We start from the raw sequence: 53,963 nt of genomic DNA, 5'->3' as shown, positions 1-53,963 counted from the left end.
TATTCTCTGATAAATGCTCAGGAAAATTTTCTCTAAATATTTTGCTCTTAATGCTTTGCTGCCTTCATTTGGCCATTTCAGATAATAAAGGTAAGAAAAATGTTTAATTCACGAATATCTATCTAGCTCTGCCATTTTAATCACTTTGCACTGACACACTAAATGGATCATATCTTTCCATGAGAAGGCAAACACAATTACTCTGACTTACAATATTATGAAACTTGTATGCCATTTAGATGCTGAATTACTCTAGAGAGTTATGTGTTGGGAAATTCTCGATAATTGTCAGCAGGTGTTTTTCCTGATGTAGTAGATGTACAAAATCTGTTCAAAGTAGCCTTTCTTTGCCAAGTCAACAGAAGGGAATTTCACCATTGCACGGAAAATATCTAATTTTTTGGAAGGTGGAATGAGCATAATAAATGGAGCATTTTTGCTTTTCTAAAAATAACACTGGTTCTTTCTGAATCTTTCCTGAAGTATATATAATGCTGTGGGCTGATATTAGACACTTACGTTCTATCAGTCAAGTTATACACTGAGGGAAAGAGAAACTTCTCAGCATCCAATCCTTTCCCAAGCTGGGGGAAGATTTTACAAAGAATCATTATCCTCCTGTTAGTATTTTGCTTAAGATGAAGACGTATTTTTGTGTGCCTACCTTTGCTAATATATGCCATGGGTGCATGTTTGAGATGAAACACAGCTGTTTCTTCCTCTCCCTCAAGATTTAACCCAGTGCCAGTATACAGGGTGCTTTTTGTAATATCAAAATGCAAGAGAGCTAGAGCATATGTGTATTAGGAGATGTAAGTGAACACCTAAGAAGTGACTGAAACTGAATGTGACCCCTAATATTGGCTCCTTTTCTGAAGTTCTTGTACACTTTGACCTTTGGTCATGAATGGATGGGAGTGGGTGTTTTTAGGAGAATTGAAGACTTGGATCTAGTGATACACCAACCCCCAAGTTATTTTCTACATTTTTCTGTAATTTCTCTTTAGCAATTCTTACCCACATAATGACATACAAAACTTTCCAAATATAGATACAGTGTTCTTCTGTGGCAATGCAGTGAAGCATCTATATTTCCTTGAAATTCAAGTGTATAATGAATCACTTTTAGTCTACATTCCTTGAAAAAGTATCTTCAGCTTTGAACAACTTATTGTTTATGGAGGAAATTTCACTCCCAATCACAGAATCACAGAATTGGTAGGGAGCTACAGAGATCATCCAGTCCAACCCCCTGCCAAGACAGGGCCACCTAGGGAGGGTTACACGGGAATGCATCTAGGCTTGGAAGAGGGAGACTCCATGACCTCTCTGGGCAGCTGTTCCAGTGCTCTGCCATCCTCAGTGTAAAGAAGATCTTCCTCGTGTTGAGGAGGAACTTCCAGTGTTGTATTTTATGTCCACTGTTCCTTGTCCTGTCACTGGGCACCACCAGTCATCCACCATCCCCTTGGCACCTGCCTTTGTGGTATTTGTGTGCATTGATCAGATCCCTTCTCAGCCTTCCCTTCTTAATTTAGACTTAAATTTCTGTGGTCAAGATTTGTCTTATGTTTTCAGAGTTGATATTCACATAATAACAGAATGGGTGAGGTTGGACATGGGGCATCTGGCCTAACCTCCCTGCACAAGCAGAGTCAACCGAGAGTACATTGCACAGGATTGTGTCCAGACAGTTCTTGAATATCTCCTGCGAGGGAGACTCCACCTCCTCTCTGAGCAACCAATTCCAGTGCTCTGTCACCTGCACAGTAAAGGAGTCTTTCATCATATTTAGGTGGAACTTCCCATAAAGTTAGCACTAACCGTACAGAAACACCCAAATTGTAGAGACATGGCATAGTGAAATAAATACATTCACACTATCCATGAAGCTATTCCCTATAAATTATTTCTTCTTGACTTTTTATTTTTTGGCATAAATCTGCAGCTATTTCCTTGGTAGATTAAAGTGATATGCATGGCAAATTCCTTTACATCTTGAATCTGTCTCATATTGGTCAAGACTTATGTTGTATAAAGATATGGTTAAAATCATGCATTCTGGTGCTGATGAATTGAACTCAAGAGAAAACACTTGTAAATTGCTTACTAAGTAATCCAAAAACTGGTTTTCTTTTATGCTCTGCTGTAGGTCTGTCAATTATAGACTGTATAAAAGTTATTTTTTCTGTTCTTCCTGCATACCAGAGATAACAGCAGCCTTATATGCATACATACAGCTGAGTAAATAAGTTGTTAAGCATGAAATAATGATAATTAGATTATTATTATTCTTTCTTTATTATCCAAGATATCCCATTTATTTTAACTTATTGATAACTACAGGTTTCTTAAAAGATTGAAATATTTGCAACTACAGGAAATTTCAAGAAAATTGAGGTATGTGTCAAAAAGTATCTTAGCTTAAAAGTCTGTCCTTTACTAATGAATTTTAATTAATGTCTTTGATTCTGACATATTTTTTCTTCTTTCACAATGGAATTTTTGTGTAGAATCACTTTACTGTTACATATTTCCTTTTTCTGCCTACCAGTTAGTTGATCAATGTGTATAAAGTTGCATCTGTGACTTTCTGGGTCATTAAAAAGAAGACACACTTTCTTACTAAATCAGAGAAAAGCTGTCCTTATTGCATCTTTTGCCAATTATGCTTGCTCTATTGCTTTCCTTTTTTAGACATAGTTTTTACTTTTATGTCTGCCAGGCTTTTCAACACTCTTGCTGGTTCCTGGGTGTTTGCCACATACCAGTGAACGCTGGAAAAAAATCAATCCTATTTCTAAGAATGAGCATAGAGAAAAGTGTACTAATTGGTCAATGTTTATTTTAGACTAAGAAAATCTGGTTACCTGTTCACTATTAAGCTTTAGTCACCAGGAACATTGATTGCCAGGAAAACAGGTTTTTTTTAAACAGTGTGCTCTCTTCTATCGAAAATTATTCTTGTCATAAGCTTTAAAAAAAATTAACTTGTGAAGGAAAGATGTTTTGAAACATGCTACCAAAATTCTGTGTCTACTGAGCAAGCTTCATCTATTTGCATCATGCTGGGGTTAGCAGGTTCTGCCATGTGCACACTCTGTGCCCTGAAAAGGGCGAAGCAAAGAAACCTACAAGACTTTCAGGAGAAGGTCAAAGAAAAGCTGTGAGAAATATGAACAAGGCTTATCCTCTGCTCAAAATGAGGAAAAATGCCATGGGAACTACTTTTGAAGATACTGCTACATAATGTCCAGTCTCCCATACTCACAGCAATTATATGGGTTCAGAATTCTTTGCTGCTTTTTGTTAGACACATCCTTTCATTAGAAAGGCAAGGGGTAAAATTTAAAAGCAGTGCATTGAGCATGTTTCTCTATGGATTTGTTCTTTGTTAATGTGCAAATATCTGCAGTTTTGCAAGCTGCTTTTTAGTGCTCATCAACTTTACTTTAAAATCTGTACCTGGATTACCCAAATGTATTTTTTGACCTTTTCTGAATGGTGTTCTATTTTTAAATTATTTTTTTATAAACTAATCCTGTATTAAATATGATGGATATGGGTTTTAGCAAGTTAAATCTAATATAAACTTTGAGCATTTAAAAGTATTTATATTGCTGCCTTTGGACCTTTGTGTTCACAAGTTAAGGTTTTATTTTACTCAGTTCCTGAGACATGGAATTCTGATTTGGATAATAAGCCACATTCTCAGTTCACATAAATCAGCCAAGCTCCATTAAAATAAAGTCCTAAATCTGGGTAAAATTAAGAATTTGAGATTGGCAAAAGGTCTACATCTAGCACAACATTCCCTTGCCATGGGAGATAAAAACTGAATGCAGAGGACCTGCAGAAGGGCTCAAGTTGAATGGAATCATGGAAATAGTGAATGTGGGCTGAGAGACCAAATCTTCCATCTGGGAACAGCTCTGCTGTGTGTTTTCCCGTGTGAGAGTCTGGAGAAGTGGGTTATGTGGGCAGGGATGAACGGGAGAGATTTCCTCATCATTGTGTTTGCACTAAACTGTGAGGAGCACTTCTCCACAGGATGTAAAAGTTTTGGCATATTCCTACACATCCTTCTTGTTTGTCCTTTCAGTGACCTTCCCCTCTCCTTTACTGCTCTACAAAATATTAAAGATTCTACTGGAAAGTGGGCTGCAGAGTGGGACATTTTACAGTATTTGGTTTATAAGACCCATTAGAGAGCTCTGATTTTGGAAGAAGATCACAAGTGCACGCTCTAAAACTAGTCTCTCACTTTCCCTATAGTTGAAGACCTTACAGTTTCTTTTCTCTTCTGAAAAAAATCCATTATCCTTTATTGGCTTATTCATATTTCTGTAATTAGAGTCTTCTCCCATTCCACAATTCATAAGCCAACTTACTGCCTGCTTTGTTTGCACTTCCATGAAGCTAATATTTGGATGATTTTACTGGACCGTGAGTTTGACAGTTTCTGCTTGGATCCTTCCCTAATTTGTTATCTTGTGCAGAAACCTTCCACAGTTGGTCTATCAGTTAGACTGCATGAAAAACTATCAATGATAAGATAATTTTATTCTTCATTTAAATGTTCAGTACTGGGGAGTCTGGAAATTTTAACACTGAGCCTTCAGTTTTCCTGAAATACAGGAAAATATAAGTGAAACAGAATGATTTTTATTTCTCAAAAGTTGTATCATTCTGTCATTTCTGTCATTCTTTTGTAATTTCAGAAATTGTGATTTAAAGCTGAAACACCTTAATATAAAGGTTTTGATTAGACAAGCACATGTATTTTCAATATCACTCAGCTAATTTAAAATGCTCTGGAAAGATCTGACTAAATACGCATCTAAGTTTTAATTAAAGTATCAATGTGTATGGGATATTCTCCTCTATGGTCAAAGTAGTTTGGAGAATTACAACACAGCAGAACCAGTCTCATGACACTTGTAGATCCTCTTTTTTAGCATTATTTTTTAATCTAATACAGTGTTACTTCACTGCTTTTAAAAACTTTATTTCTGCTCTGCAAAAAAACCAACCATAATCTCTAGAATAAATTGTGCAACCAGTTCTTTCAGAGGAAAAAAAAAAAAAAAAAATACATCTGTGCATTGGACAAGCACAGAACAACAATGAATTTTTGATATCTTCATTGCATCTTCACAAGTGGTAGTTTATGTCACAGAATTGATTAGTTATGCCATAGCAACTGAAGATAAAGCCATCAAACTCACTCCTGGGCTACCAGTAACATGGTTTAAGCAAAGAGACTCAGATTGGTAACTGAAGATGTGTATACCAATAAGACTCAAGAACTCATTCGCTACACTCCCATAGGAAGTCCTCAGTAAAAATTAAATGTATCAAAAACCTAATAAATGTACATGAAAAAGTACCAAAAGAATTACAAAAAAATGGAAGATTGCAGGATAAAAAAATTGTATAATATGCCTATTTTCCAATTCTTATGTACCGTTATTACTTTACTGCAGATTAGAAATTCTTCAAGTTTTAATTTTTTTGCAAACATACAATTCATGTTAAGATTTTAGACCTATTTTTATTTTGCTTAGTTTGACTGAAGAATTTCTTTTCATACAACACAAGGAAGATTGGGACACTATGGAAGATACACGAAACAAAGATAATTACTTGTTAGACCTCATGGCACAAAGTACCAAAGTTACAACCTTTGAATTCCCCAGATCGATAGGTTCAGTGAGCCAAGTAAAAATGTCTCAGATATGTTCACAATCTTGGCAAATGTCTGAATACAGGCATAAGAAAAAAGAATCTGTTAATTTTTACTATCGTGTTTTGTTTCTGTGTCTTGTATCACAGGGTATGGTGGAAGATCAATGTTTGAAATAATCCATATCTTAAGGCAATACTTCTGAGTAAATGGTAGGGGAAAAAAAAAAAATTAAATTCATCCAGCTTTAGAGAACATCAGAAACCAACCTGAAGCTATTTTCTTCCTTTCGAATTCTCAGTCTACTAAGTTGTAGCTCTTCATTGGGTGGAGTAAAGTATTTTTCATTTGGTCCTTACTTTTCTGCACATTAAAATCATGTTCATTCTTTAATTTCATTTTTCATGAATGAAAACAAACTAATAAAATCTCTGGAATAAAGCACCATGCAAATGAATTTTCATTATTGTAGAGGCATAAATCATGACTTAGAAGAAGGTTTATATATCTATAATTGAACTTGAAAATGTCTTGCAACAAATTTATTTCACACATCCTTTTCCAAAGAACATATAAATTTGGTTCAATCCCAAGAGCCTACCCTTGGATGGAATTCTTTATTATTATAGAGAGTCCAGCAGAACAGCACAAAGTCTCTGCAGTTTAGATTTGAAAACAGTTTTGCAATTTTTGGATTGCCATTGTCTTTATACTTTGAGAAACCTGTAGCAGCCAAGGATCTCAGAAGTGATATTTAATAAAACAAACTCATAATACGTGCCACTGGCATGAAATTGGCAGTAGGAGATACCAAGAGGATGGTAAAGTGTCTTTGAGCTCACACATCAGAGTTTCCCAGGATAAGTGCTTTAATGGGACAGTGGATGAAGGTGAAGTCATAAATGACAAATTTTGTAAAACAGTGTTACTTCACACCTCCTTTTGTGCAGGAATATATGATGTAAATGTGATTTAAGAATTTGAAAACAAGCAGCTGGGACTTCAGACTATCAAAATGGAAAGGATTTCAAACATCAACCTTTTTTTAAAGAAATCTAGATATATATAATTTGCCTTTAATGGCAAATTGGAAGGGGCTAAATGCACTACTGAGGGCAGGATCAGAACTCAAATCTCTCTGAGAATGGAAACTCATGTTAAAGGCTTGAGTTATGGAAAATAGCTGTGGAATGGGGAATAGCTGACTGGGTAACACAGGCGAATGGGGGATTGTGATGGGTGACAAGTCAGACATTAATAAGCATTTTGGCTGTAGTACAAAAATGGCAAGCTTCAAATCAGTAGAAGTGTCATGGACAAAAGAGATAAATTTATTCTCTGTCCAGTGAGATCTTGGGACTGTATCCAGTTCAGGCACGACTTAACACAAGAAACATGTTGATGAGTTAGTGTACAAAGAGGAACAATAAAACTGATAAGCAGTTTAGAAAACATGAACTTTGAGGAAGGAGCAATGTTTGTTTAGTCTAGAACAGACCGAGGGCAGATATAACAGGCTTGACAATGTAAAAGCCTTTTACAAAGAGAATGGCTCCTCTCATCTGCAGGGGAAAGGAAAACAATTTATCCTGTATATTTTCATAATAGAAGGAGTACTTCATTAAAATACCAAGATCTATCACATATGGAGGGTCTTGTTCATTGCACTTTTTAAAAACCAAAATAGAATTTTTTTTTATTTATTTTTTTTTTTTCATTTTTGGTGTCCTGGTTGTAGGTATTTCTGCCTCAGGGCATCAGGGTTGCACTAGAACCCTAGGGATCCTTCTGATCCTTTTCATTTGCATGCTTTCAGGATTTAATTTGACAAAAGAAAACAGCTTTAGCTGGACGGATCAAAAGCCTTCCATCTGTAAATATCCCAGGCTATAGTGGATAGAAGCCAAAGGAGATGGTGATTCAGACTCTTTCATGTCTAGTTGCCCAACCACTAACTAAAAAGGTATTACTGCACTTAATTGTTCTCTGTAGGAATAAACCGTGCTTACATCACTAGAACAAGAGACAGGGGAAATCTGTTTTCTTTCAGATTTTTTAGGCTATAGCCATATCTTTGGCACTGTGTATTAATGTGCTTGTGATCAGTGACAAAGCTGCAAGTGTCATGGGATTTAATCAGGTTGAAGAGTTCAGGAGTGATTTTGAATGGTGGTTGTACCAAAACACCGGATAGATGCTTAGTAAGGAATGACGTATCCTACAGTGACTGAATGGGCTTTGGTAAACCCAAGCTAAACAATAAAAAATCTTTTTGGAAGAGTTAACTTTTTCATTGTATTATTCTTGTCCTCAGACAAGCTTAGTGCTTGTGAATGAAAGTAGATATGACAGCAAAAGAGACAGACATAATTTCTTTATCTGTACAGGCAGAGCACAGGCACAGCATGAAATACATGATGCTAAAAGGCTTTCTCAGTTTATGGTGGAATAGTTCAGTCTCCAGGCTGATGCAGAAACAATCACTTACCATGACTGATGATTCTGCTATGGGTGCCTGTCCACTGGGAAATGAGAGAGGAGTGTAGGCTAATGAACAGCTGTAACTAATATCTTGAAATATAAATTTAGAACAGAAACGTTACATCAATTCCATGTTACTGGTCTGTTCAGAAATTTATTTCCACTACTAAAACATTTTTATATGCAGAATTGTTTCATATGCACATTTTAATTTCAGCTGAATGTAAGACTCCCTAATAGTAACTGAAAAATTAAGCTACTTTCAACATTTTACGATATTTATCAGGAAGAATCAGATGTAATAGTGGGTGAAGCATGACACAATCTTTTCCAGTAATTTTTCTTGTTATTTGTGTCTTCTGGCTTATATTGCTTTTCTGTCCACTGCCCTAATGAAAATACTTTGAAATGCTATTGTGTGAGCTAGACAGATGAATGGTCAGATATACAGCACCTGACACCAAAGCTCCAGAACTCCAAACTCATGCTTATCAGCTGCTTAAAGCAATCCGAAACCCATAGACACTGATAATTTTGGCTATTGGGTTGTCTTGATTGATATTCTTCCTGAGTTGTAACTTTACTTTCTATATCATGAATAGTTCAAACCTCAAATCTAAGTCCCATCAGAATCAGCTAACAAGATATTCCTATGCTTATTTTGATTGACAGCCCAATCCAGAAAACAGTTTCAAACTTCCTTAATAAATCAGTCTTTTAGGAAGAGTAACAGCAACAGGTTGCCCTCCCTAATCATCAGGTGCTGTTAATTTTGGGGACGAGGTAATGGGAAATAGAGGAAGTTGTAACAGAATGTTCCAAACAGGTCAATAAGACACAGGGCCTCTCTGGTTTTGTGGTTTCCCACAAACTGATGGATACCATTACTGAATATCTCGGTATTTATGCAGATAGTCATACGTGGGCTTTGCAGTTCCCAAAGCAGGCCCTTATTGGAATAAAAATTTTCTTTTGGAAGAAGTCCCACCTGTAAAACAGTGGGGCAATTTCCATATACCCACTTTTGCTGAGTCTCAGTTGTGTGTGAAGTACAATGATCCCAGTGTTGGAAGCTTCCATTACACATCCAATTGACTTTGTTGATCGTCCTATATTGGCCTTTCAGTTTTGGGCACTGTGGTTTGAAGTTGATAAAAACTCAGGAATGCACCCTGAAGACTAAAAGACAACTGCTTTTTCAGCGACTACAGTATTTCTCCAGTAACACTGCAGAAGTTATAAAAGTGCACACAACCATTCCATTGTATCAAATCCGTAATATGTGCAATAAATTATTTGTATCACTCCATAACTCCAAAAATCTAAATTAATGAGAGCCTTCTCAAGGTTAATTGGCAGAGTTCATGCTACTGTGCTGATTTTGTCACCTGAGAGATTTGTAGTAATTGAGTTTGGTATCCTATTTCAGGTATAAACCAAGAAATATACCCTAGAAAGTACACAATTTTTAGCCACTCAGTTTATCACTTTCATTGCCAAGGACAATATTTTCAAAATTGAAAAACATGCAGGCAATACTTGCTGAAAAAAAAATTCCACTGCTACACAAACACAAACACACCAGTGAGCACAAATCCTCAGTGAGGTAATGGCAAAGCTCTGAAGCAAGTCTGCAAGAACTGAGACTTGCTTATGTGAACAAAAAAGTTAAATTTATAGGCTGGGGGCTGACTGCTGTCTTCCACAGGTGGTAGACATAATTTAGCAATAGAATTTTTTTTAATGACGGCATACATTTTTTATTTCTGTTTCCTGTTATTTATAGAATATGCCTGTCACAAGACCTTGATCCTAATTTCTATCTTCTGATTACTCTTGCTGAACTACTTTAATTTTAATGGATAGCCACATTTGTGCTTGAGACTAGTGGACTGAAAAGACAATGCTAAGGCTGTGGTTTCCAACCCTCATGTTTGCCCTTATATGCCATTAGGTAGAATGTGGTCCTTGTTCTGCTTTAAGAGTAACCAGCCCATTACTATAAGCAGTATGGATTGGAAATGATTTTCAAATATTTTTTAAAATTAAAAATTACTTTCCTTTTGGTGAAAAAGGATGCCTTTAATATAATTTTTAATTTTAGAAATTTTCAGAATTTTTCCTCTTTCTACAGGACCAGTGACTTAGTGAGGGAGGAAGAGTGAGATCAATGTTATGTTTTATTAAATCTTAAAGTGAAAATTCAATAATTCCAAATGCACCTCAAGACAAAATGGCTATTTCCATGCATATAAAAGGAGATGACTTTGAGAATATTTTGTCTGTGGGTTTCATAAAAACAGATGTCTGAGGTAAATTTATCTCTCACTAATGGAAAATTTCTGTGGATTTATGAGCCATTTTGAGTTATGAAATGATAGCAGGGCTGATTGTATTTGTCCATGGAAAATCATAACCTATGTCGTGAGGCCTAAGGGAAAGCAAAACAAATCCCATTTTTCTATAGGACAGAACTGTGAAGCTGGTTGTGAGAATAGCTTGTGTAAATGAGTTTCTAACCTCTCACATAAACAGCTTCTGGGATCTCTACCAGTATTACCCAGACTATAACAGAGCAGATACCACAGAAAACATAACATCAAAGCCTGTAAAGAGAACCAAAAATTGCCCCCAGGCGGTCTAAAAAGAAATTCCTTCACCCATGTGTGTAGATAAACATACTCTCATGTGTGTAGATAAAATTTTCTCTGTAGAATGAAGATCGTAATCCTCTTCCCTAAAATATCATAGCCTAATAGAAAAGGTGACAGAACTACTATGAATTAGAAAAATATCTAAAGATAGACGTAGGCCACAGAATAAGTCACACCATACTGAAACTTCTAAGTGAGTAAAAAACACATAATTAAAAAAACAAACAAAAACCCAAACTCACACCCACACAAAAACATAAATCCCTTTTGATGAGTTTGTTTCACTAGGCATTTCATGTACACACAGAGAACACTGACCAGCAGGCATCTCACATTAATTCGTTTATCCTAAATTCATGCAAAGACTTGAAGAATATGCTTTCAGAAGGAGACCAATAACTCTTTTTCCTGTTGTAACTGTTTTTCAAATTTGGCTTCCCTTAGACAGCAAAAGGTCTTACCCCCTTCCCCTAGCCAAAACCAAACAAAAATAAAACCCCAAAAATGACCATCATAAGTACCATAGCAAGGAACATAGCACTATTTCACAGAAATTTTCTGACCACAGTAATTCAGAGTTCTCTTCTGTCTTTCCATTCAAAAGGCTGGACATCTTTGCCCCAAGTTATGCACAAATATTTTTTTTTTCAGGGGCTCTTTGGGAAGAAAGCCAAAGACTTTCCCTGTGACCTTACACAATGATGTCCTAAAAATGCTTCTTGTGAACAAAGCTGTTACCCTGTGGTTCCTTGGGAAATATCCTACATTGCAAGAGTCTGGGGTGTATTGCCATGTAACCATGATTAGTTTTCTATCTGCAGGAAAACAAGACATATATTGACTTAGATATATGTTGAATTAAAGGTAACACCCTGCCAAGCTCATCTGAGCGCTGCTTTATCAGACTCTGAGAAATAAAGAACATGTTGCTGATGAGTTAAGGATAATGCAGTTCAATTTTTTTTTTTTTTAAGATAATCTCTGCCTTCCTATGAAATCTATAGTGATAGCACTGGAGTAAAGGATAATGAGACTAATATAAAAAGAAAATAGAAAGCATACCAAAAACCAGCTTCTTGAATTTATTTCAAACTATGTATACAATCAAAAAATGGTAACAATTTATCTGTCTATAGCATGTCAGATAATTTCTAGGTCAAAACCAAAATGAAAGACTAGAATTCCTACTACAGCAAAATTTTCCACTATGTCCACTGTAGCATGGTAATTTCTTTGAATTATTATTACATAGAATATTCTCCTATCTATGCGGGTTTCAGACTCATCACTGAAGAGGCCTGACTCAATGCCAAATCGAAGTAGTGTAAAAACTAGAACAAACTTGACTGAGTTCTTGAAAAAGGGAGCCTGTTGTAAGCAAAGCTGCTTCCTTATGGTATGGCTTCCTTTGCATAGAAGCATATTTCCACAATAAGAAGTTTTCATTAACTGCTACAGGCCTTAATGAAGGCCTTACCTTCTTTGCTATGTGGTAAAAGCATGGTTGCTAAATCTCATGTAATCTGCTGATAACTACCTCCTGAAAGACTTTTAGTAACAGTCTTGAAAGAAACAGTCAGAAAAGAAACAACAAATATGTAGAATTAAAATGTGTATCAATGGATATCACACTGAGGATATTAAAGAGAAAGGTGGCAAAAATAACGCAAGTCTTGCTTGTGTTTTCTACGGGAGAGAGATCAGAACAGTTCAAGGTCCTTAATTTCATACACATACACTGAAATAATTTTAGGTTCTTCCTTTCTGAAATTATACTTTATTCCATCCCACAATCTGATTGGTATCATCAGTTTGGTGCTGGTGCAGTGGAATGGAATTGATGACATGGAAGGATCCTTGCCCAGCCCAATGAGTCTATGTAATCAATTTTTAGCTAACACATATTTTTCTGACTCTCTGCTAATCCTTGTTATGCAGAATAGATATTTCCTTTCTTAAGGGAAGGGATATTCCTTACATTTTAAAAAATACAACCCTTTGAATGCAAATAAAATGACTAATGCTTCTTAAGCTCACAGTGGTTCCATGCAGTAACTTAAATGAGAAGCTGTTAGTTCATCTGTGTCTGAAAACCAAAACCAGGCGGATTAGCTTGTTAGAGTTCTCACAACACATTGCTATGAGTTATGATCATGGTGGGGAATATATTTCTTTTTCAGTTGCCTTCTTTTAAGCTTCTCTTTCAGCTGTTTCATTATATTGGGATTTTAGAAAATGGTTGCATCTAATCTCTTTCTAAAAAGTCTTACTGAGAAAGAGGGAAGGAGCAGATGTTATTTTCAAATGCAAAGATCTAGCTGAAAAGATGAAACACAAATTTGCTAGCGACAATTCATAAACCCCACACATTCTTCTACTCTCTCTGCTGTCTAAGGGAAGCCAAATTTGAAAAACAGTTACAACAGGAGAAAGAGATATTCGTCTCCTTCTGAAGGCATATTTTTCAAGTCTTTGCATGAGTTTAGGATAAATGAACTAATGCCTGCTGGTCAGTGTTCTCTGTGTGTACATGAAATGCCTAGTGAAACAAACTCACCAAAAGAATTTGGCATAAAGACACCAACACTATGGATGGTCATGGGCTTTATTAGAGAACATGCAGCTTGATATTCAGCTTTGTCAGGACAGGACAATTGTATGTAAGCCAAGATGCAAAGCTTTATATGTATAAGGAAGTTTTAACTGGAAAATTATATGTATTGCATTTCAGCTCATAAATGCACTGGTTTTGGCTGTAAAGAGCTTCTGCTCCGACAGTTCTGGCAGGAGAAGTACGCTTTGAGTCCCTCTCCCGTTGATGCTTGAGTCAGTGGTTACACCTCCACTGCTGTGAGAGTGGATATGCTGGATTGTCCAGCATGCTTTAGGAATGCCCTAGAACCCCCTCCAGTTTCTTTGAATCTGGTAAGCAGTGTGGATGCTTCCTGCCTGGCAGAAATTCCTGAAGATGTTCATCATGACCCATCACAGCAACATCTTTGCACTGTACAATATTTCTCCACTGTAACTGCTGTGGTGACTGCTCTGCCTCAACCCCCAGCTGTCAGGCAATTGCCAGACCAGCTTTGACTTTACTGGGACTACTGAAACTACAAAGTAAATTCCCACTACAGAGATCTGCAGCTCGCTAACTGAATCAAACTGCATTGGCAGTATTATAATACCTGGGTCTTGGATACCTAGTCTAGTATCAACTTCACTGATTTTATCAGGGAGGTAGATATCTATCTACAGGACTGAGATAAAAAGCAGCCATTAGATGAGCACAAGTTTTGATTCTGACCAGCTTCGCTTTTATTTGAAATTAAATAATGGAGTCTGGTTAGTGTCAGTTTGGAGGGCTATTCAGTCTCCCAAGATATTACCTTTACTTTATATAGCTTATCTGATCTTCATCTAAACCAAGGAAAAGATTGATGGTGTCTTCTGTGAAAGATGAACTACATCCTCTTCAAGCTCTCAAATGAAACAAGACATAATGTATGTGATTCCTCTCCCCTAATTTCAAGGTCTGAATTCAACTGTCTAAATATCAATGCAGATTGCGATTTTTAGCACTTTAATATATTCAAGACATTTGCAAGGCTGCCAGGAAAAAATGGGGTATATGAGAGAGCTATGCTCTTCTGCAGTGCCAATGCCCTTTTGCAGGCCAGATAGAATGAAGCTCAGATGGCAATAGATCCATATCTGTGCAACTGGATTGGGCCATAAGTAGTTGCAAAGGATGTCTACATGTAACTCAAGTATCCAGGCTAATCTCAATATTAATGGCATTAATTTATCAGCAAAATACACAGAATTATTTCTCTAATCTGAAAGTAGACACCCACATTTGATAAAATTAACTGCACCTTGAATTCAATGGATAATATGCATGAAATGTACTAATTTTTCTGCTTGTCTTGAACTAAACATTCTGCCATTCTATAACTCAAAGTCCGTAACAAGAAAAAATTTAAGGAGCTTCTGTCTTGTGTTTGAAAACCAACACTGAGTTGAAGTTCTCATTTTTCTGCCAGTGCCTCCAGGTTGATCCATAAGGATTTTCTCTCCTCAGTAATGACTCTTCAGACCATATAATTTTCTATATCTCCTGCAAATTGTGTAAAACTGTTTCATTGTAACCCTAGGCTTAGGTATCTAAGAGGGAACTTTCAGACTGAAGAGACAGACTTTCTAATATGACATCTAAGTTCCTTATACCTTTCTACCTTTTCACTAGCTAACTCAGTTTGATCTCTCTAGTTGTGCTGGCTTGAAGGCAAAACCAGCGAGAGGCTCCAAGTCAGAAAAAACCCAATTTAATAGGAGAGGAAAAAAAAAAAAAAAAGGTAAAATAAAACAAAAACACATGCAATGGTACAAAAGATCACTGACTGAGTCAGAATACAACCTGAAACCGTGGTGGTAGCAGTCCAGATGAGGTGGTCTTGTTGAAGCAGTGTTCCTGCAGAAAGGTCTGGTAGCTCTTGTCCTCTGGGAATCCAGTGGGTAAGGCTGCCTGTGCTGACCCAAATCCCAGATTATATCCAGGTGGGAATGCTTGGCTCCTCCCCCTGGGCAGAGCATCTCACAATGGGCTGATATCATTTTATCAGCTTTGCAATGGGTCCTTGATTGCCCATTAAACAGAGATAGCTCCTGGAGGGAGTTATCTATGAGTCATGCAGCAGGGCATTGATGGGCCATCAACAGGAGATAGTCTGGAGGCAGGGGCCAAGGGAAACAGTGCACAACTTAGTTTCAACATTTCATGTAGATGGTGATAGAATACATACTTTGGGCACATCTTACATTGTAACCAGGACACTAGTTTTGTCTTGAAAGCTGTATTTGTATTCTGGAAGTTGTGTGTACTGTGGAAATTTTAGCCTGCCTGGATAGTAAAGAACCTGCTTATCAGCCGTTGATGTAATGGTTTCTGAAACTGTGAGGCCTTTAAACTCAGACACTACTCAAGCTTAGGTTTTCATCCCTCAAGATTTTGTAGAGCAATGAAGGCTCAGAGTGGCTGAAATCTGGATGGCAGCTGTGATCTCAAAGGGTTGGTGGATGCTGCTGTGAAAGGGTGGTAGTGATTCAGAAGACAGCAGTTTTCCTTCCAAGTGCCCAATGTGCTTCAAAGAGGCCCTGTACTGCTGAGAAAGATAAACCTGACTCTTGGTGGCCTGTGGTCAATCAAAGATCTTATTGAACATTTCATAAGGGAAAAGACACTGACCTCAGTGTCCTGGACAGGTTATATAACATTAGTAAAACCAAGTCCAAAACATTTTGGGTCTAGTTTTGCATTCCTCACTCAGAATTAGGTGCCAGGATTTTCTCCTGGTGTGCTCTGGATTCAAATGAGCTCTACAAACCAAAAGCTGCATTGGACTTGGCCCCAAGTTCAGATCCCTCCTAGATCTGCTGTCAGCTGTGCATTGGGAAATTCACCCATAGCAGATGGGCTTTTGTTCTGGTTTGGTTTTGATGCTGTCAGGTGAGTGGGAGTTATTTGAACTCCAAAGACTGAAGTGGAAGTCAAAAAGAAACCAAAATCCCAAGTGATCCTGTCCATGAGCAGATGTTTTTAGACCATGGCCATCAAAAAGCCTGTATGAGAAAACATTAACTACAATAGAAAAACAGATTGTTGGCACTTTGTGTACATCAAGAAAAGAGAGTTACAAAAATGGGAAAAAAACATTTTGGTGTTGCTAAATCATGTTTATTTACTAAATATTGATACCAGATGAGTTCCCATTTGTTGATAAAAACGTTTCAACATGATAAATGCTTTCATTTAAAAGGGTTTTTTGGGGTTTTTTTTGAAACATATTATAAGATGAGGAACACTTAATAGGAGAAAAACAATAGGAAAAACAGGTTGGTTTATGTAAGAACAAGGAAAATATTGAGCATGATATGTAGGGACAACCATCATCACAATTCACTGGGTTAGTTATACCCTGTGGATACAACAGGCAGACTTGACTGCAGTCCCAATCCAAATACAAATTGGAAGGAGAATGGATTGAGAGCAGCTCTGAGGTAAAAGATTTGGGGGTGTTGGTGGATGAAAAGGGACCTCTATAACTTGATAAATTATAACTTGATTATGCGAGTGAAGTTCATCACATCCAAATCAGATGTCTGGTATAAGAGTCACCTCTTTAAATCTGGGGAGTGAATGAGGCAGGGGAATGGAAGAAACAAGGAGAGAGATTCTTCAAGAAGCCAAATGAGAGGCAAAAGTAACTTTAAACAAAGTAGTTCTGATGAGACAACCTCTCAAGAACCCAGGGAAGTTGCCACTGACAGATTAGATGGAAAGCCAGGAGGAGCTCTTCTCACCCTCTGGGTGAGAATGGCACACAGTTCTTTTCCTTGCTTTCAGGAGGAGCTCTCCAAGCCTTATACCACAATATAAAATATGGCTAAACCTTCATCTCCTTCAGGTCTTCTGAAGAGAAGATTAAGGCCAATGTACAGTCAGGGATTATACCCAGATGCCTCAGTGCAGAAGCTGTTTCAGTCTTGGATTTGTTTCACTGCAGTGACTCCCACCTGGCAATGTCACACTTGGCCTGTTTTGGGGATTTTCAGCCACCTGGTTGTGAGGAACTCCATCCTCTCGCAGTTGCTCAAGTCTTTGTAGCACTGCGTAACACCAAACACATCATCTATTGCCTTGGAACACTGAAGTTCATCCTAATCCTACTAAGGGTGCAGTGCCTTCTTCCTTCTTTAAGGACAGAAGGAAGGGCTGGGGAGAGTGGGACTGGAACTCTGAGGCTTTTTGACCTGACTGAATGGCATTCCAGTGGAGAAAAGTGCATTCCATTTGGGACCTGAGTGGTTCACTGCTGCTGTTCTTGAACACCAAGAAACTGGCAGAACCATAAAAGAACTGTCCTTGCAACTCAACCTGCCAAAAATGTCCAGTGTTAAAAGATTTGTCTGTGGAAAAGCTTTATGAGTCTGCGCACCAACAGAGGGGGAATTTTTGAATTCCTGTTCTCCCTTGCAGCAATGAAAATCACGTTACTTGTTCATTTTCAGATTTAATCTCAACTGCAAATACTGATATATTCATCTTGTTCTCTTCCATATGTAGTCACTGCTCTTTCCTAACAACTCTGAAGTGCAGCTGCTCCATGACAAGTAAAGGATGAGGAAACAGGCATGCATGACTTCTTGACTAGTAAAATTTTCCAAAGACTGGGCCAGGAGCATACAGAAGTCCTGGGGATAGCAGTAAATATACATTCCCTTGGGTTCTTTGGAGTGGAGAGAAGACAAGCATCTCCTCTCTTTCCCCCCTTACGTTAAAAAAAAAAAAAAAAAAAAAAGCCCAAACCTTAAAACACTCACGATTCCAAACACATTTTATGCTTCAATTTTACTGTAGCAATACGATTCAGTAATTTCATTATGCAAATTGCTCTAATTTAAAGTGCCTATTATTAATTCTTTTACCTAATCATCACCAAAAAAAGCCATAATGGTTTTAACTTATTTGGATAAAGCACGCTGATAAAAGAATTTGGTGAGAATACTGATTAAACCCATTTATTTTTCAGCATGAAACATCGTGGGAGATTTCCTAGACAAAGCAGTTCTTGGCCCCAAATGGAAGAGGAGTGTGAAGCAGACATGAAAGAGTTACAGCTCCCATCTGTCTTTCAGTGGGACTTGGATAACAATATACAGAATTTCAACAGGCCTCTATGTGGAGAGGGTGGCAAGCAGAAAGCCTTATCATGAGCACTGGTGAGTTTTCACAGTCATCCATGGAGACAAACCAGGGAAAAGTGATTAATGAGCTGGAATAACATGATCTTGAGGAGTACTATAGTTTGTTCTACAATGTTTCTTCGCACTGCACACATCTGTCGCAAACAGGCTCATGAAATCATTTGCTGTTTGCTTTATCTGCAGAAACATTCTTTGTGTGCTGACATCACACAAAACGTGCCAGGGTAAGCAAATGAAACCCTGTGGCAAACAGCTCGGACCAACAGTAACACCTGTCTTCTTAACTTGCTCTGGCCAATTACTTCACAGGGCTGAGCTAATAAAAATGCCCATAGCTTGGGTGAGAAGGGGTAACAACCCCTTCTGCAATCAGCCCTTTTCGCTCAAAGCTATTCTGAGTCACATGGCTGGGCTTACAGCTCCAGTTCAAAACAGTAATAGCAGGACAGGATGTGAGAAATCTGCTGCTTCCAAATCAGCAGCACCATCTACCATGGGAAGTATCACTTTCTTTACTTTTTTCCAAGGACCTGTTTTAAGTCACCATAAACGAGAGGACACTGGCCCCTTGGACTGACCTTATCTTGTCCATACTTGTCCCCATGTTCTCCTCTTTATGGTTTCCCTCATCCTATTGACCTCCATACCCTGGCTTTTGAGCTCTTCTAGCTCCTCTCTTCTGCCATCATTCCATCTTCACAGGGAAAACTGAGGCTGCTTTATAATTTTCCTCATTGTGCTTATGTTGCTTTTTCTTTAATTCCTCTGAAGTAGTTCTACTTACCTTTAAGTTTTAAGTCTCTGACTTAACCCAAAATTTCCAACTCTTATAATTTTATGGTCAATCTTGAAATTTGTGGTGTTTTTCTTCAAACATTAACTACTGTAGTAATTTTAGACTTTCCATTCCATAGTAAAACAATTTTCCAGTTCTTATTTCAAAGAGGGAAGCTCAAAAACACAAGTCCCAGGCTAATAAAAAAAAAAAAAAAAGACCATAAACACACATCCCCCAAATATAGATTTAAATTCATAACTAGGAAAAGACTCAGAAGTTTGAAAACTTGAGGTTGGAAAGACTCCAAGACCCACTTTTCTTCAGCAATCTTTCTTTGGACTGATTGTTTAATTAGAAAAATTTGATGAGAAAAATACCCTATACTCTAGGCAAGCACGATTTTTATAATAAAGCCCCTAACCCTTTCAAAGTTAAATTGAAGAAAGTTTTCTTCATAAATTTAAACTTTTGATTTCTAGAATTAATTCTGTATTTGTTTCTCTAATTAATTCTAAAATTCTGTTCCAGTCTTCCAATCCCCATCTCTCTTGGCACCCACCCTGCAGACCCTCTCACAGAAAGATTGGATGATATCCAGTGACATCCACACCATCCTTCCACAAAGTGAAACCACCATAAAAAGATTCATAAAATCTGCAGGCCCCTGAACCTTGTAACTCTGCCAACAAGGAAAAAAACCAGTCACATAAAATGGGATGGTATCAAGAAAAAAACAAAAAAAACCAAAAAAACCACCACATTAGGGAAGAGATGGAAAACAGGAGAAGGTTGATTTTGGGATCTTTTTGGAAATATGCAGAGTTATATCCTGAACACAGAGTGACACCAATAATAATAGTACAAAGGGAGCAAGTTGGGTTAATACACAGAATCTGCATTTCTAAAGAGTAACTAATTTACAAGAAGTCTTTTCTTACTTGCTGAATAGAATATCATACAGTTGGTATAGCTCTATTCACAGTATATTCTCCTCTTGGCAAGATTCTCTAATCTTGCCAATGCTTCCAGGAGATAATACATGCCATCTGGAGGAAATGTTTGTCTTTTCCCCACCCTCCCATCTGTTATATATTTCTCTTTGATCCCCCCACCCTCACCACTTTACCCTCTGATCATCCCTAGACCTCAGACTCTAGCTGTACAACCATCTTCACTTTCAGTCTCACTGTATTTCTCTTTGGGTTTTGCCTCGCGGTTTTTTCATACTACTGCAACTCCTAGTCTGCAATAATCTTAGTGGAATCCACCTTCATCTCTAATTCCAATCCCATCTCTTTCTTTGTTTTACCTTGAAAATGTAAGTGGGCTTCCTGAATTCATTTAAGGACTTCTGCTATCCAATCACACCCTTTAATCAGGCCCATTGTCTGCATTATGTCTGCATTATTTTGCAAGCAGAAATAAAGCAGGAAGGGAGTTCAAGATACTATCCAACCTATCCAAGACAGGATCTGTTCTTTCTAGAGTAATTTCTGAACAATAAATACATAAGCTTTCTTATAAACAAGGTCTTTAAAAACAGAGATTCCACATATTGTCCACAAACTCAGTTCCAGTCCTTTGTTACCTTTATATTTAAAAATATACTTTACACTGAAGATGATTTTTGTAGTACTAGTCCTAAAATTCTTTAGCAGCATTTTGAGTTTTTTCTTCAGCTACCCCAGTGAACACAAATAACAGATTGTTAGTCTCTTTCAGCAACCTTTGACATATTTGAATACTCTGATCATGTCCCTTTTCTGTCTTCTTTTGTCCTAGACTAAACAATTTCCAGTCTTTAAAGCTTAGATTTAAGTCATATTTCTAAACCTCTAATGATTTTACACTCTTGTGGATGTTCTCCAACTGATTCATGTACTACTTTTTAAGCAGCAAATGCAAATATAGGTACTGAATTCCAACTGAGATCTTTGCAGCAGTGAGAAAAGAGGAAACAGGAGAGGTGAGGTGGTGGGATCTCTCACAAGCTTGCAAATTCACATGGGGAACTTTACTGAGCCAGTCAGTCTCTGTTTCACTACTGGATTGCTCATTACTTGTGCCAAAGTGTAGCACTCTGCAGTTGCTCTTATTGAATTGCATCTTATTTACCGGAAACACTTCTCCATTTAAAGAAATAATTGTAAATTGCAACTTCTCTCTTCTTTTGTCTTGCTGAAGGAACCATAACAGTGCTGGGCTCAAGACATGTTGCTATGAAAACATCCAACACAATTTGTGACGGACTTTGAAGGACTGATTACTATTTGGACAGCAGAATTCCTGGAAACTGTGCATTGTGAAGATGTTAATTTCACTGTTTGCTTACAAAAATATTATCAAGGACATTAGCAATACCAGTATGTAATTATGTGACACCCACAGCTGTTACACAGTCTACAATACCTATTATTCTATTGTAGATGAAATTAGGCTGGTGAGACAAGGTGTGTTCTTAATATCTGTTTATTACTTTATGGTCTTCTGAAGGCTTATAAGCTGATTTTATTTTCACTGTACTGTGAACTTCTCTTCTAGGTTCATTCTGGCATTTCATTAAGAGCATCCTAAGGTGGAACACATTAGCCCAGCCAAGCAGAAAGTCTTGAAGTGACTCCTTTACCTCATTCCTTAGAAATTAAGTGCCCTTTAATGCACTGTATCCTTTTTGATGAGTGGGATGTTGCAGGACATGTATATTCACAGGGATACAGCAGCTGCAATTAAGTTTTTTGAAGTTCTAGGCAGTTGTTCAACAGCAAAGCAGCACATGGAGCAGAAAGAAGCAAATTCCCATTCACATTTGTGTTTTCCTTCAATTCATAGTGACCATTTATGACAAGAATAAGGACTTTCTATGACTCACAGCCACTTCCATGTGACTGCTGGTTCCACAAATTCTAATCACACACACACAAATCTATGAGCCAGAGCAGATGCAGCATGGGCCTGGCAACAAGTCTTGTCTGAAGAACCCACAAAATTTGACTTGAAGGAGATTCCTCTCTCTTTCAGATAGCCGTTCAGGTACTGAACTGATCGTAGTGGTGTCACCGCTCTCCCTCTGGAGGCCAGCAGGAGGTAAGGATCAATAGATCAGTATTTTTAGAGAACTACAAACTTTGGTATTCTACCAAGCAGTGACTCTGCCTTGCATCTGCCGAGCCCCTCAGCCCCTCAGGGGCCACCTGAGCTTGCACAGTGCAGCAGGGAGAGTGGGCTGCAAAGCAGGAAACCTGCACTCCTACGTTGTTGTGTTCCTCTGAGGAATGGTTTTCCCCCTCAGAGTCCCCCTGAAACCTGCGTCATGTAGTTTAACCCTTTTTCCCTATCATACCTACTCCTGACCCTATTGGCTCAGGGCCAGTATCTTTCCTTGGCCCAAAACTAGATAAACCCCTGTCTCTCCCTGGTTCACTCTCTCTCTTCTCGGGCTCCTGGAACATCACATCGAGAATAAAGCTTGGACTGGAGCTGGGGTGAGAGCCACTCTTTTGAAATCTTTATTCTGTCTCTCTGAAATATATTTCCCTAAAACCCCTGAATAACTGAGCTAGCGAGAGCCGCGGGGGTGGCTAGAGGGAAGAATATTTTCACTACGTGGGTTTGATCTTTCCTGTCTTTTTGCTTCTGCAAAAAAACCTAGAAGTTTCTAAAACTATTTAAGAAAACTGAATTTTCCAGCATAGATAGAATATTTACCTGCAACACCACAACACCAAAGCCAAGTCCCTGTTCTTGACCAGAAATTGAAATTGTCTCCTACAGCTCAGGAAAAAAAGCCTGAAATTTTGCTACTTGGATTTCATGGAGGGGAGAAGCAAAGGGGTCTTTTCTTCTTTCCTTCTCCATTCTTCCCTCCTCAAACACATATTTTGTCCTATCCTTATCTCTTTATAAACACCATTACATATCAAACAGCTCTTCAAAACACAAGTTGTCTTGCTTTGTTCCTATGGACACCTTTCATTTTTATGAATCAGTATTTTCTAATTTAAAAAAAAAAAAATCCCAAACACCTGCTCAAAAAATACACTTATCTTTTGACTGCAGAATAACTTAACAATAAAGTCTGAGATACAATTCCCCCTTCCACAGCTACAAAAAAGGCTGTTAAAACTGTGGCAAAATTTATAGCTTATGATTTCTAGGCCAGTTCTGTTATTAAGAGTCTCAATTTCCTCTCCTTAAACATACTAACACAAACTGTTCTTTTGGCTGGAAAAGGAGTGAAGAACAGAGCAGGCTGTGGCATTTCCTTCAGATCATCCTGTCTCTGTGCCAAAAGCTTACCTTTTTTCTCCTGTACCAAATGCAATGAGTTCAGAATAGCAGAATACATGTTAGAGGAGAAAAAGCGCTGGATTTTTTACTTTGCTTTCAGTATACTTTCAGAGCATTTCTTCAATAGACTTTTGGATTCATTAACATTTCCAAAGATTATTTATTGGCATCAGTTTCAGGCAGAACACAAAAAAGAAAAATGACCTCTGCTTTACAATTACTATTAGGGATGGAGGAAAGAGAAATAAATTTTCCTTAGAAGTATATTTCTAGGGCACAGCTTGCTTGGCTTATGAAGACAGCTGAGAAAGTTCTCACTTTGTTTGAACTGATGTGTTTGTGAAAGTCTTATTTCTCCTCCCACCTCTTCTATTCTTCTTCAGTGTCCAGTCTTGAAAACAAACTGACAGATGTTCTCTTGGATCAGCTTGTGAGACTTGCAATGTCAGGAGCGCAAACAGACTTCTGCTGTTTAGTTCAGGAAATGAGATGCAGGCAATCTGATAAATAAATAGTGTTTATTACTCCAGTTTAAAGTACACTTTGGATTTCTTTTCAAGATACTCCTACGAGGAACTGAGGATGAATATTAAACATGTGCTCTTAATTTAGAGATCTCAATGGCAAGGTCAGAGGGTCTTTAACTTACAATTTGTATAGTTAGGTTATAACAGTAGTTTGAGTGTTTCTGATCTTTAAATATACTAAAGAAACAAGAAGAAATTTAAGTTACATAGACATTCATTCCAATGAAACTTAAAAGACTTGTGAATATACTAAGATGAATTAGAATAATAGGATTTAGGACTGTGTAGGAATTGGAATGCTTTGTGACTTTAACCAAGAGACACATACAGATTTAAAGAGATGGCACATAATTACCCAGTATGGATTGGGACAAGACAAATATTCTACTACTCAATCAGTTAAGTATGCATTTTAATGGTTATGGGCTCATAAATTTACACTTAGATAGCATTCAAATGGCATACTTCCATTATGAGCAGCATCTAGATCCCCAGAGCAGCACCAAGGCATCATTTAACTTCTAATTCTGTGTGATGTCATGTGCCACCCTGTTGCTCTGTCATGGCTATGTGGCCTACACAGCACACAAGAGCTCAGCATCCATGGCTCCGATGACACATATGCTGCCAGGGACCTGCCCTGCATGTAGGAGATGCAGGAGATGCAACCACAAAAGGACAATCCACTTCATAAAAAGGCAACAAGAATTTTCTTCCTATTGTGAGAAAGAAGAGTTCAGAATGCAGTAGGTGAGTTTTGGAGCTAACTCTTGATATTCTATTAAGGACATGGTGACTGCATGCTCTGCTGTCCTTTGGGACTTGAAAAAACAGAATCTGGGCCTCAAGAGAGAAAACAGAGACCCAGTGAGTCACCAGTAACATTTGCTGCCTTGCTTTGGATTTGTCTTGAGGCACCTCCCTTCCCTTCCAGCTCTGCAGTAAAGCATCATTTCCACCAGACAGAGGTGATTCAGAACCCATGAAACAGACATTTTTCCAAGTCATGGAGAACTGTTACTGACTGAGTTATCATTTAAACAGTTTTTAGTGCCACATTTGAATTCTGAATAAATTCAAATTCTAGTGAAAGGTGTTCAACAAGTGTTTATGAGCTAAGAAACTTTACTCACTGTTCCCAAGAGGAACACACCCAATACTTGGGAGTTTCATTTTTATTCCTAAGCTTACTCTCTGCATCACTCTCTTTTTTTGGAATAATGAGTTTTTTGGGGAAAAGTATCCCATACGATACCTATGCTTATCTGAGAGAAATAATTTCATCTGTTATATTTTGGATGCAAGACATCAGTTAGCAGAAAAGCCCTTTCAGATTTATTTATTTTTTTAATCCTAAATGAATGAGATGAAGACTGATAAGCTAATTATGAATGATTCTGTGAAACTCCTTACACTCATGCTATATGGCAAACTCTCACCAGTTATGGTGGCTGTATTTACCTGTTGATATTCACCCTGTTTTCTTATACTGTATTTGAAGTCTCCAAGTGTGGCTACAGAGATAACAGGAATCCAACAGAACTGTGAAACAGTCTGTAGTCCAACACTAGTAAAAGCAGTACCCCACAGACTCTTTTGTATTTACTATTTACTACTTTGTGATTTGAAACATTTTTCCCAATCTCTTCCTTGTAACTGTCATTGTAAATAACGAAAATATTCACCTTACCTACACACAGTGCTCTTGTTTCCTTCTGATCCATGTTTCAAGCCAAACACTTCACTTTTATTAGTCTGTTTCCTTAAAGAGCAAGTTTATATCAAAACACTGACATTTTTAATATTTTAGATATTGCACTAAAGTCATTTAGTAAACCTTATCTTTTCAAAGTGTGGCAAAAATGCGTGCTAAAGCAAAATCTTACAGTTTTCTTATCACAAGACATGCCAGATCTTTAGCTATGGTGTATATGGGTTTTTTTGTCATAAGTGAGACCGCTGCTGCTTGGAAAATCCAGGTTTGGACAAACTCCACCTCTATAACAGAGGGAACAACAAAACACTAACTCACTAACTGTAATGGGGGATTCTGGCTGCTGCCTACTGCATTCAAAAGGTCCCTAATTAGAACACAGTATGGTGATTTCAACTCTGTAGCCTGATGCAGTTTAGTAAATTGTGCCTACTTAAACCTAGTTCACAGGATCCCATCAGAAAGCCTGAGGTAATACCCTGCAGGACTACATGAGTTTTATCCCTTGCATGAAAAAGAGGGAAAAGAGAACTGCAGGCAGAAATTAAGGCTGGATATGTCATATGCAGCAAGTAAGGCTTCCCAAGTTTGGTACAATCTTTGGGTGAGCTATGCCAGAGGTCCTTTTTCTGAAGTCAGCTTAACTTCTTTGAAAGCCAGCTCAACCCATACTTGGAATAATTAATTTGAAAGTTATGTCTAGTAAAAGTTGTGATTACCTTAGAGCAAAAGTGAGTATTTTCTTGATAAAGATGACATGCATGGGCAAGATTTACTCTGCGTGTTATGAAGACTATGGAGGTGATTAGTTGACAGAGCTCAACAGCTGCTCCCTTCCACCTGACAGTCTTAGTGAATGCATTGTGGTTAATGATAGATTAAAAAAAAAAATCCCAAATCTCGAATATTAAGGTTTTGGCAATACTTCCAACTACTATTATAGAGAAGCTGCCAAATCTTTTGTTAAAGCAAATGACGATGGGAGCCCAGTAGATCCCCTCTGGCAGTAGGAAAGGGTCTCGTACAATGTGCCATGATGCCATGCAGAACAAGTGCCTACAAGGACTATGCTCAGCTACTTGTGTTTCTGCTCCGACACCTGCAAAGAGGGATTCGTGTCCAAAAGCGTGTTTAATATTACAACAGAGACCAAACTAAGAGAGGCCAAACTTCTATTGCCCTTCGGCGGCAGTGGCGACAAATGCCCTTATTAACGCTGACATTAAAGACAAGCATGAGGGAAGGCAAAGCGGCTGTCCCTGCACTCACAGAGGTCTCAAGAGCTCACATGTAACAGATACGCATTTGTTCATGCCACGTCGGGCACCCACAGCTGCTGGTGTCCAGCGGATGGCCGCAGCCCGCCTCACGCCGGGGCTCTCCCCTCTCGGGCGGCCATCGACCAGCAGACGGGCGACTCTACCCCTCAGGGCCCAGAAGAGGGGAGCGGACCCTCCCCGCTCTGTCCGTCCGTCCGTCCCGCCCGGGGTGGAGCCTGCCCGCCCGGGGCTGCCGGTGCTGCCGGAGGCGGCGGGCCCGTCCCACATATAACCCCGCCGCGCTGCCACCGCCTTCCCAGCGCGTCCCGCTCCGCCTGCCCTCGCCGCTCCGTGCCATGGCTCGGCGCCTCTGCCCGGCCAGCTGAGTCCTGGGAGCCGCCGCGTCCTGCAGGGACCCAGCCGGCCGTGACACCGCGGCCTGCTCCGGCCTGCTGCCCTCCGCCCGCTGCGCCGTCCCGCTCGGCCTGCAGAAGCGCTGCCCGGGGCAGAACGCTGTCCTGCTCGAGTGTGCATAAAGCCCGCTTTCCCTCGCCGCGATCGCACCTTCGCGCCTCCTGCCCCGGGGCCGGACGGGCTAGCACCCCGCGCTCCGCCGCCGCCGTCCCCGCCGAGGATGCGGGTGTCGCTGCTGAGCGCGCTGCTCCTGCTGTCCCTCAGCGCCGGCCCGCACGCCGCGGAGCTCTCGCTCGCCCGCGCCAAGTGCCCGGCCCGCTGCGATGTCTCCAAGTGCCCCAGCCCCAGCTGCCCCAGCGGCTACGTCCCCGACCGCTGCGGCTGCTGCCTCATCTGCGCCGCGGGCGAGGGGGACTCCTGCGGCCGCAAGGAGGACCCGCCCTGCGGGGACAGCCTCGACTGCCGCTACCCCATGGGCAAGCGCTTCGCCAAGGGCGTCTGCCAGTGCAAACTGAGCGCCCAGGTGTGCGGCAGCGACGGCCGGACCTACGACAACATCTGCCAGCTGAAGGCGGTGAGCCGCAAGGCGCTGCAGCACGGGCTGCCCGCCGTCGCCCAGGTCCAGAAGGGAGCCTGTGAATCGGGTAGGAGCATGGTGGGACCTGCCGCGGGGCCGGGGGTGGGGTGGGAGACCTGGCTTCCAGGGTAAAGAAGGTCACGATTTTCAGTGGCCTGGGAAACTGGGTGGCTCTAGGGACTCTAAAAACCTCCAAGGACGTGGCACCTCACCTAGCTGCTAATGACACCGGTGGTGTGCGGAATGGATGCTCAGGTGCTTTCTGAACAGCAAAACTTCTCGATGCTCTCAGCGTGAGCTTGGGCTGGGGTTTGGGAAGGTTTCCCTCGGCAGCATGGCTGAGGATGCCTCGGTGAGGTGCAGGTCGCTGCCGCAGCGCTCCTGGGACAAGAGGCGGACTCGCTCCCCTGTCGGGAGCGAGTTTGGTGGAGGTCACTCGGCTGCCGGGGCAGGGCAGCGGCCACGTCCTCAGCCGTGGCCTCTTCTGGAGACAGGGCAGCGGTACGAGCCCGCTCCCGTCCTGCCTGTGCCCCCTTCGCTCCCCGCACGGGCAGTGACGGCCGCGCTGCTGGGGGCATCACCCGCAGCAGGGCCGCACAGAGCGGGGAGCACCTGAGCTCCGGGACCGTCCCTGGCTGTGATCCAGGCGTTCATCAGATTGACCCGACAGGCGAACCGGGAAACGCCTCCAAAAGCCTGTCAGGGCAGAAAAAGCTCTGAGTATTAGATAAACTATCTAAAACTTTTGCCTGGTTTGCTTTCTTCACCAAAGCATTTTGTAGTCTTCAGGAGCACTAAATTGGGGGGGGGGGGGGGGGGGGGGGGCACCAAAAACAACAACAAAAAAACCCCAACCAACCAACCAACCAACACAAAAAAAAAAAAAAAAACCCAAAAAAAAAACAAAAACAAAAAACCACAAAAAACCCCGCCTCCTTTAATAGTGTAAAATATCGATACTCAGGCTATCAAATGATCCTCTGGTTGTAAAGTGTTGAGGCATTTGCTCAGATCCCGTGATATGCTATCACAGCTTCAGGCTTGGTGATTTAACTTAGGAAAGTTTAGTAATCTCTTAAGCCAGTAATTTCCTTTTAATATTAAAATATGTCTCTTTATGGAAGTGTTAATGCTGGCAGTATCTTTCTACATACTTACTGATACATTATTTTAAGGGTTTGCTTCTGCTACCCTTCCCATAGAGTTCCTGGAAAGAGAAGTTTAATGCTTAATGGAGTTTTAAATAATGCATTAGTGTTTCCATTATGTCAGGTGAACCTCTAACCATCCTGTTTATTCACAGCAACCTAACCAAAATGATTGGGATGGTTCAGAAGGAAAAGGGCTGCTGTTGTAACCTTTCTGTGAGCAGGGGAATCTTTCATATGTATCCTGATCTTTGGAAAAGCTAAATGAGTTCATAGAGGGAGGATATTCAAATTATATTCCTGGAGTTCCTTTCAGAGTATTTTGTCAGAGCCAAGAATTGTTCCACATGCCAGTTGAAGCGGCAGTGTTCAATCTCTCCAGTATTTTGTACTTATAAATTGTTTTTTGCGTGTATCTTTTCACATCAGCATCTGTTAACTTCAGTACTCCTAAAACTTGGTTGAAACTGATCCATGTGAAATAATCAAAATATTTAACCAAAATGAGTGAACTAGCCTGCATGTGAGGGCTTGCTGAGTGCTTGGCATTTGGTATATATGACATTTTCTTTAAAGAATCCTCCTGAATCTAATGTTAATAGGCTTAGGAATTTGGAGCTGTGAGGAAGAGGATTTTTTTTTTTTTTTCCCCAAGCAACTATTTTAGTGTTCACTTTATTTTGGCTTTAATGTTTTTTGCCTCAGAAAACCTCAACTTAGATGAAGCATCTGTTTCTCTGTTAAGACTTAAATTTTTTTATTCAGTTCTACAGCTGCACAAACTGAAGCTGAAAGAAACCGAGCGTCTTGCCCAAGGTCAGACTAAGTTGGTGGTTGAGCCAGGAATAGAACTCAATTATGGTATTTTTTTGTTTGTTTGTTTGTTTTTAAACAATAACATGCAATGACTGTAATGAAAGGCTTGGAAGAAAGTTGACAGTTTAAAATTGCTGTCAAATTTCTCTTTCTCCTCTTCTTGCCTGGCCTCAGATGACTCAGAGTTTGAAGGGATAAGCTAGTTATGAAGTAAATGCAGTTTTACTTAACCATCCATATATTAAAACAATCTTGGATAACAGAAACCTCACATAGTATGATTTGGGCCCTATTTAGAACATGCATAGGCCCAAAGTAGCTCCTGAAATGTCTGCTTCTCTCCTTTTTCAGTTGCTTATGTGGATGCTGAGTTGGATTCTGGCTGTGATAAACCCAGACAGATTGAGAAACTTAGCTGTGGTTTCCTAGTGATAGCAGTCTGGTGAATAGGGATGCATGAAACATGGGTAGTAAAGGATGCAGGAAGGAAAGGAGGGATGAGCTGGCCAGGGTTCCTGAGTGATAATAGAAAAATTAACAGAATTTAGAATGTTTTTTCCCTTGCTGAAGTCCTGGATTAGGTTGAAGAGCACCACACCAAATTGCAAGTTCTACACACAGTGTGCTAAATGGGGTGTGTACTGCTTGGAAGTCCAGAAGCTCCATATCTGATGCTCTACAATATGCCACTGCCCAGAGGCTTCTCAGAGATACTAATAGGAGCAATCTGTAGAAATCCTGAGCGAAGTTAAACTCCCTGCTACAAATACTGTTTTGGGGTTTTTTTTAAATACTTTTTTCAACACTAGTTACCTTTATATATGGGAATATATTGTGAAGCAGCTGGGGTTTTTTTCCGTCTTCTGTCACCTACTGTGATAACGACAAGCTATTACAAGCTAGCATGTAAGTAATGAAAGAAATACTTATGCAGAACAACCTCTGTAATCTAAGATCTATTCTTACAGAGCCCTGTTTTGCAGGGCAGCAATGTAAGTTTTAACAATGCCACATATCAGTCTGCTAAGATGTCAAACATCTCACTCAAAGAATTCACTTGGTCACCTGCCATCTACAGTCAATGTACTTGTTTCTTGAACAAAGGACTGGGTTTGATCTCTCAGTACAACTTAGTATAGTTAAATTCCCTGCAAGGTTATTTTGCAAATAGCTTCTGTGAAGAGAGTTTAAATGTCAAAAGATTTGTATTTTCATACCTAAGATATGGAGGCAATAAAACTTTTTTTTTTTTTTTTTTTTTAAATACAGCTGCTCTTTTGTCAATGAAACAAAGAAAATAAAAAGCTTAATTAGAAAACATTTGAGGCTGGACTTGACACTCACCATTTACTGTCCTCTGTGCTGTTAACCTGTAGTCACTCTCAGAAAGGGGTCATGATGTTAAGACTTGCCCAAGTCTGTCAGATCCTTACAAGATACAAGCCTAAAAGTTCACTTTCCTAAAAGTGTGTCTGGTTCCACCACATAAGAGAATGTTTGAAACGGTTTCAACAGTGCAGGCTTATTGCACACAGTTCTACCTGGGATGTTTGGAGTGTGCCTGTATATAACCTTGAAGATACAGAGGACAACTGAGTGTGTGATTACTTGTGTTTCTGAGAAGCTGGCCCAGTAAGGGATAGAAGTCTCCTGCTGGTGTTTTTGTCATGAAAGCCTTAAATCTGCCTGCAGCTGTATTTAGGGAAATGTACTGAAAGGTATTAGCTGAAAACACAAACTTTGGTCACATTCCTGTACTGCTTGTTTTCCTTATGCCTGAGTTGGTTTGAGTTACTGCAGGTGAGGATGGACAGTGTACAGTATTTGGTATACAATTCAGAGTAGAGCACTTCACTCTGTAGAGGGTAGGTAACAGGAAAGGGATATTCTTGTTGCATCTGCTCATGAGGGTCACTTGGAAGGGAGGAATAACAATCATGTAAAGTCAGTGTGGTGTCTGTGCTAGAAGTGTTGTGCCAGTCTGTCTCTGTCTGGCCCTTGTGATTACAGCATTGCATAAGAAAGCCACTTTGGTGTTGGTTCACCAGATTGTTTTCATCTGTGCACGGTAGACATCCATTGTATAAATAAGTTGCCTGAACCATAATGTGGCATTAAACTCACCAAGGTTTTATGGTCAGTGCACAGCTATGCAACTTGAGCTTAATGCTGAATTCATCAGAAAAGCTGCCCATGAACCTATGTTTCCAGCAGATGTTTCTGTTTTTTAAGCAGAGACTTTATAATCTTTTATTTGTCTTTCATTTCTTTCCATGAAAGCACAGTAGGGACAGTGTTTATCCCTGGTGATCAGATCTGCCAGGTTGCAGTCCTCCCTTAGACATAATAATTTTGCTGAATGCACAGATCTTTTCTGAAGCTGGTTTTAAAAGGGGGATGGGGAAACAGCCATAAAAAATGGGTCACAAATTCTTAATGAATATAAAATTGTGGAATTTAATACATGGATTAAAATTGGGGATTTTAATGTCTTTAAGAAAGCAGTGAATGTGATTTGATTTAATTCCACAAGGGACTAAGTTGGCAGATTTTCAGAAATGTTCAGTCTTTTGCAGATGTAAATTGGTCTGGTTTTATCGTCTTCAGTGGGATTATAATGATTATTTCTGCTGATTTTTTTTTTTTTTTTCCCCAGTTAATTCTCTTCATACTAGGTTAACTCTACATATTTGTTGGCATTGTTCCTGGTTTACAGCAGTGTTAATGAGATTGAAGTGGGTCTATTGTCTCTGCAAGAAAGTAAATAAACCACTGTTGAGTGAACCCATAGCCTGTAGCTAACATCACTATCCAGGAAAAATCTTAAACTGATAATAAAACTACTTCTACCTGAACAGCACTTAGCTTTAGGCATTTAAATTCAGTGTAGTTGGAGCCCATAAAATTGGAAACATAAGATCACATTTTAGAAAATAGGCTGAAAATCTTTAGCTCCAGTTTATGCACTTACATTGAAATCTGAATTTTGAGTGTTCAGTGAGAGGAGCTGGAGAGCTGAAGATCGAATCACTCAGTTGAAATGATAGGCTCAAAGGTCAAGGCTGTCAAAAATCTGGTTGATTTGTAGCTATGAAGCAAATTGGGGAAATCTAGTTTTTTTGACTAAGAAGTGCACAGACAGCTAAGGACTCATATAGTATAAATTTGGTTTTGTTTCAAATACAACCTGGTTGCAGCACCTTTGAAATCTCGGTTATGCAACAGATGGCTAATTGGATTAAATTGTGTCTTTTTGCCAGGAAAAATTAGATTTTAATTTAATGTGAGATTATTTTGAACACTCAGTAATAACATGGAAAATAATGCACATTATTGAGAGACTTTTGAAAAACTACATGGCAAATCTCTGAGGGTCAATGGGTCAAAATTCACAAGGGTGCTGTGAGCTCAGAGCTGTTACCTGCTCAGGGCAGCAGAGATCTGAGGGCTGTGTGGGGCTCCACAAGGCAGCAGGACTATGGAGGGGGGAGATACATATTTAACTTTTTCTTTTTGTAAGGTCAGTGGCAGCCGCTAGTGTCTACCAACTAATGCAAATTAAAAGATAGATTCTACCTCTACAGTTATAACACTTGTATTCAGGGTGACATTATACAATATACTCTGTGTTGGATTTTGCTTCCCTCTTCAGTTTCCTAGGCTTCAGTTCCTCCCTTTTGAAGTATATTGAGAACTTCTGATGAAAACCATCAATTTAATAATTATGCGCTAAAATGCTGTTAATAATAACTAACACTTCAGTTCACTTAACAGTGCTGCATGTGTAGGAGTAAATGTGAATGTGCAGTTACGTCTTCCACATCCATAATTTGAGTTCCTGGCACTTTATATGAAGTGTTTAAAGGTTCTCATCACTGCCAGCTTGCAGAAAATGAGTCAAGGAAGATCAAGTTCTATGAAAGCATCTCAGCTTTACAAGTCAGTTTTCACCAGTTGTTTGGTCCCCACCAGACAAGAGGAAAAACAGCTCGTCTCTGATCAGTGCAGATCTTCAGGCACACCTTTTATACAAAGCTTGAGTGTCTGTTATTCTTGATCCTCCTTTGTTTCAGATTTCCCTTTAATATTGCTGCAGATTTGGGTTTTCTTTCAAGTTTGAGCATTCTTGTCTTCCAACCCCAGGACGGAGGTTCCAGGCTTTTGCTTAGACAGAAATGTTTTCACTGTGTTATGAAAAGAAGACAAGCATTGTTGCAGCTTTAGTCTCCTCTCTGTATTGCTGCATTTTATTTTCTTCACCTTTTTTCATGTTTCATCCACTACCTCTTTCAGATAATTTCTCTCTGCCTCCCCCAAATCCTATGTGGAAAGCCGCTGCCACCCATGATGTTTGCCTGGTGGCTGGTCAGGAGTGGTCCAGACCTGAGGTTTTTGGCAGGCATCTTCCTGTGCTTTTGGCCACGTACAGTGCTGTATCCCTTTGGCCTGGGCAGAACAGTTGAGCGCTTAGAAGATGCAAATGGACTTAGTTGTCCTGACTCACACAGAGCTATGCTGATTTACACCAGCTGAAAGGCTGCATTCATCACAGTTCTGTGCCAGTTTATCAGCTGCCTTTCACTGATGCATGGTCATGTCTGTTAAGATAAACGTGATGGCAGTGTTATATCCTGTCAGTGAGCACTTGCTCTGTAGGCAAGTGTTCAAAGTCATGTCAGTAGACTTCAAAGGATATACTGCATAATCAGGCAAGCTGCTTGGGAACTGAAGGTAAGATAACTCTTCAGTGGCCTTGTAAGCAAAATAAATAACAGTATATTGTGCTTACGTTTGACTATCCTCTGTGATTCCTGTTTGCGGTGTCTCTTTTAAACTAAGCACTAAAACAAGCACATTCAATGGGCTGGAGGGATTTTTCAGAGTGAGTGAGAGTGTACATAGAAAAATAGACTGAATCTGGTCCTGCCAAGCTGTTCCTTTTGTTTATTCGGTATCACATAAATCTAGCTTGCTAAGTTTAAGCAGGGTTTCTTTCCATTCAGAAGTAAATCCCTTGTGCAGTAACAGGATAAAGAACTTGCGGACTTCTGTAAAGAAATTCCTAATCTTCTTGATCTGGTTTCTTCAACTCATTTGCTCCCTTTGGTAGATCTCACAGTTAATTTTAAATCTTCAGGCTGTGAACACAAATGATTGCTATTTGAGTGTGATGATACATCACCTGTCATATGCTTTACATGTGTGGTGATACAGCTCCGTGTATCAGGGACTGCAGAGAATATGACATTTAGCACAAGCAGTGCTCTTCCTTTGGGATGTTGTGATGATAGAAGCCAGGATGCTGTGGGCTTCTTCCCCCCACTTTAAGATCTTAATTTCACACTATTATATTCACTCTTAATGAATGCTGCATGTAGTGCTGTTTAATGCAGCACCATACTGGCTTTTGTCAGATATTTTAGTAATCTATTGCTAGACCCAGCTGCATGTGACAGCTTAAATATAAATTTGCAAAAAAGTTTCAGGTGAAAAGGTTGTAATTTAAAACAAGTTTCTAATGTGTCTAGTTAAACAATTAGAACTTAAGTTGTAATTGTGGCTCTGAAATTCTGTAGAAGTGTTACTCAGCAATTGTTGGACCATATCTGGTATGCTGCATCCAGTTTTGGATCCCTCAATACAAGAAAGGTATTGACAAACTGGAGTAAGTTCAGAAGGTCGTGAGGATAGTTGGGGGGAACTGGACATATCTCTTGTGGGGAGAAACTGAGGGCTTGTCCAGGCTTGGGAAGAGAAAGCTTCAGGAGGACATGAGAACAACCTCCCTGTGTGCCAGATCCATACAGAGGTGCATAACCTCTGTATGGATGAGAGACAAGGGGCATGAGTTAGAACACGAGCTCAACAAGTTCAGACTCGATTTAAGAAAAACTTATACCTCAGGGGACAGGGAAACAGTGGGACAAGTTTCCCAGGCAGCTTCTGGAGTGTCCACCCTTGGAGTTTTACAAGTCCCAGCTCTCTTTCCCTTTGTAGCTGATGCAGCTTTGAGCAGGAGGTAGAACTAGAGACATCCTAAGGTCCTTTCTAGCCTGACCTATCTTGTGATGTCTTGGGTATTATGTCTTGGATAATAACAAGTAGCTGTCCTCAGAAAGATGCTCAAAGCAGAGTTTGTAGGCTTCCAAAGAATAGAACTTAGAGCTAAGTGATGCTGATGTTTAATTTTCTCAGGATCATGCAGAGTGCTAGGTAAGTTTTGAACAATCTTTAATGACTTTGATTCCTTTTCTAGTACTGTTTGGAAACTTCTAATTTCTAGAAGAGGCAACCAGTTCAAGGCAGGTTCATCTTGCCTACTTGATAAAAAAAATGTATTCTCTTATTAACATATCCAATTCTTTCTGCTAGTATAGGTCACCTACAGTCCAGCAGCCCAAGATACAAATTCAACTTCATAGCTGACGTGGTGGAAAAGATTGCACCTGCAGTTGTACACATTGAACTTTTTCTCAGGTAACACTTTCAATTCTTTGTTTTAGTTACATTGTTTAATAAAGTGTAGTAACTTTCCTTTGGAATTTGTGATGTTCACAAAATATTCTAAAACACTACCATAGACCCATTTCTCCAGAGAACCACACATTTGTGTGTTTTGTTCCTGTTCAGGAGATCTATTCTAATGGGCTTACAGTACTATACAAAATGTACTGTCTACCCTAAAATAAGTCTATCTCTCTTGGAGGTATATTCAGCCTTCACTAAAATGCTTTGCTTATTGGACTGTATTTGTTATGTCAGTTTAAATACATACACACACACACATATGTAAAATATATATATATACATATTCATATAGTAAGCTGGAAAAAATAGCTTGTTGTTACTTTTTCAACTTTGAATGAGAGATAGTTTTATTTTGGTGGGAGGAGCATTAAGAGGTAGAATGTCAAGGAGATGTAACCTATCTAAACACTTCTGATAGGAAAGAGATGTACTAAATTTCTTGACCAGAACATTGCCAGTATTCTGGAGCTGAGGTGGCAAGATCAGTGCTGAGTGCTCAAAACAACCTGGGAGGTTTAAATGAGTCTTCAGAACAATCTGCTGTCAGAACAGATTACTGCAAATATTGTATGTACTCCATTATGTGAATACCTTTCTTCTTGAAGTCCTCTAAATTTTCACAGATAAAAGAATTTCTTGGAGGATTTTGTAGGCTTTTTTAATATGTAAAATCAAGATAATCAAGTATATCAGGAGATGTAGTTTTATGCACGTGGTGATTGGTCCTTTGAGAGGATGTTACAGCTGAAAATGCTTAAGATCTTTGCATATGTAGTTTAGATTTTTTTTGTTCTTTCCCTGTAAGTAAATGTTTGACCAGCAGCTTGCTGGGTGCTGATTTTGATACTATGTTTTCCTGGGATTTGCTCCAATTGTTTACTGCTAAATAGCCCAGAACTTTCAAATAAGATCCTAACCAGGACCATGTAATGGAAGAAAGACTTTCTGGGCCTTTTCTCATCTTCTGCTACGCAGGCACTTCGTGTTCCTAAGGTCATTGCAGCAGTTGTTCACAGAGAAAATTCGTAATGCCTTTAACAGTTCATGAAGTGATTTACCTGTCTGTATTGCAGCACATTGTTTCCCACTAAGTTTTACCATTGTTACTGTTCTTCATTTTTTCTTTCACATTCCCAGTAGTTTTGGTTTCCAGACATGCTTTTTCCACCCAGTCTGCACTTGTGCTTCATCGTCCCCTTAGACCTTGTCTCTTCCTTTATGCCTCTGTCTAGCTGCAAGGTTCCTCTTTCCCCTCTTCCCATTAGATGATCAGTTCATTTTTCAGCTTTATTATTTCCTGTCACTGTTCTCTTCCAGTATAGAACTGTTAACCATGGGATCAGATGGGCTCCTTCTCCTTCCTTTTTTGTCACCTATCATCTGTGCAAGGAGCTCTATAAAGACAGAATTGGAAACCAAAGGCAAAGGTCCCTGCTGATTATCTGTAAACCTCAGTTCTATCTCCCTGACTGACTAAACCCAGTCACAATTTTCAGGAAGGGATCCTTTCTTTGTAATTTCTTTTAAAATTTAATTTTCAGGGTGAAAGGTGGTAAATGTCTAATATAATCTTCTCTTAAGTTGGTTTTCCCTTATGACACAGAATTGCTTGCTTTTTGTACAGGCACCCTCTCTTTGGTCGAAATGTCCCCCTTTCCAGTGGATCTGGGTTTATTATGTCTGATTCTGGTTTAATTTTGACCAATGCCCACGTGGTGTCAAGCACAAATGCAATATCAGGGAGACAACAACTGAAGGTACAGCTCCAGAATGGAGATACCTATGAAGCGACCATTAAAGACATTGACAAGAAATCTGACATTGCAACAATTAAGATTCACCCTAAGGTGAGTGACATAAACACAAGGATGACTTTATTTGCGAACTCTATTTCAGTTTCACTTTGTAAAGTGATTGACTAGAATACATGTTTAAGGATTCCTTAGAAATATCTGTGGAAAGCAAAAAAATATAATGAAATACAGGCCTGGACATTTTTCATTACCTTGGAATTAAATTAATTCGTCTTCTGTGCTAGAAGCTGTAAAAAACAATGAAGAAGAAAAACATGCCGCTCATTTAATATGTGGCAAAATTCTGCTATCTTTACCTAAACACCCAGGGTAATCTAAGTTTTGTGCCAGTAAGCATGGACTGCAAGGTGGGGCATAATGCAGAGAGTGGCAGTCCACACCTGGTCAACGGTTGGTTTGTATGCTGTTTCTAGGAGGAGGGAACAATCTGCTGGAAAACAGGGAAATTTTGGTGCCCTTTTTTCTCCATGAAATTGCAAGGAACTACAGATAGTTGTTTTTGAAGACTGTTTAGAACAGCAACCCTCCTAGCATAAGTTTTGGGTATATGATAGCGAGTGCCTCTTCCATTAATGTAATGGAAATTGTTTGTTCCTAACTTTTTGCTAGTTTTTCATCTTTGCAATCAGGTTATTTCAGGTACGAACTAATGCTTATTTTTTTCTCTCTGTGTTTACTGAAGAAAAAACTACCAGTATTGTTACTGGGACACTCTGCTGACCTGAGGCCGGGAGAGTTTGTGGTGGCAATTGGAAGTCCATTTGCCTTACAGAACACTGTGACAACAGGAATTGTCAGCACTGCTCAGCGAGACGGCAAAGAGCTGGGCCTGCGAGACTCAGACATGGATTACATTCAGACAGATGCTATTATTAATGTAAGCATGAGGCGTGTGATGAGTTTCACTTCACAGTTCGTCCCCACCTTTGCCTGCCCTGAGAGATGAATCCACTAAATACAAGCAGCTTTGTTTAATGTCAGTGGAACTCTTCCTTTTTAAAAGTCTATGCAGTGTCTGTAAGTTGTGTTCAGGCAGTGTCGCGAAGGGCATGACAAATAGAAGTTCTCCCTTTGAGGTTGCTTGTGAGGATGCTGCATAAGTCAGACCCTTTTAATTTTGTAAATCTCATGCAGTAACATGGTTGTATTGATGCCTTGAGAGGCTGCCTAGAATGGAGGCTAGATGGTGTTAAAGGAATAAAGTATGTATCTATTAAAAAGGCCTTCTAAGGATACTAAGGATACACCTGGGGCACTACAAGAGCCCAGCCATGGCTACACCCAAGATGGATGATGGGTCACATGTTCTCATACTTTTATAAGTTCTGGTCCATTTACATATTGGGGTTAATTGTCCAATTGCAGCTTCAGGTTATCAAGTCCCATCCTCCCAGTTTGCTCCCCTGAATTCACTGTTGTTTGCACTTTTTGGGCCTGAAGCTGTAACGTTGTCCTTGGTTCTCAGGCTGGGAAAGGATTGTTTTGTCTAACTATACTGTGAGGAGAACTTGCTAACACTTTGTATGAAGTTCAGAGTTATATACCAATGCAGTACAGAATCTGGAAAACATGAAAGCTAAAACTTAAGGCATCCATATCAACCAGCAGTAAATCAAAACATTTCTCTCTCTTCTTGCTGAGTTGCTCTGGTCAAGGAAGCTGTAGAATAGAGCCAAAATTTCTTTCATCTCCATCCATTAGAACCAGATAGAGTGGTCATATTGAGAGTATGTGCTTCAGTTTAGTGGCAGGACACTCAGGTAAGAACAGAAGGAGAGGACAGGGGGGTTTTGTTTCTGTTCTTGCTTTCCCTTTGCACATCACATAATCGAAACAAAAATCAAAGTGTACAATAACAAGGTTTGAGGTACAGTTTGAAGCTAAGGTTCCTAGCATTGCATGTTATATAGAAATACATTAAAATAATGTTCCTTCAGAGCAGCTTGGAGTGATCCAAAGAGCTTAACTGAGGTCCTTGGGTGTGTGTTTGGCTTGTACTACTTCTAAAAAGAGCACCACACACATATCTGAGGTGGAAAATGACCTGAAATTTTGTGCCTTAAATCTGTTGCACATTGAAAGGAAAATATTTTCAGGATTTATTTGTTGGAAATTAATGTAAAATTTGACATAAAAAAGAAATGATGCTGAGTGTTTTACACACAAAAAGTGCTTTACAAATGGTTATTGTCACAGACTTTTTGATATAAATTGTATGGGGAGGAAAAAAGAGGGTAATTATTTTTTATGCTAAGATATGACATAAAAGTGAGCTTTTTCAAAAAGCTTTGGTATGATCTGAAAGCTGAACCTTTCCAGACATTTAATTGGAATTACTCTCTTCAGCTGTGCAAGGAGAATAAGGAAAATTTAGGCAAGATGGGGTTAGTTGGGAGCACACACTGAACTGGTGGTGGAGGCGGAATTAGAACATGGGATTCTTGACTTCTTGCCTGTACACATTTTTCAAGCTCAGGCACCTTCCTTGTGTATGTACTTAGACACTAGACATTTGCTGCCCTCCAAAGCTAATGAGCAGGTTTAGACAGGGGTAGCAGAGTGTGCCAGACAATGCTGGACCAAAGGAAGAGTGATAGCAGATGAGGTGAGGAAAATGACACTAAGTTTGAATTGCTTTGCCATCTGAGAGCAAAAAATATGAAGATGGTCCCTGGCATAAGGATGCTTTGTGCTTAGCTAATGCACTCGTTTTCTCCTGAGAATGGGAGGAGTTTGAGAGTTGGTCTGTTCAGAGCATTCCTGTGGCTCATCCAAGACTTTCCTGCAGGAATGTGCATGCAGCTGCCTTTTGAGAAGTGCTGGGACAGCAGTAGCATAGGACAGGAGAAAACAGGGCCATAAGGTTCTAAATGGAGCTATATTGCATGTGCTGAAGGTCTTTCACGTCCTTCAAGCAGAAGACAAGTGAATGAGATGTGCTGAGCAAGGCTGAAAAATCATTATCCTGGTTTCTTTGTGCCAGTCAGACATAAAATCCAGTGTGCAGCCTCCGGTCACTGGAGAGATACAATATAAGGAACTGATCTATTTGTTTAAATTTGAACTTTGAAGCTCTTTTATAAACTTTAATGTTTGTTTTATTCCCCTAAGAATCTAAAAGATTTGCCCAGTGCTATCTAAGTGTGAACAGTTTGCGTCTCACTTTTCTGTCATACATCACTTTGCTTTTGTTTCTTTTGAGTGGTAAGTTGCTGCTCTTGGCTGTTTTGCAAACCTGCTTGAAAACCCTGGCCTCACTCAAAAACAAGCTCTTGAGCCAGCATGAAGATGGACAAGCAAATTCCCCAGCTCTCATATCCTGTGGTCCTGTTGCATGTTTCCTTTAAAGGCCATTAGTTATTAGGTAATTTTGGGCTGCTCAGAGCTTCTCTCTGCCTTCTCCAGAGAGGCATATGTGTCTGTGGTTACTAAATTAATCCTTGTGTAGTAGCTACCTCGTAGCACTATGCTGTGATTAAATACGTAAAGCACTGTGTTCTGCTCCAGTGGAGAATGAGAGACTGATAGTGTTACAAACCAAAGTGTTGAATAGAACAAAAACTGTACAAGCACCTCACTGAAGTATAGCTTTAAAAAACAATTAGTTATTGCAAAACCTTGTTCTGACAGGCTTTGGAAGGATCAAAATACTCGTTTTAGCTGTTCAATGTCTTAAACTTAGGGTCTGCCTATTTGGAGTGGCTCCTAACTTAAGGCCTGTTTCTGGAAAGAAAGAAACCTATAATCATGAGAGGAGTGAAGAGGTAGGGTAAGACCTACATATAATCTTCTGTGGTCAATATTGTGTCTGTCAGTGCTGCCTAAGAAATGACCTCCTCTCTTTCATTCACTTATAAAATAAGTACTGTTTGTAATGAGAATTGCATTTCCAGCAGTGAAGTATTAATTTATTGCTCCCTTATGTCATTTTTACAGTATGGCAACTCTGGAGGACCTCTAGTTAATCTGGTAAGTTCATGTGGCTTGGTTTTGTTGGTTGGTTTTGTTTCAAAAGCTAGTTTCAAGTTAGTGGGAGAATGTTCTTTTAGAAAGTCATAGGTCATTCCAACTTCCATTCATTTAGCTAATGGTAGACAGTCTGAAGCTAATGCAGAATATGCAAATTAAGTCTCAGTTCACGTATCACAGGAAAACATTTCCCCACTGAGCACAGAAGATTTTACATAGCAGTGAGGAATATGGGCTATGGAAGGAGCAGTTATGCTCACTGTGAAACCTGGAATGCACAACAGAGATGGGTCCTGGTTAATCCACACAACTCTCTCAAAGGAGATTGCTTTAAATCAGCACTGGTTTTGCAGGTCAGTGACTTGAGACTGTAGTGGTAGTAGAGATTCCACTGTCCACTTGGCAGAGGGAATCTCTTGCTGAGTTCTGGGGTGGACCTTGGATGAACACACTGTACTGTAATCTTTCTGGCCATCACAGTTAAACGTGAAATGGATCGTGAATCAAAGCCCAGATCCTCCCTTATAAGTAGTGTTTATTTCTTGAGTGATTACAACACTCTGAAATTTCTCATACCAGCTTTTAACGTGAAATACTATCTGAATCCTGTACTTAGGAACAAATTTAATTGGGTGTTGTCTCTCAATAGGATGGTGAAGTGATTGGGATTAACACCTTGAAGGTCACAGCTGGAATTTCTTTTGCTATTCCTTCAGACCGTATCACTCAGTTTCTCACAGAGTCACACGACAAAAGTAAAGGTAAGGTCTGCAGGAAATATAATTGGCATCTTCCAATTATTATCCTCACCCAGGTGAAGTGCCAGAAGACATGAGTCTTGGATCCTATTACTGAAAGGAGCAGCATCCTTTTCCATTATAGAGCATCACATACTGGGAAGTAGAAAACAATCTCTCAGAAGTGGGAGAGACTTTTTATTACTCACACCCCCCCAAAAGGTCAGACAGTATCTGTATAAATATGGAAAATAGGGCCTCTGGGAATAGTGAGGACATAGATGAATCATCACTGTCTCAAATATGCTTGAGAATAGATGATTGCTTGTTTAAGGAGTTTCATTATCCTCTTTTCATTTATTGTCCAAGCAAAAAAATTAAAATATACTGTAGAAAATAAGGTAACTTTTTAAGCACCTGTCCACAGGTGGGTGTAGTCCACAGAACCTGACCTATATTTTATCATGGTCACGTATGTCAGTGCTATACAATCAGATACTGTGACAGACTCTCAGGCCCTGGTGGAAGAAGGGCTGTTACTAATTTGTAAAGAAATACATGGGAATATGGGAGAGAAGCAAAAAGAAAGAAAGACTTCTGCACCAGAGAGCATATAAATCTAAGTATATTGGCAATGACAACTGCAGTACTGTAGACTTTTTTACATGCCTGCACCATATCTGTCACCCTGTTCTGGAGGTCATACTAGAGGCTGCACAGCCAAAGCTGATCTAGTAATATTGCATCTAGGCCAAACCTTCCTTATTCTTTCACTTGCCAATTTATCCACACCCTACTACTCATCTTTTACCACGAGTGTTGGCTGCTGCTGCTTCTTCTCTTGGATCTTTTTGTTATTAATCTTGTCTTCTCCTGAGTTCATCCAGTTCGTGATGCCAGGATTGTTTCCCTACATCATTGTCCTCTCAGATACTGTTATTTCAGAAACTTACCTTAGTCAGCAGTTTTAAAGTGATGCATCTGCTTGTATATATGAGGGCATCACAAACCTGATGGGTCCCCTCACCTGTGTTTTCCTGAACTCCACAAATTATATTACTTTCGCTGTTGATTTGGAGGGAGGGGGAGGAGTAGATGAAAAAAAAAGGTGGTTAATTATATGCTGAGAAGTGCATTTTAAAGTAGCTGACATAGTTTTGTTTCAGTCAACATGTCAAAAAACCTTATTTTTTTGCCCTGGTTGCTAACTTGCTGTTGATGTCTGAAACAAGCAGGTGTCTCATTAGTGGTGTTATTCTTTAGAACCAAACTGCTTGTCCTCATCCAGGGAGGAGGAATGGCTCAGCCTGCAGGCCTGGCCTGGAGGCATGAACTCAAGCCTTGTGCAGAGCTCACCATCTTTTGGTAACTGGGCCTGCAAAGCCAGTGAAGCTTTGAGATGTCACACTGAGATCAGTCACCTTGCTTCTTCAGGCACCTTTACCTCCACAGAATGATGAGCCCAGCCAAGGGCCCAGAGACAGCTTTGCCCGAGGAAAAGCCCTAAGAAAAAATGGTGAAAGATTCGAGTTTATACCGTGATTGTAACATACAGATTTTTTTTTTTAATAATGCCACATAATGCCCTAATCAAAAGGATTCACACTTTTTCTTAGTGTCAGTATGACTGTCACTGCTTCAAATATCCTGGGGCACAGGCAAATTTTTTTTTTTTTTTTTTCCTTTTGCTTCTCTGGAATATAATTTTGCTATGGCAGAATTAAGTTAAAGCCCTTGATGCATGGAGAACGTTTCTAGGAGATATTTTCACTACATATTTGAGACTTAATTTGCATTTTTTATGCCTTTAGTAATAGTTCCCAGGTTTGTTATACAGTCGCTATTTTTTGGAATAATGAATTTATGTAAGCAGAATTTTAGGCATGTTTTCATCCAGTTATGTTTCAGTAGTTTCAGTGGGATACTCCCTTATTGTACAATTAAGTCATAGAAAGAAGTTTATGTGTATTACTATTTTACTCTTAATGTCATATTTCCTGAAGATGATAATGTTCCCTTAGGATACCACTCTTTCCAGATGTATTCTGGCATGGTAGATACTCAATTGTTTAAAAAGCTGGACCTTAGTCTTTTGAATCTCAGTTGATCAGATAGCTGTTTTATATTGGAGGCATATATTTTTTTAAATCTCATTCATTATATATAACTGCAATTATCTGTTCTATTAAAGAACAGGAGTGGAGAGCAGGGGAAAAGGGGAGGGTGTCATTTGAATGAAGAATTTCCACTGATTGTTATCTATGAATTCTGTATTATCTAATGTATTGGTAATATATAATAGCACCTAATGTATTTTTGACCAAAGATTTACCACAGCCTTCATAGAGATGTTTGTCTGTTGAATAGTCTGAAAGCCTTTGCTAATTTTGGGGTTACCAGTAATAAGGTTAATGTCCTTTTATAGTAGGAAGTCTTAAATTGCTGCATGAAGTTAAGTGTCTTCATCTGTATGTCAGTTTTAACCAGCTGTGTATTCTGTGTTTACATCTGGAAGTTAACTGCATACTTAAGCATTGATTGATTTTGGTTTTTTTAAATTTTTTTTTTTAATTTTTTCATTTTATTCTTTTTTTAGGAATTTCTCCATTTTGGTTTTAGCTCTATCTATTCCTAGTTTAGACTTGAGCAGAACGGTAAAACTAGAAAGTCTTTTACACACAGACGCTTTAAAGTGGAAGTCAGTAAGTCAGCAATTTGACAAAATATTAAAGAGAAAATCCATCCTAAAAGGTCAGTGTGGGCTCTAATGCAGTGTGAGCAGAAAAGTGAATAAACTTTGTTTCAGATGGGCGAGGGGAGATGGGGGAGCTCTGCATTGGCCATACCCAAAAACTCATTTACATGAATCCTCATTTTACATCCCCAGGACCTTGCATTAGTTGTGTTGAAACAATATTCTTACCTTTGTATTTGAATGATTATTACTCATAATAGTTACCAGAAGCCATGAGGGTTGCTTAGGAGCCTTGCTGAGTATGGATTCAGATCACTGATCAAATTCAGCTATGCAGTTTATATGAAAGGATCACTGCACACAGTCCAGCATTTATAGGCTTGAGCTGTTTTGCTCATGTAATCTGCAAGATGAGATAGGTGCAAAAGGAATTAGCAGAAAAGTAGTTTTGCTTGGCACTTGAGTCAGAAGTGCAGGATTCATTTCTTCACTCTGAAGACCTGGTGATATCCTGGCCCCACTGAAGTCAGCTGTGTAGGGTATAATTTTGTACCAGAGTTACTCAAGCCCATAGAAGTTTGAGTACATGACCCCTTAATTTGGATTTATCAGTTCTTTTTTCTGCAGTTAATAAGTGATAGACATTTCTGTCTCCAACTGGTATTTAACTGTCTGATTTGTATCTCTAGTGTTGCAAGCATCAATAAATTAACAGTAAGGCAAGTGCTTTCCTTACTGTGGAACAGAAATTTCTGTGAAGAGTGAACTGCTTCTAGGTGCTTGGGGTCAGCTGTTTGTGACTTTCTATTAATACTAAGCAGATTTAAGTTTAAACTCGTGGTTGAGGCTGGTTTGCTTGACTTTGTACCTCTGGAATCAGTGTTTAACTTGGCCTGGTGTTTACAAAAATGAGATGATATTTGAGCCTTTCTCTTCTGTGCTGTGCTCCAGCTTTAAGCCACAATGGTTTCACATTTGCTAAATATGATTCTTTTAAGCTATGAACCTTACTTTAACTGTTGCTGGGACCGTGCCCTTGTGATGTGCTCCTTAGATTTTTGACATCACTCTCTTCCAGTTCTCCTAATTATTTTTTCTCTTGCCTCATGATTTCACAAGTAGCCAGAATGACTGGTTTTGAGACTTTCTATTCACAGAGCAGATGTAATATGACAGTGGTAGTTCCAGGTACCACATGCTATTCTGCCATCGTGATTTAGTCCCAACATCACCATGCCTATGCTTAGGGAATAATGATAAAACACTTCTACTGGTTGTCTGTGCCTGTTCAGTCTCTGCTGTTGCTTCAAATAAGATGGGCAATTATATTCCCACTAATCATTGTTGCTGAAAACTTTGGGTTTTGTTGAAGGTGTTTGACTTGGGTTAAATTCAGTGGAATGGACTTTTATCAAACAAAAAGACTGAATTGTTTTTACTTGTATTCTGACACACGAAATGTCTGGAGAGGGGAAAGAGAGGAGTGTATACTCTGCTGCTGAAGTAACCCATGGCTCATAGTTTTTAGTTTTACTTTACACAATAGCCTGCTACTCTTACAGTATGAATTACTATTTGCAGTATAGCAAACTTACTGCAGAGAGAGGGCAGAGGGCCTTTTTGAATTTCAGTGTGTGAACAGGAGTGAAATAATACTTTGACCTGCCCAAAGTTGAAGGTAGAATTAGAATTTTGGTGAGGAATAAGTCTGTAGTTGTGAGATTTATTTTTTTCCCTAAAGCTTTATGTTTACATATATCGTTAGCCACTGGGGAAGTAATTCCCTTTATCACTCATGTAATTTCTCCTGTGGTTTTTCATTCTTGCCGTTCTATTTCTTCCAAGTCAGTTTCTTCTGTCTCCTCTTTAATTTTCATTTTTCAATCACGTAAACATTCCTAACAAGCCTATTCCAGGCTCTGGAATATCTTTGTGTTTCTGCAAATTTCTGCCTCACAGACAATGACCAGCATCAAATTGTTTAATACAGTGAGAAAACTGTCACCAGAGATGCTGTCACTCATCTTATGAAGGGAATTTCATTATTTAACTGTCGGCATTGCATGGACAAGGGAATTAATTTCAGGTGGGAGAATTATCATGTCTGAATATTTTTAAAAATTGTAAAATTACATTTCTTCCATGGGGACTGGAGGAGCACCATGGGCTAGTTCATGGTCATGCCCAAAGCTCTTCAGATTTGAGCAACTGAACTTCTTGATGCACTTACTATAGCTGATTTTGATCTTGCTAGTTTTACTTTAAAATAGAGGAGAGCCAAACATTTCAGGGCAAGATAGGGATGACAGTTATGGATGCAAGATTTTTCAGAGTATAGTAGATCCAGTGTTTAGTAGTCAGAATTTTCAGTGACCACAGTGGTAATTTTTGGCATGTGTAATATTCAGAACTAAGTCCTTTATTTGGGAGTATTTTTCCTGGAAAGAATAAGAGCTAGAGAAGACTGTGTACATTCCCTTTTCCTCATATGAGAACCTGGAGAAACTCAAAGAGCTTGTGAAGTCGTTGTGCTGGAACGCGTAAGGGGAAATGTTGTTTCATGCCGGATGTAACTGAGTACTGCAGCACTCACTTCAGGAAGTCATCAAACTGCATTTTTTTCATAAGACAGCTGTGCAATATCATGACTTACTAAAAGCCAACTTCAGAAATGTGGTGTTCTTCCTAAAGGAGTGACTTCTCACCCTTTAAAATTCCACAGAATCCTGGTGAATTATAGAATAGTTTCTATTGGAAGCTGCCTTTAAAGATCATCTAGTCCAACCCCTCTGTGCTGATCAGGGAACACCTTTTATTACATCAGGTTGCTCACAGCCCCATCTAACCTGACCTTGAGTGTTGACAGCTGGGGCATCTACCACTTCTCCGGGCAGCATGTTCCAATGTGTTACCACTCTCATGATAAAAAATTCTTCCTGGTACCTACTGCCAATCTACCCTCTTTTAGTTTGAAATCATTACCCTTTGTCCTGTCTTATAAGCCCCCTTTAAATACTAGAAGACCTTATTAAGGTGTCTCTGGAGCCTTCTCTTTTCTAGGCTGAACAACCCCAACTCCCTCAGCCTATCTTCATAGCAGAGGTGCTTCAGCCCTCCGAGTATTTTTGTGATCATTTTGGCAAAGGTCTACATGTTTTGGGGTTTTTTTTTTATCTTCCTTTTATTCTTTGGGGTAGAAATAACAAGCCATTTGCATTATAATCAGGGTGAGTCTTTTTGCCCTTTCTCTGAAAAGTGGAAATTTAAATGTGTTTATATTCCATTTCTACATTTTAATGAGAACATCATATGATTAAATGGTCTTGACCGGTTTCAGATTGAATGGTAGTTGGTTATGAAATTTTCCATTTACTGAATTCATGTGATACTAGATCGCAGCAATTTCCTGAAGGAAAAGCTCCTATGGAGTGTAAATGAGCTTTCTTTCTTAGCCTTAGTTACAGGGAGGGGGATTGTCATTCTGTTGACCAAGGCTAATTAAAAAAAAAAAGCTTTAGTGCAGATGTTGTGATTTTGTTTAGTTTTGTTAAAATCTGATACATTCTGTTTTAATTTTCAGATTTTTTGGGGTCATCAAAGCAGTTATTTTTTCCAGTGTTTGCCCCAATTTCTTAAATATCCTCTGTGTTCCTTTCAGATGGGAAGAAACGTTTCATTGGCATCAGAATGTTGACAATAACACCTGCGTAAGTATCTCAGGAGGGTAATTGTATGTTCATGCACACAGGGTGTGGTCAGTAGTGGTTCAGAACTTCATTCATCTCTTGTTACAAATCTCCAGAGATCCAGATGTAGGCATTGGCTCCTAGGAAATCTGCAGACATTTAAATGATAGTCTGAGACCTGGAAATTCTCTAAATACTCATAGTGGTGGATGTCCTGGTGATAGCTGAGGGAAAATAGAAATAGCCTGAATACAGATTTTGGTTCTTGACAAGGACACTTGAAGTTACACCACGTTTTAGGTGACATTTAAACAAAATAGTGCTTTCAGGTGACTCTGAGTGCCAATAATGGATCAGCTGATAGAGGATTTGGTGGTGGTTTATCAGTGTCAGTGGAAGAAATATGGTGTGAGGTTTGGTGCCTAACCACTAACTAGAAAGAGCTGCTAAAGAGCCAAACTAAAGCTTTGTTCCTCCGTGTTAACAAAGCCAGAAATGGACACCCTCCTCTGGCTCCTTACTGTGTTTTCCCTCTTGAATTTCTTTGTGTCTTACCATTACCTAGATATATTCTTGGATAACAAAGGAGGGCTCTTATGTTGATGCTCTTTCCCAGCAGTAGGCATGTTTCCAATGTGGCAATAGACTACAAAATTAAACCAGACAATTTCCAGCTGGGGTTGTAGTAAAGCCATCATTTTTTCTTGAGTTACACTCCTGCAGTCCTCCCTGAAGGGTCAGATCCTCAGCTGGAATGAATCAGTGTAATGACATTAACACCACTGATGGAGAGAAACTCAGAATGTTTCTCTGCATAATTGTGAGAGATGTGGGATTTTACTGCTTTTGGAGCATCTAAGAAAGCCGTGTAAGATGTCTGCAGGCCTGTTTTCAGAAAAAGACCACTTCCTTGTTGTGTTTGCTTTAATTATTCCATTGTTTGCTTCCTTTATACCAAATCAAATGAAGAGAAGCTGTGTAGCCATTTTGGCTTGTTTTCCTTCTGTGGGACCCCAGGCTTTCAGGGCAGACAGCCCGGTAATGCATCCTTGGTTTATAATCTTTCTAGAAATGGGTTTTAACGCACTCTGTACACAGACGTGAAATAATGTCATCATCTCTGAAATGAAGGGATGTTTGTTGAGGCTCTATTTTGCAGTGGGTGCCTCTCTTCTTTCTTTAGAAAGTGAAAAATTGCTGATGACAGCTTGAGGAAACTGAAGTTTCCATTTCCAGCTCTGATCTGTCTTCCCTCTGGAGTTATCAAAAACTCTATTGTTCTAGATAAAGGCAAATTAAGAATGACTTGCAAAATAAAAGAAACAAAAAGTTAGCAAATTTCTGCCCTGTCACCGGCATTAATTCTTTCTTCAGAAAAACCTTTTGTCCCTGAAAGTGCTCCTGTTGTGCTCATGAGCAAGGCCCCCTGTGCTACTGCTACAAAGAGCCAAAGTCAGATTCTTGCAGGGGATGTGCAAGACCATTAAATTTAGCATGCTTTGCACAGTTAAGGAGTTTTGCCTCCCTAAAAATCTGTGTAATTTGTTTCAATCCAAGTTCAAATGCCCTACATTTTCATTGCAGAACAACCAGCAAATGATTAATTGTTAAGACTCTTTCTTTTTGTCACAAAAAGCTTAAATAAATAAGAATATTTATATGCTTTTATAGTGCAATAAAATTCTCTCTAACTTTGTTCTTCTTTTAGCTTGGTGGAGGAACTGAAGCACAGTAATGCTGATTTTCCTGATGTCAGAAGTGGAATTTATGTACACGAAGTTGTTCCAAACTCACCCTCTCATAGGTAGGTAGAGCATATTATTTTCTTCACCACAAATAAACCTCCAAAGAGATGCTAGAAGGTAATATTTCTTTTTATATTCAAGTATTTTCTCATACCAGGCTTGATCTGTTTTTAAACAATTAAAAATTGTTCCTTTAGGTTTAAAATATTTGCGTTAAGGTCTGCTCACCTCTACAAAAATTAAGTATCTCAGAACTGTTTAAATCATGGGATCATTTAGATTGGAAATGACCCTTAAGATCATCAAGTCCAACCATTAACTCAGAACTGCCAAGACCAGCAGTAAACCCTGTCCCTAAGTGCCACTTCTGCCCATCTGTTAAATACCTCCAGGGACGGTGACACCAGCACTTTGCTTGGCAACCTCTTGCCATTTTTGAAAACCCTTCCTGTGAAGGAATTTTTCCTATTTTCCAATCTAAACTTCCCCTCAGACAACTTAAGGCAAATTCTTCTTGTCCTGTCACTTAGTAAAAGACTGCCACCCACCTCACTAAAACCCTTAATGACATTATGAAACACTAACAGTATGCAAATAAAAATAACACCCCAAATACAACGAACTAATTTGAGGAGTTTTGTGAAGTATGTTGAATATCAGTAAACAGAAACTTGGATTAAGTTTAAGCAGGAAACAGAATAGTATCTACATAAGGCACTATCAGAGCTATCTGAGACAGTGCTTAACCTGAAAGGAAGAGACTATTCTATGGAACAGCTGCAAAATAAATAAATATTTCTAAAAAAAAATTTAGGAAAATCAAAAGCAAAAGTAATCAGCTATTCAGGATTGCATTTGAACAGAAAGAGAGAAATAATTTCTCAATACTTTAGCTGGTGCACTTGTCATGAAAATCTTAGGTTTAAATTTTCAGTTCTTGAAATACATACTGGTGGCACAAAGACATGGTCTCACAAATGGACTGAGTAAAGTGAATTAATAATAGATAAAAGCCTTTTCTGTTTCTCACTTGCTGTAGTTTTGTAGAAGATCTGAGAAAATTGTTTTTGTTGTTTAAGAAGGAAATCCTCAGTGAAATAACCTGAGCCTTATTTTGCATTTAGCAAGTGCTACCTGTTATTCTTTCACAGTCAGAAGACTGGAATTTCCCTTCAGTGGAGACTAAAACAAGTGAAAATGTGTTGCATTTGCACAAGAGGTGGTAAATAGCCTTTGTACTTTTCCTTTGCATAGAATGCATCCTTACTGCCATTTTCTTGTCTTTGCAGAGGAGGGATCCAAGATGGAGATATTATTGTGAAAGTCAATGGGCGTCCTTTGATGACTTCCAGTGACCTGCAAGAGGCTGTGATGAATGAATCACCTCTACTACTTGAAGTTCGAAGAGGAAATGATGACTTGCTATTTAACATTGAGCCTGAAGTTGTCATGTAAATAGAACTGAGGAAACTCTCACCATAATTAAACTCACATATTCTGGAACACTAGATACCTCCTTTACAGCTACAGTAATTATATTTCCTGTTGACTAATGACAAGGTGGACTAACTTAATTGCCTGAGCCATTTCTGTACATAGTAGCTAGAATGACTTCAAAGATGCCATTTATAGAAGATTTCAATTTCAAAGAAACTTAAGAACTTTGTTCTGGGGAGGAGGAGGAAAAACAAATTTTGGGTAGCTGGTAGAAATGGGTCTCACTTCTTGCACCTGCAGGTGCTGAGCAGATTCAGTTCTGCATGTTGAAAGATCCAAATACTACTGGAAGTGGGGAAGTATGTGAAAGGGAGAATTATTCTTTAACTACAGTCATGGCTGCAGCAGACTCAAGCTATTGCAATGCAAAATTGAGTTTTGTTGGTTTTTTTTTTCTTTTCATGTAACTTTTTTAATGTGAACCTATTATTGGCGAAGCTTGTATTTGTTCTTAGTGCTTCTGTGCTCCATGTCGATGCAGGTAGATGAAATCTGTAAATATTGAAAGGAACAAAAATGGTATCAGGCTATAGAGTGTTACACCTAGGTCATGCGATTTTTGGAATATAGTAAATGATTCTTATAGAATTAATGCCTTATATATAAATCAAAACCATGTGCTGAACAAAATTAAATTTGAGAAAGTGCACAGTTTTTTAAGAATTTGATACAAACTTGTTTTGCATTTTTACTAGTAAGCTTTGCTGTAAAATTGTTACACTACTTTTGGCTTTGACTGTGTATGTTTCTACTGTAAGGAGATTAAAGTTTACACAAATAATCTGTTGATGTAAACCTCTTTTTAAACAAGTACGTCTTTCCTGCTTCTTCTGTCTGACTGAAATAGGCTCTCCCAAGAGAAAATTTTCTTGCAGAGAATTAGGCCCTGATGTTACGAAAACCCTTTTCATCCCTATGATATAATTATTCTGCCCTTATTTAGACTATGTTTAGAAATGCTTTGCACACAAGTCACTTATTTACACTGTGTTTTTCCATATTTATGAATTGTGCTTTGATGTCATTTAGAGAGTATCAAGTTGGGATCCTGTTGTCCTCAGTTCTCCCTGTATGTGGTGAGAAGGAGACAGGAAACACCAGTAACCCTGTTTTTCAGCTAGAGCGTGTGAGACTTCTGTGTAATAAACCCAGGAGACAAATTGCTAAGAGCTAAATCCAGATCTCCT

The 53,963-nt window shown here is 39.2% G+C and overlaps 1 protein-coding gene across 1 annotated transcript; it reads left to right on the top strand.

Moving 5' to 3' along the window:
• The first annotated feature begins 27,781 nt into the window (after positions 1–27,781).
• HTRA3 (HtrA serine peptidase 3) lies at positions 27,782–53,567 on the top strand. Its single transcript, XM_040064237.2, has 9 exons — positions 27,782–28,208; positions 36,483–36,582; positions 38,258–38,480; positions 39,130–39,324; positions 42,384–42,416; positions 43,066–43,177; positions 49,507–49,555; positions 51,243–51,338; positions 52,569–53,567. Exons 1-9 carry the CDS (start codon positions 27,785–27,787, stop codon positions 52,732–52,734), a joined length of 1,398 nt encoding a protein of 465 aa, XP_039920171.1. The 5' UTR covers positions 27,782–27,784; the 3' UTR covers positions 52,735–53,567.
• Positions 53,568–53,963: the final 396 nt, after the last annotated feature.

The sequence above is a fragment of the Hirundo rustica genome, chromosome 5 (assembly GCF_015227805.2).
Source record: "Hirundo rustica isolate bHirRus1 chromosome 5, bHirRus1.pri.v3, whole genome shotgun sequence".
Lineage (NCBI taxonomy): Eukaryota > Metazoa > Chordata > Aves > Passeriformes > Hirundinidae > Hirundo > Hirundo rustica.
The sequence above is the reverse complement of the archived record's forward strand: the minus strand, read 5'-3'. Positions and strand labels throughout refer to the sequence as shown.

Bases quoted from the DNA above. Each gene is read 5' to 3' on its own strand.
- HTRA3 (XM_040064237.2), top strand. From the start codon at position 27,785: ATGCGGGTGTCGCTGCTGAGCGCGCTGCTCCTGCTGTCCCTCAGCGCC. The intron at 39,325-42,383 runs GTAAGCATGAGG...TCATTTTTACAG, and splicing joins AGACAGATGCTATTATTAAT to TATGGCAACTCTGGAGGACC. The intron at 43,178-49,506 runs GTAAGGTCTGCA...TGTTCCTTTCAG, and splicing joins GTCACACGACAAAAGTAAAG to ATGGGAAGAAACGTTTCATT.